Here is a 72089-nt window from a genome sequence, read left to right on the forward strand (position 1 = left end):
TGTGAAAGTGAAGAAATTCCAATGTGATTTGGAGATGCTCTTGGAGCAGGGACTTTAATGGCGCTTTTATTAGCCAGTCGTCCAAGTAAGGGACCACACATATCCCCTTCAGCCTCAGCGCTGCTGTTAGGACCACCACAATTTTCGTAAACACACGATGTGTTAATGAAATTCCGAAGGGCAGGCAGGTGAACTGGAAGTGCTGTATTCCGCCCTGCGTCTGGACCGTCAGTCGGAGGTACTTTTTGTGTGCGGTCAGAAAAGAGACATGCAAGTATGCGTCCGTCAGGTTGATTGTTGCCAGAACATCGTTCCTTTCTAGAGGGTTCATCACCGACCGGATAGTCTCCATCTTGAAGGTTTTCCTCACGTGATATTAATTGAGGAAGGTCAGGTCTATTACCAGTCTCCAACTTCCGTCTGATTTGGGCACCGGGAACACTATGGAGTAAACTCCTTGCCCTCTTTCTGAGACTGAGACATCTTCCAGGGCTGCTTTCTGGAGAAAGATCTGTAGAAGCCGATGGACTATCGGATTGTAATGCCTGTTGAGGACAAAGTGGTCTGGGGGGAGATTTCTGAACTCCAAAGAGTATCCTCTCCTGATGGTCGTTGTCACTCAGTCGTCGGATGATGTCACCGACCACCGAGAGGAGAATCTCTGAAGCCTTGCTCCTACTTGTAGGATTGGCTCGGCGTCATAAACTGTTTGGGTTTTGACCGGGGTTTTTCTTCCAAAAGGAGGAAGGGTTTTCTCGCTTCGTTTTAAACTTGCGCTGACGATCTGGAAACCTTCTACTGAACTTTGGGGACCTTCTTCTCTGATCCCGAAAGTGACGCCTGATATCTTAACTTTTAGGTTCAGGAAACCAAGCCCCTTTGCCTTCCCCTAAGTAATTCAAGATATCTGTTAGTTGGGGAACAAACAGAGATTCTGGCAGGAAAGGGAGGCCACAAAAATTATTTTTGGAGAGATTATCCCCTGACCATAATTTAAGCCAATGAGCCCTCCTGGCCGCAATATGACAGGGACAAGGCCCTAGATGCACATTTGATGTTATCCAGCTGGGAGTCGCAGAGGAACTCCGAAGCTGACTTCATTAGTGGGAGGGACTGGACAATTTCTGCCCTTGGGACTCCATCCTCTAGATCCCTTGATAGGTGGCTTAGCCATACCCAGAGTGCCCTAGCCACCGGTACTGAAGACAGGGAGGCTTTGCACGAGCCCACTGCCGAGGTATACACCTTCTTCAGAAGGGTATCCGCTTTGCGGTCCATAGGGTCTTTCAGCAGGTCTAATTCATCAGATGGAAAAAAGTATTTCTCTGCCAATTTAACCACTGGCAAATCTAGTTTTGGTACATTCTCCCAATCTTTGGAGCTTTATCCAGCCTGTAGAGGTTTTTAAACCGAGAGCCCAGTTCAATCTTCCTCTCAGGCTTATCCCAATCCCATTTCATCCATTCCGTGAGGACAGGATAGCTGGGAAATTGTTTCCCCTTGGTAATGGGATAGTAGAACAGTCTGTCCTTTTTAGGCTTATGCTCAACCTCTTTCCCCATCTCCAATGTATCCTTTACCACTCTGAGGAGATCATGGAGCTTATCCTTACTCAGGATATAACATTCTTCAGGGTCGTCAGAGTCTGGGGAGTCAGAGACCACCTCTGAATCTGAACCTCCTGCTGAGGAGGAATCCTCCTGGTATTAAGGAGGTGGAGAGGAAGAGCGTCTGGCCCTCTTAGCATGGTGTGATGATTTGACATCTTCAAAAACAACAGATAACTGTTGTTTGAACCATTGCATAAATCCACTAGAATCCTCCCTGGGAGGGGAGGCGACTGGGGTGGATCATGAGATACACAGATCTGATACAGTGTCATCAGGCAGAGGCTGGAGGCATTCCCTGAAAAGCCTGTGCCTGGATTTGTGGGTCTTCCTACCTTCTCTTCTGGCAGACATCTAGAGAAGAGGCAGAAAGAAACGTATGGTAGGAAATGAGCATAGCCATCAGCATCAAGACACATCAGGACCCATCAATGTAAACAGCCGTACTAACCTTAGCAAGCAGAGGGCTGTCCAGAGGCAGAGCGCGCAATCCTTCAAACGAGACGCCGGGATTATGAGCCCGCTGCGTCAGCGCGTCATATCCGGGGGGCAGGGCCAAGCTGACATCACTTCCCCCACCAACCATGCCTCTGTAACGCCGAGCAGCACTTCCGGGTACCGGGAGAACACGGGCGGTCAATCCGAAAATCCAACTCAGACCTATACGAACGGGGGATGCTCCAACAAGGGGTCCTCCTCCCCTGCTACCGATATCAGGATAAAGTAAGGTGCCCTGTCGCCGCGTACCAAGAAGATGTCCGCAATCTTGGTACACCGTTGCGACTGAGGGACAGAGGCGCAGCCCTGTATACAGCCCGGAAGAAATCTTTTCCTCAGTGGTAGGATAGGGAACTGTCTCCGAAATGATCCTAGAGAGAAAGAAAAAATACGTTGGGGCCCGGTTACCAGTACATACTTATAGGGGAAGTCCTTAATTGCTAATTAACCTGTCTCTGCTTAATTGTACCTAGGAGACTAAAACCCATATGCGTTGTGCTGACAATGACGATCAGGAAATAACTACTATCAAACTACCCCCTAGGTACAAGAATACAACTAGTATAATACTGCCCTCTATATACAAGAATACAACTACTATAATACTGCCTCCTATGTACAATAATATAACTACTATAATACTGCCCCCTATGTACAAGAATATAACTACTATTATACTGCCCCTAGATACAAGAATATAATTGCTATAATAAATCCCCCTATGTACAAGAATATAACTACTATAATACTGCTCCTATGTAGAAGAATATAGCTACTATAATACTGCTCCTATGTACATGAATATAACTACTATAATACTGCCTCCTTTGTACAAGAATATAACTACTATAATAATGCCCCTATATACAAGAATATAACAACTATAATACTGCCTCCTATGTACAAGAATATAATTACTATAATACTGCTCCTATATACAAGAATATAACTACTATAATACTGCCCTCTATATACAAGAATATAACTACTATAATACTGCCCCTATGTACAAGAATATAACTACTATATTACTGCCCCTATATACAAGAATATAACTACTATAATACTGCCCTCTATATACAAGAATATAACTACTATAATACTGCTCCTATGTACAAGAATATAACTACTATAATACTGTCGCCTATGTACAAGAATATAACTACTATAATACTACTCCTATATACAAGAATATAACTACTATAATACTGCTCCTATATAAAAGAATATAACTACTACAACACTGCCCCTATGTACAAGAATATAACTACTATAATACTGCTCCTGTATACAAGAATATAACTACTATAATACTGCTCCTATATACAAGAATATAACTACTATAATACTGCCCGCTATGTACACGAATATAACTACTATAATACTGCTCCAATATACAAGAATATAACTACTATAATATTGCTCCTATATACAAGAATATAACTACTATAATACTGCTCCCTATGTACAAGAATATAACTACTATAATACTGCCTCCTATGTACAAGAATATAACTACTATAATACTGCTCCCGATGTACAAGAATATAACTACTATAATACTGCTCCTATATACAAGAATATAACTACTGTAATACTGCACCCTATGTACAAGAATATAACTACTATAATACTGCTCCCGATGTACAAGAATATAACTACTATAATACTGCCCCTATATACAAGAATATAACTACTATAATACTGCCCCTATATACAAGAATATAACTACTATAAAACTGCTCCTATATACAAGAATATAACTACTGTAATACTGCACCCTATGTACAAGAATATAACTACTATAATACTGCCCCTATATACAAGAATATAACTACTATAATACTGCCCCTATATACAAGAATATAACTACTATAATACTGCCCCCTATATACAAGAATATAACTACTATAATACTGCTCCCTATATACAAGAATATAACTACTATAATACTGCCCCTATATACAAGAATATAACTACTATAATACTGCTCCTATATACAAGAATATAACTACTATAATACTGCCCTCTATATACAAGAATATAACTACTATAATACTGCCCCTATGTACAAGAATATAACTACTATATTACTGCCCCTATATACAAGAATATAACTACTATAATACTGCCCCCTATATACAAGAATATAACTACTATAATACTGCTCCTATGTACAAGAATATAACTACTATAATACTGTCGCCTATGTACAAGAATATAACTACTATAATACTACTCCTATATACAACAATATAACTACTATAATACTGCTCCTATATAAAAGAATATAACTACTACAACACTGCCCCTATGTACAAGAATATAACTACTATAATACTGCTCCTGTATACAAGAATATAACTACTATAATACTGCTCCTATATACAAGAATATAACTACTATAATACTGCCCGCTATGTACACGAATATAACTACTATAATACTGCTCCAATATACAAGAATATAACTACTATAATACTGCCCCAATATACAAGAATATAACTACTATAATACTGCTCCCTATGTACAAGAATATAACTACTATAATACTGCCCCCTATGTACAAGAATATAACTACTATATTACTGCCCCTATATACAAGAATATAACTACTATAATACTGCCCCCTATATACAAGAATATAACTACTATAATACTGCTCCTATGTACAAGAATATAACTACTATAATACTGTCGCCTATGTACAAGAATATAACTACTATAATACTACTCCTATATACAACAATATAACTGCTATAATACTGCTCCTATATAAAAGAATATAACTACTACAACACTGCCCCTATGTACAAGAATATAACTGCTATAATACTGCTCCTGTATACAAGAATATAACTACTATAATACTGCTCCTATATACAAGAATATAACTACTATAATACTGCCCGCTATGTACACGAATATAACTACTATAATACTGCTCCAATATACAAGAATATAACTACTATAATATTGCTCCTATATACAAGAATATAACTACTATAATACTGCTCCCTATGTACAAGAATATAACTACTATAATACTGCCTCCTATGTACAAGAATATAACTACTATAATACTGCTCCCGATGTACAAGAATATAACTACTATAATACTGCTCCTATATACAAGAATATAACTACTGTAATACTGCACCCTATGTACAAGAATATAACTACTATAATACTGCCCCTATATACAAGAATATAACTACTATAATACTGCCCCTATATACAAGAATATAACTACTATAAAACTGCTCCTATATACAAGAATATAACTACTGTAATACTGCACCCTATGTACAAGAATATAACTACTATAATACTGCCCCTATATACAAGAATATAACTACTATAATACTGCCCCTATATACAAGAATATAACTACTATAATACTGCCCCCTATATACAAGAATATAACTACTATAATACTGCTCCCTATATACAAGAATATAACTACTATAATACTGCCCCTATATACAAGAATATAACTACTATAATACTGCTCCTATATACAAGAATATAACTACTATAATACTGCCCTCTATATACAAGAATATAACTACTATAATACTGCCCCTATGTACAAGAATATAACTACTATATTACTGCCCCTATATACAAGAATATAACTACTATAATACTGCCCCCTATATACAAGAATATAACTACTATAATACTGCTCCTATGTACAAGAATATAACTACTATAATACTGTCGCCTATGTACAAGAATATAACTACTATAATACTACTCCTATATACAACAATATAACTACTATAATACTGCTCCTATATAAAAGAATATAACTACTACAACACTGCCCCTATGTACAAGAATATAACTACTATAATACTGCTCCTGTATACAAGAATATAACTACTATAATACTGCTCCTATATACAAGAATATAACTACTATAATACTGCCCGCTATGTACACGAATATAACTACTATAATACTGCTCCAATATACAAGAATATAACTACTATAATACTGCCCCAATATACAAGAATATAACTACTATAATACTGCTCCCTATGTACAAGAATATAACTACTATAATACTGCCCCCTATGTACAAGAATATAACTACTATATTACTGCCCCTATATACAAGAATATAACTACTATAATACTGCCCCCTATATACAAGAATATAACTACTATAATACTGCTCCTATGTACAAGAATATAACTACTATAATACTGTCGCCTATGTACAAGAATATAACTACTATAATACTACTCCTATATACAACAATATAACTGCTATAATACTGCTCCTATATAAAAGAATATAACTACTACAACACTGCCCCTATGTACAAGAATATAACTGCTATAATACTGCTCCTGTATACAAGAATATAACTACTATAATACTGCTCCTATATACAAGAATATAACTACTATAATACTGCCCGCTATGTACACGAATATAACTACTATAATACTGCTCCAATATACAAGAATATAACTACTATAATACTGCCCCTATATACAAGAATATAACTACTATAATACTGCTCCCTATGTACAAGAATATAACTACTATAATACTGCCCCCTATGTACAAGAATATAACTACTATATTACTGCCTCCTATATACAAGAATATATCTACTATAATACTGCTCCCTACAGGGCCGCCATCAGGAATTTCAGGGCCCCCTACAGCTAAATTTTCTGGGCCCCCCTACCGTGGCACCGCCTGTTAACGGTACTCCGTCCAGCACTATAGCATGGCACCCAGGGCCGCCATCAGGGGGGGGTATTAGGAGTACTGATGTGAGAGGCCCGGCCAAACCTAATTGAAAGGGGGGCCCGGCAAACTGCCGCGACTTGCCTTTGGTAGAAAAAAAACAGGTCCCTGCAATGGGGCCCGTTTTTTTCACAAAAAGAATGTCATGAGCTGCGGGCCCCCCTTTCAATTAGGTTTGGCCGGGCCTCTCACATCAGTACCCCTAATACCCCCCCTGATGGCGGCCCTGGGTAGCATGGGGGTCGTCATGGGGGCCGTCAAACACCGCCGCCCGTGCGACCGATCGCGCGCACCCGCAAACTCCCGCGCATGCGCACCGGCGACCGCCTGGAACCGCGCACCGAATTTTGAGGCAGATTTTGACCTGCCCACACTATCTTGCCGCGTTTTTTGCCCGCGGCGATTGATGACAGCAGACAAAAAACGCAGGGAAAAATGTATTTTCTGCCTCCCATTGATTTCGATGGGAGGTCAGAGGCAGAACCGCGGCAAGAAAGGACGTGCTGCTTTTTCTTTTTTCCGCGACTGGCTCCCATTCATTTCAGATTAAATCAATGGGAGGCGGTTTTGGAAGTTTTTTGGTGCTGATTCTGACGCAGCGTCCGAGTCAATATCAAGGCCCAAAAACTCTGTGAACTGGGCCTTATTGTTAGGGCTTATTCAGACGAACGTGTAATACATCCGTGCAACGTGCGTTATTTTCATGCACCTTGCACGGACCTATGTTACTCTATGGGGCCGTGCAGACTGTCAGTGATTTTCACGCAGCGTGTGTCCGTGTGTCCGCTGCGTAAAACTCATGACATGTCCGATATTTGTGCATTGTTCGCGCATCACGCACCCATTGAAGTCAATGGGTGCGTGAAAATCCCGCCCAGCACTTCCGCAGCAGTATAAACTATGACTGAAAACAGAAAAGCACCACGTGCTACAAACATACAAACAGAGTGTCATCATGATGGCGGCTGCGCGAAAATCACGCAGCCGCGCATCATACGCTGCTGACACACGGAGCTGTTATGGACCTTTTGCATGCGCAAAATGCCACGTTTTTGCGCGCGCAAAAAGCACACACTCCTGTAAATCCGGCCTTAGGGTAGGAACACACTAGGCATGAACGCTGCGGATTTTATGCAACACATTTTATTGTGGAAAATCTGCAGCGTATTACAGTCGCAGCCGAGTGGATGAGGTTTAAACAAATCTCATTCACACGCTGCAAAAAAAATGGACTTTTTAAGCCGCTGCATGTCAATGTATTCTGTGGAATCGCTGCTCCTCTGTTGCGGAAATGCTGCGGTTCTGCCGCAAAAATCATAAATGAGAAAAAAAAAAAAAGACACTTTTTTAAATTTATAAAAAAGTTTAGACTTGCCCCGGCCGTAGTTTAGGTGACGCGATCCTCTATTCTTAGCGCAGCCCCGCCTCCTGTCATGACGTTTCATCCCATGTGACTGCTGCAGCGGTCACATGGTCTACAGCATCATCCCAGGAGGCGGGGCTACGTTCAGAAGAGAGAGACGCGTCACCTAAACTACGGCCGGGGCAAGTCTAAACTTTTTTTTCCCTGCAGGATTCCCGCAGCGGACATGCCTCACGAAGCCTGCGCCACTATTTGGTGCGGTTTTGCTGGCAGAATTCCCTGCGGCTACCGGGGCGGATAAGCTGTGTAGATTTACTCAGCATATCCGCCTAGTGTGTCCCTTATGATGTCGCTCCTGGAGCTGCTGCCGGTCTCTAAATAGGCAGTTGGTCCAGTAGAATTTGGAATTATTTTTTTTGGTGAACCAGCTTAAAAAAATACAAAACTTTTGTGTTAGGGCCTGTTCACATCACCGTTCACTTCCGTTCCGGGGTTCCGTCTGAGGTTTCCGTCGGGTGAACCCCGCAACGGAAAGTGAAAGTGGCAGCACAGCTTCCGTTTCCGTCAGCATTAGCGCAGTCGACTACGCTATTGATTCCGTCCGAAGACCAGCCGGAATGGTGACGAACGGAAACCATTAGCGATGTTTCCGTCACCATTGAGATCAATGGTGACTGAAACGGAAGCTGTGCTGTCACTTTCACTTTCCGTTGTGGGGTTCACCCGACGGAAACCTCAGACGGAACCCCGGAACGGAAGCGAACGGTGATGTGAACAGGCCCTAACACAAAAGTTTTGTATTTTTTTAAGCTGGTTCACCAAAAAAAATAATTCCAAATTCTACTGCACCAACTGCCTATTTAGAGACCGGCAGCAGCTCCAGGAGCGACATCATAAGGGACACACTAGGCGGATATGCTGAGTAAAACTCCACAGCTTATCCGCCCCGGTAGCCGCAGGGAATTCTGCCAGCAAAACCGCACCAAATAGTGGCGCAGGTTTCGTGAGGCGTGTCCGCTGCGGGAATCCTGCAGGGAAAAAAAAGTTTAGACTTGCCCCGGCCGTAGTCCTGGTGACGCGTCTCTCTCTTCTGAACGTAGCCCCGCCTCCTGGGATGACGCTGTAGACCATGTGACCGCTGCAGCAGTCACATGGTATGAAACGTCATGACAGGAGGCGGGGCTGCGCTAAGAATAGAGGATCGCGTCACCAGGACTACGGCCGGGGCAAGTCTAAACTTTTTTATAAATGTAAAAAAGTACCTTTTTTTTTCCTCATGTGTGATTTTTGCGGCAGAACCGCAGCATTTCCGCAACAGAGGAGCAGCGATTCCACAGAATACATTGACATGCTGCGGCTTAAAAAGCCAAAAGTCACACTGCAGGTCCATTTTTTTTGCAGCGTGTGAATGAGATTTGTTCACATCTCATCCACTCTGCTGCGACTGTAATACGCTGCAGATTCTCCACAATAAAATATGTTGCATAAAATCCGCAGCGTTCATGCCTAGTGTGTTCCTACCCTAAGGCCGGATTTACACAAGCGTGTGCTTTTTGCGTGCGCAAAAACGTGGCGTTTTGCGCATGCAAAAGGTCCATAACAGCTCCGTGTGTCAGCAGCGTATGATGCGCGGCTGCGTGATTTTCGCGCAGCCGCCATCATTATGACACTCTGTTTGTATGTTTGTAGCACGTGGTGCTTTTCTGTTTTCAGTCATAGTTTATACGGCTGTGGAAGTGCTGGGCGTGATTTTCACGCACCCATTGACTTCAATGGGTGCGTGATGCGCGAACAATGCACAAATATCGGACATGTCATGAGTTTTACGCAGCGGACACACGCTGCGTGAAAATCACTGACAGTCTGCACGGCCCCATAGAGTAACATAGGTCCGTGCGAGGCGCGTGAAAATCACGCACGTTGCACGGACGTATTACACGTTTGTCTGAATAAGCCCTAACAATAAGGCCCAGTTCACAGAGTTTTTGGGCCTTGATATTGACTCGGACACTGCGTCAGAATCAGCACCAAACAACTTCCAAAACCGCCTCCCATTGATTTAATCTGAAATGAATGGGAGCCAGTCGCGGAAAAAAGGAAAAGCAGCACGTCCTTTCTTGCCGCGGTTCCGCCTCTGACCTCCCATCGAAATCAATGGGAGGCAGAAAATGCATTTTTCGCTGCGTTTTTTGTCTGCTGTCCTCAATCGCCGCGGGCAAAAAAACGCAGCAAAAAAACGCGGGCAAGATAGTGCGGGCAGGTCAAAATCTGCCTCAAAATTCTGTAAGGAATTTTGAGGCAGATTTTTTTCTGCCTGCAAAATACTGTGTGAACAGGGCCATACATAAACAGCACTTTCAGACACTTTACTCACCGTGTCAGAAGAGCTGCTCCCACTCCAGTCCTCTTCAGGCGATGTCTTCGGTCCAGACGTCCAGTCCTTCACCTCCAGGCTCCAGGCTCCAGAAAATGGCGGGGATCGTAGAACTCCTGCCGCCGAGCAACAACTAGACTCCTCCCCCTCTCCTTACGCAGCTACGCTCTGGAGAAGAAGGAGGAGGAGGCGGAGTCGGACGAGGAGGCGGAGTCGGAGGCGGAGGAGGACGAGTCGGAGGCGGGCCAGCAGGTAAGTAGTCTGTGCGCCGCTGTCCCTGTGTGGCTGTCCTTCCCCCTAGATCTTGTGTTGCGGGCGCACCGCCTCCCTCTCGGCGGCGCGCCTGGTCATTCGCGCGTGGGGGCGCGCGCTTGCGGTCGCGCGCTTGCGGTCTTTCGCGCGCGGTCGCGCGCTCGCTCGTACGCGTGCAAGCGGGCGGTGTTTCGCGGCGGTGATGAGAGGGGGGCCCGCAGCTCACGGCGGTGTTTCACGAGAGGGGGGCCCGCAGCTCACGACATTGTTTTGGTGAAAAGAACAGGCCCCTGCAATGGCCTGTTTTTTTCTACCAAAGGCAAGTTGCGGCAGTTGCCGGGCCCCCCTTTTAATTAAGTTTGGCCGGGCCCCCTACAGGAGTACCCCTAATACCCCCCTGATGGCGGCCCTGGCTCCCTATATACAAGAATATAACTACTATATTACTGCCTCCTATATACAAAATATATCTACTATAGTACTGGCAAGTACTCTGCTTTCTATCTAGGGATCTGTGTTTTTAGATTGCAGATCTAAATCTTAGTAATCGTGATCATGAATTGATATTTTGTTCATCAAGTTCTGTTATAAGCAATATGAGAAAGCTGAAAGAATTGTGTACCCCCTGGAGGTAATCCTGTGGCGGTCCCTTCTGTGAGTGTGGTCCCCTGGTGCCTGAGCCGTTAAATTCTTTGTTAAGTGAGCAATGAATTAATGCTGATAATTTGTCAGCGACCCTTCTCAAGGGTGAAAGGCTTCACAGAGGCAGGAAGCAGGTGTCATAGAGATGCAAATGGACAGGGAAAGGGCTGAGGAGGGGCAGGGAGGGCACACATGATGGGATCTTAATGTCCCAGGGAGAAAAAAGAGGACACAAGGAGCAGAACCAGCCCTACAGAAGAGCGTAAGAGTCACCAGAAAGTGGAAGCAAAGAGTGGAACGGGAGCAAAGACCAGGAGAATAGGAGTAGGCATCAGTAAAAATACGGAAGATTCCAAAACTGCACAATGCGGTCCCCAAGAGATTGTTAATAGATCTGAAGAGCTCATCACAATCCATTAAGGAACGAAGCCAGCGGAACTGTGGTGGTGAGTGTAGACGGAGAAAAGGACTATAAATAATTGTTTTCCTATTAGTTTAGTCAAGATAGATTTTTTTTTATACTTCAAAAGTTTAACTATCTGTCTATCTCTCTATCTATCTACTAACTATCTATCTATCTATCTATCTATCTATCTATCTATCTATCTATCTATCTATCTATCTATCTATCTATCTATCTATCTATCTATCTATCTATCTATCTATCTATCTATCTATCTATCTATCTCATATCTATCTATCTATCTATCTATCTATCTATCTATCTATCTATCTATCTATCTATCTATCTATCTATCTATCTATCTATCTATCTATCTATCTATCTATCTATCTATCTATCTATCTATCTATCTATATTTCTTAGGGTATGTTCACACGGCAGCCTCCGTAACGGCTGACATTACGGGGCTGTTTTCAGGAGAAAACAGCTCTGTAATTTCAGCCGTAATGGCATGTTGAGGCGCTTTTTGCTGCGTCAATTACGGACGTTAAATGGAGCTGTTTTTCCATGGAGTCCATGGAAAACGGCTCCATTTACGTCTGAAGTAGTGACAAGCACTTCTTTGACGCGGGCGTCTTTTTTACGCCCTTTTGACTGCGGGGCGTAAAAAAAATGAACGTCTGCACCGAACATCGTAAGACCCATTCTAATGAATGTGCAGATGTTTCCCGACGCTATTGAGCCGCTATTTCGGACGTAATTCGGGGCAAAAACTCCCAAATTACGTCCGTAAATAGTGTGTGTGAACATACCCTTACATTTCTCTATCTCTCATTTTTCCCTCTTTCTCCATTGCTATAATGTAAAAAATTTTGCTTCCACTTTTAAAAAAAAATAAAATATTTACGGTACTTAAAGCAATATTAAAATCAATAAGATACATCCCACTGTAAAATGGTATTTACTACGTATTTTATATATGTGTTTTTTTTTTGTAGTATTGTGTCACTATTCTATCTTCTCTCTTTAATAAGTTCTCCAATTCAGTGTGCCTAAGATTCAGAGGTCAGCTTATATAGCTTCTGGGTTTTTGATTACTTCCTAAATTTTCAGAATTTTGACATCAATCAAAAGTTTTTTCTAACTCTATTTAGGGTTCATTTTTATCATATTAATTGCTCTTAGTTAAAAATATCTAGAATTTTCTGTCTCAAATGTTGTATTTATTTTTATATGAATGTTTTATCTATCCCTTGCCTTTATTTCAATTAAACAATAACTACTAAATTTTTATTAAAATGATCAATTTCTACATTTTTATCTGCATGACCTGAACCTAAAATAGATCTACATTTCTCATTCTTTAAATATGAAAATAACTTTAAAATTAAAAGATTTACAGATTCTTACATTTGAAATGTATTTTGTTTCACTTTATCTTAATTTTGAACCTCTAGAAATGTTTTATGTTCTTTATAAATATCTATAAATTACCAAATCTACAAAAAAATTACAAATTAATACCTAAGCACTTCTAATAATTGCAACTTTCATATAAATTACTATCTGCATTTTTTAATTTTGGATTATATTTTTAATTTTGGATTATTATTTTTTCCTAAAATATATAGAATGTTTCCATTTTTAAATCAATTTTCTTATAAGAAAATGACGAATTTGCTTTTACATTTTTCTTAAATGGAAAAATATACATTTTAATGTTTTTAAATAATGTCTTCGTATTTTTTTCTTTCATTTTATTCGTTATTGATATTTTAGTTGAAAAAATTTAAAAAAGAATTTATAAATTTTTTAAATGTATAATTAATTACTTTATATAATTTTTTTTCTATAATTTTTTGTCATTTTTATATTTTATTATATATACCTCTATACTATGTAAAAATTGTAATTTTTTTTTAGGGAATTGCATAATCTTTAAATGTGACGATAGGTCAAATTTATTGGAAATTCTTAGCACATAGACAATGCAGCTTCATCTTGGGATTATCATAGAAGTAAGTTGTGACATCATAAGAACAAGTGTGCCGCTCTTCTCATAAAGGAAGTATAGAAATAGAACGGTTTCTGATGTTACTTGGAAAAACGAATTTTGTGCGATGATTGTTCCTTCTTTTATTGAGTCACAGATGCCGAGTCTCGCACTTCACTGTCGTAACCCATAATTGTAACCCAGATGTGTACAAGTTGATTAATGAACATATGTGGGAGGTATTGCTGTGACTTCTATTACAGGGTATCACACAATAGGCTTAGATACATCAGTAAAGCAGCACATTGTACCTGGAAACTATTATATAAGAAACTTCAGTCACGTTATCCGATGGGGGGAAAGTACCATCTGGTTTTCTGTGACGGTATCACATCTTAGATACACGGTAGAAAGTAGTACACATGATCGGCTTGTATACACCTGCTCATCAGACAGTATCATACATTATAGGTTCAGATAAAGTGACTTTATAAACAGTGTGAAATATGTGTGGTGTGGCTTAGATACACCAGATCACACAGGATGGCTTAGATACTGGGTTTCAATAGACACTACCACATATCATAGAATTTGATACAGCAACTTAACAGACAGTATTACATATGAGAGGCTTAGATACACCGGATCACCAACATCAGCTTGGCAGACAATATCACATATGATAGAATTAGATACACCAGTTTATCAGATAGTGTACACATGATAGGTTTAGATATAGCAGATCAGGAGACAGTATCACACATGAGAGGCTTAGATACACCATATCCCCAGCACAATATTAGACATAATTGGCTTGGATACAGCTACTCAGCAGACAGTATCACACATGAGAGGCTTAGATATAGCAGATCAGCAGACAGTATCACACATCAAAGGCTTAGATACACCATATCACCAGCACAATATTAGACATAATTGGCTTGGATACAGCTAATCAGCAGACAGTATCATGCATGATAGGCTAAGATGCATTGACTCAGCAGGCAGTATCACACATGATAGGTTTAGATACACAGGCTCAGAAGACAGTATCACACAGAAAAGACTTAGATGCAGTGGCTCATTATGCAGTATAACACATGATAGGTTTAGATACAGTGGCTCACCAAACAGTGTCACACTTTATAGGCTTAGACACCGTACCACCAGCACAGTATTACACATGTTAGGCTTAGATACAGCTGCTCAGCAGACGGTATCACACATGATAGGCTTAGATACACCATATCACCAGCACAGTATTACACATGATAGGCTTAGATACAGCTAGACAGTATTACACATAATAGGCTTGGATACACTATATCACCAGCACAGTATCACACATGATAGGCTCAGAAGGATCCCTGGATATTATAATGAGATTCGGGCAGGCTTATTCTCCCCTCCACATTGGTAACGGTGCGGGGACATCCTGTTGCTGAGTGAAGCAGCTTTCACTCTCATCTTCCACCGGAGACTGCTGACTCTTCATCACCAGGTTTCACTACAGATATTAGTGCGAGGTTTTCATCGCAATCAGATATTGGTGTGAAATACACGAAAATGTGAGGTGAAAGTATCTGCCTCCCTGTAAGTGTGCGTCCCATGATGCAGCAGCCGATCCGTGGATATAATAATGTTTGTGGTCAGTAATTCATTTGTGCCTTTTACGAAGCTTGTAACTCATTGGTGACCAATTCATACTTGTAAAAACATTAAATATAGTAGTTTTTTTTAAAATTATTATAGGATTTACTTAACAATCAACGTATCTCACCCCATTTGCAAAAGTTAGTGCCCCCTTATGCAACAAAAAAATTACCACATATCAATTTTGTTAAAATGTTGAAGCCATCAGCTTGTAAATTGTTCTGAAGCTCTTTTTAAGGCTCTGGGACTCCAATAAACCTTTGGGAAGATGGAGTCCGGAAATTAAGTAAACTTTTTGAAGAAGAAAATCTTTCCCGAAGGAACCAACTTGCCGAAAGACAACTCCTCCAGGCACAAAACAATCTGGAGGAACATCCTTAGAACTGACCTCAAATAGATTATGTCTGGACAACCCAGACATCCCAGACTCAAAGCAAAAAATACCATGTCCCAGTGAGAACATGAGCCCAACCCTCATACTAGGTGGTGGTATTGAGATGATGTTTAGACCTCAACATCTTGTCATTTTTGAAGGACCCAAAACATTCTTAAAGACAATGGGGCAGATTTACTAATCAAGATGCGCCAAAATTTTGCCAGAAATTATGCCAGAATTCTAGCACAAAAGCCGCGTGACACTTTTATAAAATGTTTTCGACACATTCAAGAAGGGGGTGTTGGTTACTGAAAAAGGGGCATGACTATAATTGGTGGTCTAAAGTTAGTCAACCAAAAGGTGGTGTAAGGTTGGAAAAAGTGTCTAAATATGTGCCAAATTTTGAACCAACATGAGCTACTGTAATTTTGGCGCATCTAGTTTAATTCTAACCTGTCTAAACTTAAGAAAGTGTTAGTAAGTTTTCTCCATTGTCTAGTCTTCTTTACGTAAGAGTAAGCAAAATTTCTCCATGATCAAAATCACAGAAGCAAGTCCATGTCTGAATGGTTGCTGGTTGAAATTTACTATATTTGAATGAGGTCTAGTCAACTTTCTGGCTTGAAACTCATGATGTGGTAGAACCTCTTGGCTTGAACTACATGAGATAAAACCTGAAATTAGCAGCCCATGCCTAAAACCCACCAAGGGCAGAGTAAAGAAGAGTGGTCTAGAATTCCTCAAAAATGAACCAAAAGTGCAACCATGTATTATGCTGAAGGGGGCAGTTACTTTTTCCAATGAGTGTTTTAGATGTTTGATCTACAGTCCAAGGCTACTGTCTGGATATTGTTTTATGCAATTGTATTGAAACATTTCTCCTCAAGCGTTTAGACTTCCATGTGTCCAAAAGTTGAGACTAGATAGGGACATCATGATTTTGAAAGGTAATTTAATTTAAGACTGGTGGTGTCCAATGTTGGGTTCCGTTATCTACGTTGAGAGAAGAGGGACATATGGGAATCATATTCTGCTTTAGACACGGCTATATCTTGTTAATGGGGCAAAAAGGGTGTCTATGGGTAATTTTACCTACCAAATTTTTAGCATTACCCAATTGGCTATTTGCCGAAGTCTGCCCATGTATTAAGTTATATCAAACTTAGGCAAGTACTAAAATTTAATGTGAATGAAATATGTAAGCCACCTTTAAAGAAGAATATGATGTTTCCTTGTGTAACATGACCATAAAAGTCGTCTAGTCCTTGAATTATAATTTTCGTACCCTCTGGGATTATCATCTTTGGAATTAATATGTGTTTTCTTTCTCTGCCAGGATTCTTAAGTGGTGCATTGTTTTACAATGGAGAGCACCCCTAGCTTGATTAACTCACTGACATCTCAAGCACTCCTGGTGATGGCCACCTCTGCAGAAGGTCCACTCGGGGTGGTACAGCAGCCTCCCCGCTATACAGTACCAATGTCAATGGACAAACCACCACAGATGACTTATCTGAGCCCGGCATATCCTCTACTATACCCACCACAAGAGCATTTAAATTCTGCCTGTGCCCCTCAACTTCTTTCTCTTTCTCATCAATATGGGCACCCACGTCTAGACCGTGGAGGAGTAGGAGTTTTGGGATACAGTGCTCTGCACCCCTTTGCTGCTTTTCGACTTCCAGAAAGTGTCGAAAGACTTCAAGCTGGGTTTCTGAACCCTAAAAGGCTGAAGGGAGACTCAGAGCCTCCACAGCTACATTACCTTTCAATGGAGACAGGACTGGAAGCTTCTCATGTATCAACTGGACCGGTGATGCCACCAACATCTCATAGGAGTTCCCCAAAACCAAGAACGAGTTTTCACAAGAAAGGTAAGAGATGGATGTTTTAAATATGATCAAATGTGAAACTTCTGAACCTCACTCCTCCAGTAATAACTCCCCATAAATCTATCTATCTATCTATCTATCTATCTATCTATCTATCTATCTATCTATCTATCTATCTATCTATCTATCTATCTATCTATCTATCTATCTATCTATCTATCTATCTATCTATCTATGTATCTATCTATCTATCTATCTCATATCTATCTATCTCATATCTATCTATCTATCTATCTATCTATCTATCTATCTATCTATCTATCTATCTATCTATCTATCTATCTATCTATCTATCTATCTATCTATCTATCTATCTATCTATCTATCATCTATCTATCTATCTATCTATCTATCTATCTATCTATCTATCTATCTATCTATCTATCTATCTATCTATCTATCTATCTATCTATCTATCTATCTATCTATCTATCTATCTCATATCTATCTATCTATCTATCTATCTATCTATCTATCTATCTATCTATCTATCTATCTATCTATCTATCTATCTATCTATCTATCTATCTATCTATCTATCTATCTCATATCTATCTATCTATCTATCTATCTATCTATCTATCTATCTATCTATCTATCTATCTATCTATCTATCTATCTATCTATCTATCTATCTATCTATCTATCATATGTAGCTACATTGTATCACAGCTTGTACGCATGGTTACGACAGAGAAAAGCGCAGCCTGTGGGACTGAGCACTTCTTAATGAATGCATTGTTAATGTGTTGAATGTATTCAGTGTCACTGGGGAGAGTGCAGAAAGCACAGGGGTCTCTATCGATATATTGGGAGGGGAAAGGGATAAGAAGTCACCAGTTGGCCAGATGCTGCACAAAGGCTCCCGGGAGAGAAGTGACAAAGGACAGAGAGAGATTAGGAGATGCCATGAATAGGAGAGGAAAAGACAGGGCTGAGGAGAAAGTGAGAAAAGGGAATAAAGAAGAAAAACAAACATTGAGAGGTTGGGGGAGGGTTGGTCAGGTCTGCCCAGGCCTCACATTCATCCAAAATCTGGACTGTTACCCTGATCCCCCCCCCCTGTATACAACTGCTAGATACCCCTCCCATTCTCATGGAGATTTAATGCACAGAGAATGACCGCCTGCAGGAAACAAGGGGTCAATAGCTGTGATAATTACACACACCTGCAGCCACTACCGGTACACACATACGCACATATGTATATACATATGTATAGGGAGATTATTCTGAGAGACCGTCATGTGGATAAACTAGATAGATAGATAGATAGATAGATAGATAGATAGATAGATAGATAGATAGATAGATAGATAGATAGATAGATAGATAGATAGATAGATAGATAGATAGATAGATAGATAGATAGATAGATAGATATGAGATAGATAGATAGATAGATAGATATGAGATAGATACATAGATAGATAGATAGATAGATAGATAGATAGATAGATAGATAGATAGATAGATAGATTCGGAGATAGATAGATAGATAGGAGATAGATAGATAGATAGATAGATAGATAGATGGATAGATAGATAGATAGATAGGAGATAGATAGATAGATAGATAGATAGATAGATAGATAGATAGATAGTACTGTATTTGCACAATAGGAGTGGAATGTATTCAGGGTTGGGGTCCGATGTCAGGGAAGGTCATACCCCCCATGCAGTGCTAATTGCTGCTGACACTAATAGCAGGGAGGAGGGGGCTGAGGGGGTATAAACAGGGTGTTAGGTGATTCTGTGAATACAACCTCCAGCTAGGCGGAAAATGAGCAATTCACGCTGAATCAGTGTGTGTGGCTGAGACATCATTACTCAGCCTGTCCTCCATGACAATAGTCCTGGCCTCACACAGAGACCCTTAACCCATTGTGGATGGACAATTTACCCTGAGTTTATCTCTCACACACTCTATTGTACTTCCTGGACACTATAGAAATAGAGGGGTCTTTCTCATGCTGTATAAGAGAGTGCCCCCTCTCCTATTCCCAGCGTGTCTGCATTGTCACGCGGGCCTTACACACAATGGCGACACATGACCTTACCCGGCCTGCCCCATACCTCTTTCACTTCTGCCCCTTCCCACAAAGTGTTTAGGAATGTTCCTGTTTTCAGAAACAATTAGTATTTTTTTGTTGGCGCATTTTCTGCCTTTCTCTATGGTACTTGTCACCTGCCCACCTCCATAGAGCGAGCCGCGGGAGGACAGGCACTTTTACAAGGACGTAGCGTATCACTGGGTAGGAATGAAAGACATCACAGACACGTGGGGTGATGCATATCCAAGCCCTTGGCATTGCTGGGTATAAAAAATATTTGGGGTACCCTCAGGATTGTCTAAAGGTAAGTGCCAGAGCTGAAATAGGGGCAAATGGGGGTTATTCTGGTTTACGCCAATCCATCCTTCTTAAGAGAGAGGGGTGGAGTGAACTTTTATGTTGTGGTACCAATGAAGAGGGGGAGCACCATGCAGGTCAACGCCAGTCCTCAGGACGGGCAATCTGACCAATAATGCCTAACACCCACAGGGGCTGCCTCTATAAATACCCCTTTCAAGAACATCTCTGAGTACAAATATGGCTCCACAGTGAAAAATATTGTGGGCTTCACACAAACTTTTTTTGCAAATCAGAAAGGTTGTATTACTTCATAGAAGACAAGACATTTCACACAGTAAGGAAACATAAAAAAAAAAAAAAACCAGAAAAAGAGAAACTATGAAGTATCATCTATCTATCTATCTATCTATCTATCTATCTATCTATCTATCTATCTATCTATCTATCTATCTATCTATCTATCTATCTATCTATCTATCTATCTATCTATCTATCTATCTATCTATCTATCTCATATCTATCTATCTCCTATCTATCTATCTATCTATCTATCTATCTATCTATCTATCTATCTATCTATCTATCTATCTATCTATCTATCTATCTATCTATCTATCTATCTATCTATCTATCTATCTATCTATCTATCTATCTATCTATCTATCTCATATCTATCTATCTATCTATCTATCTATCTATCTATCTATCTATCTATCTATCTATCTATCTATCTATCTATCTATCTATCTATCTATCTATCTATCTATCTATCTATCTATCTATCTATCCATCTATCAATCTATCCTGATTTATGTACATTTCTTACAGATACAAAGAGTTGTCTGTCATTACCTCTGTTATGTCCTCTGTGTCATAAACATCTCCAGAAAGAAGAGCTCTCACAACATCTACATCATGAAATGGAACAACTTTCTCATCTATCTGACAGGTAAGGCTCAGGCTTCCTCACCAGGTAACACAATGATCAACTAACTCCCATATGTCTAACAAAGAGACCTAAGGTGGCCAACAGTTCTTCGGGCCTTCTATTTTCATGTGTCCATTTTTTCCCCCAAAAAAATGGTCCAGAATGTCTTCTGCTAGCAAAGATCTTGTTGCTTCTATAGATGCACCTGTTGTCAGGTACAGTAAAGCAAAAAAAAACTAAGAAGTAGATATCTGCAGATTCGTCTTTCACCCGCGGGTTTCATGGTATTGAGTCAATGGTCTTAACCAGGGCCGGCCCCAGGTTTATGCGGGCCCTTGGGCGATACAGACTTAGTGGGCCCCTTTGCGGGGAAACTCACGGCGACAGTAAAATGCCAAAAATCGTCACTTTGTGCCCCCATATTGACGTTAGGCCCTGTTTATGCCCCCATATAGAAGTTAGGCCCCCAGTTTGTACCCCTATAAATTTAGTGCCCTCTGTAGATAGTTCCACACAGCCCTGATGTACATGTATGTGATGGTGGTTTTACGGGGCACAGAAGCTATACCCGCGTGATCACCAGCTATAGGACGACTGTGATTGACAGCCACCCTCCAGCACTAACTGAGGCAATTCCCATCCTGGCCATTCAACCCTTTCTACACTCCCTTTGGCCTCTCTCTGTCTGCCTTAGTTGTGATTGGAGTTGATGGTTTTATACTAGCAGCCTGGGGCCTAACAATGGGCCACTGAGCTGTCCAGTATAAGTCTCTTTTAGGGCATAATAATTTAATGTCATATAGACATATGGAAGTACATTATAGTTTAATAAACATTTTCTTTACGTAAAAGTCCCCCAATGTGACAAAAAAATGTAAAAAAATAATTCAATAAAAAAGTTAAATAATAGAACGCAAAAGAATACAATACAATAAACACAATTTTGTTTAAAATCAGTAAAAACTGTAAAAAACACAACATGTATCAGTAATGTATCATAATAAGCCCTACAATATAGTTACAGCAGTAAATGTTTTATGCATTGTCATTTAAAAAAAAATCTTACACATTAAACACTTCCTTATATCAACACGTCCAGCAAGAAGCAAGACCTCGAGAGACCTCATACAGCTTCATGGACATAAAAATAAAAAAGTTATGCTTGACAGAATGCGATGAGGCTAAAATTAATAAATAGTCCTGTGGTCCTTAAGGCCAAAATTGACTTGGTCTTTAAGGGGTTAAAATCGTGACAAGAAAAATTGGAAGACCCAAAAAACATTTCACCATAAAGTATTGGTTAGCCACCAATATGGCCTCTCATACAACTCCAAAAAGAGTGGTCCCTCAACTCTATAGACTGTAGGGCAAATCTCCATAGTTCTGCAATGACTAGGGTTGCATCAATGTATAACTAGGCTGGTTGTATATACAATGTATTATACAGTTTATTTGGTCATCCTAATGGGTAACAGGTTTGCTTGTTAACAATTCAACTTCTATATATTCATGTTTTGGCGGAAATTATAAATTTTTCTGTAATTCTTTGCAGTGAGCTTGACGGTGCACCCGAACCCTTCAACCGTTTTACCCAGGTGGGGCTAATAGTAATTCAAAATTGACCTTTCTAATCAAATAGTCTTTGACCCCTTGGTCATATTCTTCTAATGACCGTTTTTCTATCCATATTCTTTCTGTAGTCCCCACAGCAACGACGAGACACCCGCAGTGACTCACCATTGATTACCACCGAAGATGGACAGAAATTGGACAGGCAACAGGTAAATGAATCCAAACTACAACATAACAAAAAACAATATTTTTCTTAGACAAGCTAAAATTCAGTACGATATCAGTCTGCTAATTGTAGATTGAGATCTATGTGGGATCTTCAAATTGGTCCAGGTCCTAAAATATTAAAGAGGTTCACCGCTTTGGACAATCTCTACTTAGAAGGGATTCCTGACAATAAACTGATCATAAAGTGTCTCTGGACGCCCAGCAATCCATTGTAATTTGTGAGAAAACCTGACAGCACGTATTCAGGGTCCCCACAGCGCCCCCAAAGGGAAAACTAAAGATTTGCACAGTCCCCATTTACATAAATTGGTTGTCTGTGTAATACAGGACAGGACCTCCAGAGAGACGCTCTTTGTAAAGTGAATTACATGCCGCTGAGGTTTCCTATAACCCAATTAGTCCTTTTAATGATAATGGGTGGTGTGTGCAAAGTTAAGAAACGTTTAGCCCTCAGAAACTTTTTTCTTCTCGTGGGTCCCTAATCACCCATCCAACCGAACACTGTCTAAATTAGTCATTGACAATCATGTGACGACGTGATGTCCCAAACATTTGGCCGTGGACAAATGGTAGCTGTTGGCTGACTGATCGTTTGGCGAAAAACTTGTATAACTGTAATGATGGGGATAAGGAAACAGCCAAGTGAGCCCTAATCTACCCGCCACTCAGTCCCTGCCTACTTGCAACGACCCGCCCTAGGCGACGGGGTACAACTGGGCGACGGTCCCTACGCTCAATAAGTGCACGACAGACAAACAGACAAGGGTACACAGAAGCAAGGGAAAAGGGGCAGTTGCCCACGGCAACAACGTGAGCAACAAGAGAGGTGAACGAGCCGAGTCAAACCAGGAGTGTATGAGGTACCAAACGCAGAGCAGGAGAGCAGTGAACAAGCCGAGTCAAACCAGGAGTGTACGAGGTACCAAACGCAGAGCAGGAGAGTAGTCAGTAAGCCAGGGTCAATATGAAGCAGGGTCAAATGGTACAAGAAGCTGCAGCAGGGCCAGGAAACAAAAAGAGAAGAATCACAAGCAAGGAGGAACAGGAAAGGCAGGTATAAATAGACAGAGGGCGGGAGCTAGCTCCATCTGGCCAGGCTGTGATAGGCTCTCCCACTCCTAAGCCTGCCATCCTGAGTGGTGGAAGATGGAGTCAGTCTCACAGACATAGACGCAGGTGCGGACTGATTACCTATGGGCGTGGATACAGAAGCTGTGCCTGGCAGATCCTTAACAGTACCCCCCCTTTTATGAGGGGCCACCGGACCCTTTCTAGATGGACCTGGTTTATTGGGGAAACGAAGGTGGAACCTCCTGACCAATACCATAGCGTGAACATCCTGGGTGGGTACCCAAGTCCTCTCCTCATGCCCGTATCCTCTCCAATGGACCAGGTACTGGAGGGAGCCTTGGACCATCTTGCTGTCCACAATCTTGGCCACCTCGAATTCTACCCCCTCAGGGGTGAGAACGGGGACAGGAGGTTTCCTCGAGGGAGCCAAGGACGGGGAGCAGCGTTTAAGGAGGGAGGCATGAAACACGTCGTGTACTCGAAAAGATGGGGGCAACTCCAGTCGGAAGGAGACAGGATTGAGGACTTCAATGACCTTGTACGGCCCTATAAACCGGGGAGAAAACTTCTTGGACAGGACTTTAAGGCGCAAGTTCTTTGACGATAGCCACACCAGATCCCCGACCATAAACAAGGGGTTAGCAGAACGTCTTCTATCTGCCTGAGTTTTTTGTATGCTATGGGACGCCTCTAGGTTCTTCTGAACCTGGGCCCAAACTGTGCACAGTTCCCGATGAACGACCTCTACCTCGGGATTGTTGGAACCACCAAGTGAAACGGAGGAGAACCGTGGATTAAACCCAAAATTACAGAAAAAGGGGGAGACCCCTGACGAGTTACTGACCCGGTTATTAAGGGAAAATTCGGCGAGGGGAATGAATGAGACCCAATCATATTGACAGTGAGAGATAAAACACCTTAAATATTGTTCTAGAGACTGATTAGTCCTCTCAGTTTGTCCATTAGTTTCAGGATAGAAGGCAGAGGAGAAGGACAGATCAATCTCCAACTTTTTACAGAAGGCTCTCCAAAACAAAGAAACAAATTGTACCCCTCTGTCAGAAACAATATTGACAGGGACCCCATGGAGACGCAGGATGTGTTTGACAAACAAGGTAGCTAACGTCTTAGCATTGGGTAGTTTTTTGAGGGGCACAAAGTGGCACATCTTACTGAAGCGGTCTACTACAACCCACACCACCAACTTGCCTTGAGATGGAGGCAAATCGGTGATAATATCCATGGAGATATGGGTCCAAGGTCTCTGGGGAATGGGCAAAGAACGTAGTAAGCCCGCTGGTCGGGACCTGGGAGTCTAGGACCTAGCACAAACCTCACAAGCGGCGACGGAGGCCTTAACGTCTTTAGGCAACCCAAGCCACCAATAGTTTCTGGCAATGAGGTGCTTGGTACCCAGGATGCCTGGATGACCAGATAGTGCGGAGTCATGATTTTCCCTAAGTACCCGTATCCGGAATTGCAGGGGAACAAACAGCTTGTTCTCAGGAAGGTTCCTGGGGGCTGAACCTTGATTAGCCGCAATTTCGGAGACTAATTCAGAATCAATAGAGGAAATGATTATACCTGGAGGCAAAATACAAGCAGGATCTTCCTCCATGAAGCTATGCGACAGTGCATCAGCCTTAATATTTTTAGACCCAGCCCTATAGGTAACCAAAAAATTAAATCTGGTAAAAAATAACGCCCATCAAGCTTGTCTCGGGTTTAGCCTCCGGGCAGATTCTAGGAAAAACAGATTCTTGTGGTCGGTAAGGACCGTTACCTGGTGCCTAGCCCCCTCCAGGAAGTGGCGCCACTCTTCAAATGCCCATTTAATGGCTAAGAGTTTGCGGTTGCCACTATCATAGTTACTCTCAGTGGGCGAAAACTTCCTGGAGAAGTAGGCACAGGGACGTAGATGGGTGAGGGACCTGGTACCCTGGGACAAGACAGCCCCCACTCCCACCTCGGACGCGTCAACCTCCACGATAAATGACTCCATTTGTTTGGGCTGAACCAACACCGGGGCCGAGATAAAGCACTTCTTAAGGACCTCAAAAGCCTGGACAGCCTCAGGAGGCCAGCGGAGGAGATCAGCACCCTTGCGAATGAGGTCCGTAAGAGGCTTAGCGATGACCGAGAAGTTAGCAATAAATCTCCTGTAATAATTAGCGAACCCCAAGAAGAAGTGTAACGCCTTCAGGGAGGCAGGTTGGAGCCATTCCGCCACAGCCTGGACCTTGGCGGGGTTCATGCGGAATTCATGAGGAGTGAGGATTTTACCCAAAAATGGTATCTCCTGCACCCCAAACACACATTTTTCGGTCTTCGCAAACAGTTTGTTTTCCTGAAGGACCTGGAGCACCTTCCTGACATGCTCAATGTGGGAGGACCAGTCCTTGGAAAACACAAGTATATCATCAAGGTACACTACAAGAAATACCCCCAGGTAATCTCTTAAAATCGCATTTATGAAATTCTGGAAGACCGCGGGAGCATTACACAACCCAAAGGGTATGACGAGGTATTCGAAATGACCTTCGGGCGTGTTAAACGCAGTCTTCCACTCATCCCCCTCTTTGATGCGGATAAGGTTATACGCCCCCCGTAGATCAAACTTAGAGAACCATTGGGCCCCCTGAACTTGATTAAAGAGATCAGGAATCAAAGAAAGGGGATACTGGTTCCTTACAGTGACCTTATTCAAGTTACGGTAGTCAATGCATGGCCTAAGACCACCATCCTTCTTCCCTACGAAGAAGAAGCCAGCACCTACTGGAGAAGTAGAGGGGCGAATGTAACCCTTGGCCAGGGATTCCTGGATATACTCTCTCATGGCTTCACGTTCGGGACAAGAGAGATTAAATATCCTACCCTTAGGGAGCTTAGCTCCTGGTACCAAATCGATAGCACAATCGTATTCTCTATGAGGAGGTAACACTTCGGAGGCCTCCTTAGAGAAAACATCAGCGAAGTCCTGAACAAACTCAGGTAGCGTTTTCACCTCCTCAGGGGGAGAAATAGAATTAACAGAAAAACATGACGTCAAGCATTCATTACCCCATTTGGTAAGATCCCCAGTATTCCAGTCAAACGTGGGATTATGCAACTGCAACCAGGGAAGGCCTAAAACCAAATCGGACGATAATCCCTGCATCAACAGTACAGAGCACTGCTCCAAATGCATGGAGCCAACAAGGAGTTCAAAAACAGGGGTATGCTGTGTAAAATAACCATTAGCAAGAGGAGTGGAGTCGATACCCACTACCGGGACAGGTTTAAGCAAATCAATCAAAGGCATAGCTAGAGACATAGCAAATTCCACAGACATGATATTAGCAGACGACCCTGAATCCACGAAGGCACTGCCGGTAGCAGACCTACCACCAAAAGAGACCTGAAAGAGAAGCAAGATTTTATTACGTTTCATATTTACGGGAAATACCTGTGCGCCCAAGTGACCTCCCCGATGATCACTTAGGTGCGGAAGTTTTCCGGCTGCTTATTCTTACGCCTAGGACAGGTGTTCACTTAATGCTTGTCATCCCCACAATAGAAGCAGAGACCATTCTTCCTGCGGAACTCTCTACATTGTTGGGGGGACACGGAGGCCCCGAGTTGCATAGGTACCTCCGAGTCTTCCGTGGAAGAACGAAGCAACGGAACCTCGGGAGGCATCATGGGGGAGTCAGAGGAGAAAACACAAACACGTTCACGTTGTCGTTCCCTGAGACGTCGGTCAAGTCGTACCGCTAAAGCCATAACCTGGTCTAAGGAGTCAGAAGAGGGATAGCTAACTAGCAGGTCTTTCAGGGCGTTCGGCAGACCGAACCTAAACTGGCACCTTAAGGCAGGGTCATTCCACCGAGAAGCTACGCACCACTTCCTAAAGTCACAGCAATACTCCTCAACAGGTCTCTTACCCTGACGTAAGGTCACCAGCTGACTCTCGGCAAAGGCAGTCCTGTCAGTCTCGTCATAAATGAGTCCGAGAGTAGAAAAGAAAAGATCAACGGAGGAAAGTTCAGGGGCGTCAGGAGCCAAGGAGAAGGCCCATTCTTGGGGCCCTTCCTGGAGCCGGGACATAATTATACCCACCGGCTGGCTCTCAGAACCTGAGGAGTGGGGCTTTAAACGAAAATAGAGCCTACAACTCTCCCGAAAGGAGAGAAAAGTTTTCCGGTCCCCTGAGAACCGTTCAGGCAACTTGAGGTGGGGTTCAAGAGGTGAGGCGAGGGGCACTACCATGGTAGCATCAGGCTCGTTGACCCTCTGAGCCAGGGCCTGGACCCGTAGAGATAGACCCTGCATTTGCTGAACCAGGGTCTCAAGAGGGTCCATAGTAGTGTGAGGGACCAGGGTAGAGTAGGTATATGGGCTTGTGATTATGTAATGATGGGGGTAAGGAAACAGACAAGTGAGCCCTAATCTACCCGCCACTCAGTCCCTGCCTACTTGCAACGACCCGCCCTAGGCGACGGGGTACAACTGGGCGACGGTCCCTACGCTCAATAAGTGCACAACAGACAAACAGACAAGGGTACACAGAAGCAAGGGAAAAGGGGCAGTTGCCCACGGCAACACCGTGAGCAACAAGAGATTTGAACGAGCCGAGTCAAACCAGGAGTGTACGAGGTACCAAACGCAGAGCAGGAGAGTAGTGAACAAGCCGAGTCAAACCAGGAGTGTACAAGGTACCAAACGCAGAGCAGGAGAGTAGTCAGTAAGCCAGGGTCAATATGAAGCAGGGTCAAATGGTACAAGAAGCTACAGCAGGGCCAGGAAACAAAACGAGAAGAATCACAAGCAAGGAGGAACAGGAAAGGCAGGTATAAATAGACAGAGGGCGGGAGCTAGCTCCGTCTGGCCAGGCTGTGATAGGCTCTCCCACTCCTAAGCCTGCCATCCTGAGTGGTGGAAGATGGAGTCAGTCTCACAGACATAGACGCAGGTGCGGACTGATTACCTATGGGCGTGGATACAGAAGCTGTGCCTGGCAGATCCTTAACAATAACTCTATAAACATACATGTTTGGCTCAGCCGAGCGTCCATGTTATTATACGGAAATACTTAAGACATTTCCAACCCTTATTTCCTTGAATGGAGACATTGGCCAGTTGGATTGTCCCAATAAACATTAGATTGTTGGTGGATCTTGGTAGCCCTAAGGTATATGGGCAGTTATATACCTACATTCACTGTTTCCTCTCACGCATATGTTTCTGCATAATTCTCACTATTTCCCTCTCTTTAACCCTTAGCTTTTTCAGCAGATTAGGTGGAATAGAGAAGAACGTCTGGGAGGTAAGATCAATCATCATTCCACGGTCATGACACAAGCCCATTTCTATTATTTCTGACACGTCTACTTTCTCTTTGAAGTCCTTTTTAAAAAACAAAAAAATAGACATGTAAAGACCATGAGCCCTGCCAAATTGAATTGAGGCAAATTTTATAGGTTAGTATGGTTTTAAAAAAGGTGCAGGGGTGGGGGTTTGTGGAAAAGAAATAGTAATCCTAGCAAATCCTAAATGATCTAGAGGAAGATGGTTAAAAAACCTTATAAGCCTTAGTACATTGGGTCCTAAATGGGACACTGGATCTTTCTGACCCAGTGGCATAACCTGAAGCTCCTGGGTACTATATAAAATCTGTAACAAGGCCCCCGCCACTTTTTAAGAATTGAAAAGGGTTGTCTTATTAAGGCAAGAACTGACCATGTTCCCTATTATTAGGGGAAATATATAGCCAGGCACAACTTCCTTACAGCTGATTGCTGGTGGTGTCAGAAGTCAAACTTGCGCCAATCATCTGACCTCCAGGCTCAATTCATTTAAAAAATGTGCTGTCGAGATGAGACAAATAATTTAAGCAACCCCTTCATATTGTGTTATTTTAAGAACGCACCCAAACCTTCCTTAAAGTAATCTGGTGTTTCTGTTCAAATCAGTTCATGAAGTAGAATATTCCACTTGTCCGCAGCTCTTACAGTAAAGAACCCTTTTGCAGGTGGTGTAGTATGTATATAACATTGTAGGCAGACTGCTTAACAAAAGATCTTTCTACTAGTAGAATATACAATAGCAATAGCTTAAACAATACAGATTATGGCACTGACTTGTGGGGACGATACATAGACGATGTATAAATAATCGCGTCAAATGATTCTTACATAGAAATATCACTGATTCATTATTATGCATAATTATTGTAAAGTTGATTTATAATAATATTACTCTTACCTTGTCTTGTCTTATTTTTAATTTGGTGTACAGCACGGGCTGGGAAATGTAAGAGAGCTCGACTAAATATTGAGGAGGTGAGTGGAGAATTGAATTTCCATATGTATTAATATTTTAATGATAATTAATTATCACTTGATTAGAGGTCATTCACATTTTTCCAAAAATCTTCGCAATACACTGTGATTACATTTTTATGATGTGATGTTTTGAAGTGGAGTTTGGTGATCCATAGGCAGAGCATAGCCAGAACATGACTATATAAACCTGATAAACAAAAAACATTATACAGAAATAAGCAGCATCTTCATACCATATTGAATAGGGTTGAACTGCAGTACCAGGAAAAGCCCCATGTACGTATTTTCTGCTATGACTGAAATAGGTTACTGGTAGGGGTGCGGTAGGGGTCCGGGAGTCAGACCCCCACTGATTACACATTAATGTGTACCCTAAGGATAGGCTATCAATGAAGATGCCTGGAAATCCCCTAAGAACAACATTATCACCACATTATTGAGCCTGATAAGATTGCCTAAAACATGGTGGGGCAAGCAATACGTTTATCACTGAATATCCTAATACTGTTTACACATTAAAAAGGGAGACAGGTGCTCTCTAAGGCAGTATTAATAGTACCAGATGTGTATTTCTACATGGACAAACCATGAGTGCCTACTAACCTACAGTATTTGAGTTGTCCTTCTAGTCACATCCTACTGAGCACATAGAGAGGTCCACAAGACCAGAGATGGTTTCCACCCCCTGGAGTTAGTAAAATATCAACTTTAGTCCTAAACATGTAGGAAAGTACGGATACTAAGTGCCACCTGAGAAGTAAATATTCATATTAAGAAGATGTATTCTAAGAAGGGACTTCGTCTCAAGGATCTGAATGGAATCCTTGATATACCAAGGTGACCAACTATGGAACCTACTGTATGTAGGTATACCAAGAGTTATCTTATGGCGATAGCAGGGTATTCTTGTGATGTTAACACATGGGTAATCCCATTGATCTCAAGAAACTACAACCTACCAGTACTATTGGGTTTACTCAATTAGATGACTCCCCAGTGTGTTTACTGAAAATGTTCTATGTCAGTGTATTACTCAACCCCAATAAGCCACAATGGACAAACCTATGACAGCCTGACCTAAGGGTTTAATTTTGCCCAACAAAGTGTATTTCTATGCATGTCTATTACTCATGTATTGTTTAATGTCTTGTTGCAGCCTCTAAGAGGAGTTCCAGTAGACACTGATGCCACAGAAGAACACCGCTGGGATGATGAGGTGCGGAGCCCTGAGAAAGCATCTTCCCATGGAACAGGTGAGCAACGGTTACAAGACCTGCAACAAGTATGAGGACTTTAGTCTAGTCGGAAGAAATAAACAATTCTGAAAAATATATCACCCAAGGAGATTTTTGGACTTGTTGGAAAATTTTCATGGGATGGATACGATTTTTTTAATTGTCTTCTCTGCTGTGATAGGGTTTTATATGGGGGTCCATTTATATGGGGGTCCAAGGATCCACTGTTCAATAAGATTCTAATTTTAAAATCAGAAAGACAAAATAATTATCTAAATGGTTTGTTGGAGAAGATCCACCTCTCCTACTCCTATGAGGTGGATTCCAATTGCCTCATTATGGGAAAAATTCCTCCCCCCGACTCCAAATATCAGAATAAATCCCTGGATCAATGCCCCAGCTCCAGAATCTAGTACTCATAACCTGTAATATTATTATTTTTTTAAGAAAGGCATCAATGCCCTTCTTGAACTCAAATAATCAACCATCACAACATCCTGTGGCACAGAGTCCCATAGTCTCAGTGCTCTCCCAGTAAAGAATCTCCATCTGTGATGGTGGTGAAACTTTTTCTCCCCTAGACGTAGAGGATCCCCCCTTGTTACAGTCCCAGGTGTAAAAAGATAATTAGAAAGATCTCTGTAATGTCCAGTTAGATCGCCCCAAAGCCGTTTTTTTTTCTAAACTGAATAGCCCCAAGTTTAACAACCTTTCTTGGTGTTGAAATCCACCCATTACCTTAATTACCTTGGTCGCCCTTCTTTGCACCCATTCTAGTTCAGTCATGTCCTCCTTATACACAGGTGCCCAAAATTGTACACAATATTCCAAGTGTGGTCTGACCAGTGATTTGTATAGAGGCAAAACCATGTGCTTGTCATGAGCCTCTTTTGATGCATCCCATGATTTTATTTGCCTTGGCAGCAGCTGCCTGGCACTGGTTGCTAAAGGTAAATGTACTGTCCACCAATATCCCCAAATCTTTTTCAATAGAAGTTTTACTCAGTGTTTTACCATCTAATGCATAATTGTAAATGTGTTTCCTCGGCCCAAGTGCATAACCTTACATTTATCCACATTAAACTTAATTTATCGTTTCTCTGCCAAAACCTCCAGCCTCCCCACATTCCTCTGTAGTATTACATTATCCCTCTCTGTGTTGATTACTTTACAGAGCTTTACCTTCAATTCTAACTAGGACACCATAAGACATTTTCATATTCTCTTTGCATGATTTTTCTCTGGTTTCTATACAAACCTGTCAATTTGTCTCGACATGCAAATTGGTTTCCTATGAAACTGATAATAGTCTCTGCAAGTGTCTCATGTAGGAAACAGATTTTAAGCTTTCCCGGGGCAAGGACTGATGTATGTTATAGATACAGATCTGTAAAATGTATGAATGCTAAAAAAAATAACAGATAATACATCAGTATTCAAGGGAAGGACATTGGGTCTACTATTAGCTCCTGTGCCTAGTGGATATTAAAGCCCCTTAACCTGTTGCGTACCTGCGCAGCAATAGTACGTCACACGTCACTTATTGAAGCGGACCTGCGCTGTACAATTGTGGAGCAGTAATAACCGGTCACTATGTGAAATCACATAGTGATAACACAGCGACGGCAACTGTCATTGACAGCCAGCCGTCTTTGTTACCGGCCTGGGGGCCAATCAGTGGCCCCCCATGCTGGCGATTGCTGTGATTGGTCAGTCTTCAGAGACTGACCAATCACAGCCATCTGTGACGTCGTCTACAGGAGAAAGCTCCTGTCACTTTCTCTGATCTCCTCATTTCTGTGAAATCCGTGAGGAGATCAGAGAAAGACATGTAAAAAAAACAAAAAAAAACAACTTTTTATTAACCCCTTCCCACAAATGGGCGTATAGAAACGCCCTGAGGATGAAGCGGGCACAGGAGCTGTGCGCGCTTCATCTTCAGCAGCTGTCGGCTGTAATATAGAGCCAACATCCCACTGCAACGGCGGCGATCACTGTTCTCTCCGATCGCTGTCGTTTAACCGCTTAAATGTTGCATTTAAGTGATTCATACAGAGGGAGGGGGCTACCCCTGAACCCTGTTGGCCCCCTGCAAAAAAAATTGCGTTGTGCCGATGGTTGCTATGGCAACCAGGAAGCCTAGCAATGACTTCCTGGTCGGCCAGGGACGAAAGACTATTAGGTCCTGCCTTAATAGACTGACTATCAGTTGTAAAATGACAGTTACAATACACTGCACTATAAGTACATACATAAGTGGTGCATTGTATTGTACAGGGGATCAGAAGATCAGATCTTCAAGTCCCCTAATAAGTGTAAAAAAAAGTTTTAGAAAAATAAATAAATAAAAGTTTTATCTAATAAAAACCCGCCCTGTTTCCTTGATCAAGACCTTTATAAATAGAAAAAATGAAAAAAAAACCAAAACTATACATAATAGTTATCGCCGCGTTCATATCGGCCTGAACTATAAAAATATAATATTATTTATCCCGCACATTGAACACCGTAAAAAACGTAAATAAAAAACAATGGCAGAAATTCCTTTTTTGGTCACATTGTTTCCAAAAAAATGGAATAAAAAGTGATCAAAAAGTCGCAAGTACCCAAACATGGTAACAATAAAAACTACAGTTTGTCACGCAAAAAACAAGCCCTCACACAGCTTAGTCGACAAAAAAAGAAAACACTTATGGCTCTCAGGATATGGCGACACTAAAAACGCTTTTTACTAAATAAAATAATGTTTTAGCGTGCAAAAGTAGTAAAACATACAAAAACTTTATAAATTTGGCATTGCCATAATCGTATCCAACCGCAGAATAAAGTAAACATGTTGTTTATGCTGCACAGAGAACGCCGTTAAAAATTTATGTTAAAAAAAAACTGTGAGAGAATTTCTGTTTTTTGGTCTCCTCACCTCCCAAAAAATGGAATAAAAACTGATCAAAAAAATCGCATGTACCCCAAAATGATACTAATACAAACTACAGCTAGTCCCATGAAAATCAAGCGCTCACAGAGCTCGTCAACGGGAAAATAAAAAGTTATGACTCTCAGAACGCAATGATGCAAAACGACGGCCCAGACTGATTTATATGTGCAGCAGTTCTTCACCTAAAACCCCACGTGCTTAATTGCAGCCCCCACTGGTAGACCCTGTAAATGCAGCGGAAACTATGACATTTTGGGGTCTGTGCTACATTTGGGGCTAGTGAAGAAGTCAAAGATTAGGCAATACTGGAGTGCGGATGTTTTGTACAATACCACGGACACCCTTTAGAAGTGCGACTCCTGCACCCAAAAATCCGGCCTGTGCATAAAGGATTGGTTCAAATCATACGTCACTATCAAGGGATCATTTTATTATTAATTTACCCCATTATTACATCATCCTATTATGACCTGATGTCCTCCGCACAGCTTACATATACCCTGATGTTCTCCGCACAGCTTACATATACCCTGATGTACTCCTCACATATTACATATACCCTGATGTACTCCGCAGATTACATATACCCTGATGTACTCCTCACAGCTTACATATACCCTGATGTACTCCACACAGCTTACATATACCCTGATGTTCTCCGCACAGCTTACATATACCCTGATGTACTCCGCACAGATTACATATACCCTGATGTACTCCGCACATATTACATATACCCTGATGTACTCCTCACAGCTTACATATACCCTGATGTACTCCGGATAGATTACATATACCCTGATGTACTCCGCACAGCTTACCTATACCCTGATGTACTACGCACAGCTTACATATACCCTGATGTACTCTGCCAGCTTACATATACCCTGATGTACTCCTCACAGCTTACATATACCCTGATGTACTACGCACAGCTTACATATACCCTGATGTACTCCTCACAGCTTACATATACCCTGATGTACTACGCACAGCTTACATATACCATGATGTACTCCGCACAGCTTACATATACCCTGATGTACTCCTCACAGCTTACATATATCCTGATGTTCTCCGCACAGCTTACATATACCCTGATGTACTCCGCACAACTTACATATACCCTGATGTACTCCGCACAGCTTACATATACCCTGATGTACTCCGCACAGCTTACATATACCCTGATGTACTCCGCACAGTTTACATATACCCTGATGTTCTCCGCACAGATTACATATACCCTGATGTACTCTGCACAGCTTACATATACCCTGACGTACTCCGCATAGCTTACATATATCCTGATGTACTCCTCCCAGCTTACATATACCCTGATGTACTCCGCACAGCTTACATATACCCTGATGTTCTCCGCACAGATTACATATACCCTGATGTACTCTGCACAGCTTACATATACCCTGACGTACTCCGCACATATTACATATACCCTGATGTACTCCGCATAGCTTACATATACCCTGATGTACTCCGCACAGCTTACATATACCCTGATGTACTCCGCCCAGCTTACATATACCCTGATGTACTCCGCCCAGCTTACATATACCCTGATGTACTCCGCACAGCTTACATATACCCTGATGTACTCCGCACAGCTTACATATACCCTGATGTACTCCGCATAGCTTACATATACCCTGATGTACTCCGCACAGCTTACATATACCCTGATGTACTCCACATAGCTTACATATACCCTGATGTACTCCTCACAGTTTACCTATACCCTGATGTACTACTCACAGCTTACATATACCCTGGTATACTCCGCACAGCTTACATATACCCTGACGTACTCCGCACATATTACATATACCCTGATGTACTCCGCATAGCTTACATATACCCTGATGTACTCCGCACAGCTTACATATACCCTGATGTACTCCGCCCAGCTTACATATACCCTGATGTACTCCGCCCAGCTTACATATACCCTGACGTACTCCGCACAGCTTACATATACCCTGACGTACTCCGCACATATTACATATACCCTGATGTACTCCTCACAGCTTACATATACCCTGATGTACTCCGCACAGATTACATATACCCTGATGTACTCCGCACAGCTTACATATAACCTGATGTACTCCGCACAGCTTACATATACCCTGATGTACTCCACACAGCTTACATATACCCTGATGTACTGTGCCCAGCTTACATATACCCTGATGTACTCCGCCCAGCTTACATATACCCTGATGTACTCCTCACGGCTTACATATACCCTGATGTACTCTGCCAGCTTACATATACCCTGATGTACTCCGCATAGCTTACATATACCCTGATGTACTCCGCACAGCTTACATATACCCTGATGTACTCCGCCCAGCTTACATATACCCTGATGTACTTCGCCCAGCTTACATATACCCTGATGTACTCCGCACAGCTTACATATACCCTGACGTACTCCGCACATATTACATATACCCTGATGTACTCCTCACAGCTTACATATACCCTGATGTACTCCGCACAGATTACATATACCCTGATGTACTCCGAACAGCTTACATATAACCTGATGTACTCCGCACAGCTTACATATGCCCTGATGTACTCCACACAGCTTACATATACCCTGATGTACTGTGCCCAGCTTACATATACCCTGATGTACTCCGCCCAGCTTACATATACCCTGATGTACTCCTCACGGCTTACATATACCCTGATGTACTCTGCCAGCTTACATATACCCTGATGTACTCCGCTCAGCTTACATAGACCCTGATGTACTCCGCCCAGCTTACATATACCCTGATGTGCTCTGCCAGCTTACATATACCCTGATGTACTCCGCACAGATTACATATACCCTGATGTACTCCGCCCAGCTTACATATACCCTGATGTACTCCGCACAGCTTACATATACCCTGATGTACTACTCACAGCTTACATATATCCTGATGTACTCCGCACAGCTTACATATACCCTGATGTACTCCTCACAGATTACATATACCCTGATGTACTCCGCACAGCTTACATATACCCTGATGTACTCCTCACAGATTACATATACCCTGATGTACTCCTCACAGATTACATATACCCTGATGTACTCCTCACAGCTTACATATACCCTGATGTACTCCGCACAGTTTACATATACCCTGATGTACTCCGCACAGCTTACATATACCCTGATGTACTCCTCACAGCTTACATATACCCTGATGTACTCCTCACAGCTTACATATACCCTGATGTACTCCTCACAGCTTACATATACCCTGATGTACTCCTCACAGCTTACATATACCCTGATGTACTCCGCACAGTTTACATATACCCTGATGTACTCCGCACAGATTACATATACCCTGATGTACTCCGCACAGCTTACATATACCCTGATGTACTCCTCACAGCTTACATATATCCTGATGTACTCCGCACAGCTTACATATACCCTGATTTACTTTGCCAGCTTACATATACCCTGATGTACTCCGCTCAGCTTACATATACCCTGATGTACTCCGCCCAGCTTACATATACCCTGATGTAATCCTCACAGCTTACATATACCCTGATGTACTCCTCACATATTACATATACCCTGATGTACTCCGCACAGCTTACATATAACCTGATGTACACCGCACAGCTTACATATACCCTGATGTACTCCGCCCAGCTTACATATACCCTGATGTACTCCTCACAGCTTACATATACCCTGATGTACTCTGCACAGATAATATATACCCTGATGTACTCCGCACAGCTTACATATACCCTGGTGTACTCCGCCCAGTTTACATATACCCTGATGTACTCCTCACAGCTTACATATACCCTGATGTACTGTGCCCAGCTTACATATACCCTGATGTACTCCGCCCAGCTTACATATACCCTGATGTACTCCGCCAAGCTTACATATACCCTGATGTACTCCGCCCAGCTTACATATACCCTGGTATACTCCGCACAGCTTACATATACCCTGATGTACTCCGCACAGCTTACATATACCCTGATGTACTCCTCACAGCTTACATATATCCTGATGTACTCCGCACAGTTTACATATACCCTGATGTACTCCGCACAGATTACATATACCCTGATGTACTCCGCACAGATTACATATACCCTGATGTACTCCGCCCAGCTTACATATACCCTGATGTACTGCTCACAGCTTACATATACCCTGATGTACTCCTCACAACTTACATATACCCTGATGTACTCCTCACAGCTTACATATATCCTGATGTACTCCTCACATCTTACATATACTCTGATGTACTCCGCCCAGCTTACATATACCCTGATGTACTCCTCACAGCTTACATAAAGCCTGATGTACTCCGCACAGCTTACATATACCCTGATGTACTCCGCAGAGCTTACATATACCCTGATGTACTCCGCAAAGCTTACATATACCCTGATGTACTCTGCACAGTTTACATATACCCTGATGTACTCCTCACAGCTTACATATATCCTGATGTACTCCTCACAGCTTATATATACCCTGATGTACTCCTCACAGTTTACATATACCCTGATGTACTCCGCACAGCTTACATATACCCTGATGTACTCCTCACATATTACATATACCCTGATATACTCCGCACAGATTACATATACCCTGATGTACTCCGCCCAGCTTACATATACCCTGATGTACTCCTCACAGCTTACATATACCCTGATGTACTCTGCACAGCTTATATATACCCTGATGTACTCCGCACAGCTTACATATACCCTGATGTACTCCGCCCAGCTTGCATATAACCTGATGTACTCCTCACAGCTTACATATACCCTGATGTACTCCGCCCAGCTTACATATACCCTGATGTACTCCGCCCAGCTTACATATACCCTGATGTACTCAGCCCAGCTTACATATACCCTGGTATACTCCGCACAGCTTACATATACCCTGATGTACTCCGCACAGCTTACATATGCCCTGATTTACTCCACACAGCTTACATATACCCTGATGTACTGTGCCCAGCTTACATATACCCTGATGTACTCCACTCAGCTTACATATACCCTGATGTACTCCGCACAGATTACATATACCCTGATGTACTCCGCCCAGTTTACATATACCCTGATGTACTCTGCACAGCTTACATATACCCTGATGTACTCCGCCCAGCTTACATATACCCTGATGTACTCCTCACAGCTTACATATATCCTGATGTACTCCGCACAGTTTACATATACCCTGATGTACTCCTCACAGATTACATATACCCTGATGTACTCCGCACAGCTTACATATACCCTGATGTACTCCTCACAGATTACATATACCCTGATGTACTCCTCACAGCTTACATATACCCTGATGTACTCCTCACAGTTTACATATACCCTGATGTACTCCTCACAGCTTACATATACCCTGATGTACTCCTCACAGCTTACATATACCCTGATGTACTCCGCACAGTTTACATATACCCTGATGTACTCCGCACAGATTACATATACCCTGATGTACTCCGCACAGCTTACATATACCCTGATGTACTCCTCACAGCTTACATATATCCTGATGTACTCCGCACAGCTTACATATACCCTGATGTACTTTGCCAGCTTACATATACCCTGATGTACTCCGCTCAGCTTACATATACCCTGATGTACTCTGCCCAGCTTACATATACCCTGATGTACTCCTCACAGCTTACATATACCCTGATGTACTCCTCACATATTACATATACCCTGATGTACTCCGCACAGCTTACATATACCCTGATGTACACCGCACAGCTTACATATACCCTGATGTACTCCGCCCAGCTTACATATACCCTGATGTACTCCTCACAGCTTACATATACCCTGATGTACTCTGCACAGCTTATATATACCCTGATGTACTCCGCACAGCTTACATATACCCTGGTGTACTCCGCCCAGTTTACATATACCCTGATGTACTCCTCACAGCTTACATATACCCTGATGTACTGTGCCCAGCTTACATAAACCCTGATGTACTCCGCCCAGCTTACATATACCCTGATGTACTCCGCCAAGCTTACATATACCCTGATGTACTCCGCCCAGCTTACATATACCCTGGTATACTCCGCACAGCTTACATATACCCTGATGTACTCCGCACAGCTTACATATACCCTGATGTACTCCGCCCAGCTTACATATACCCTGATGTACTCCTCACAGCTTACATATATCCTGATGTACTCCGCACAGTTTACATATACCCTGATGTACTCCGCACAGATTACATATACCCTGATGTACTCCGCACAGCTTACATATACCCTGATGTACTCCTCACAGCTTACATATATCCTGATGTACTCCGCACAGCTTACATATACCCTGATGTACTCCGCACAGCTTACATATACCCTGATGTACTCCGCACAGATTACATATACCCTGATGTACTCCGCCCAGCTTACATATACCCTGATGTACTGCTCACAGCTTACATATACCCTGGTGTACTCCTCACAACTTACATATACTCTGATGTACTCCTCACAGCTTACATATACCCTGATGTACTACGCACAGCTTACATATACCCTGATGTACTCCTCACAGCTTACATATACCCTGATGTACTACGCACAGCTTACATATACCATGATGTACTCCGCACAGCTTACATATACCCTGATGTACTCCTCACAGCTTACATATATCCTGATGTTCTCCGCACAGCTTACATATACCCTGATGTACTCCGCACAACTTACATATACCCTGATGTACTCCGCACAGCTTACATATACCCTGATGTACTCCGCACAGCTTACATATACCCTGATGTACTCCGCACAGTTTACATATACCCTGATGTTCTCCGCACAGATTACATATACCCTGATGTACTCTGCACAGCTTACATATACCCTGACGTACTCCGCATAGCTTACATATATCCTGATGTACTCCTCCCAGCTTACATATACCCTGATGTACTCCGCACAGCTTACATATACCCTGATGTTCTCCGCACAGATTACATATACCCTGATGTACTCTGCACAGCTTACATATACCCTGACGTACTCCGCACATATTACATATACCCTGATGTACTCCGCACAGCTTACATATACCCTGATGTTCTCCGCACAGATTACATATACCCTGATGTACTCTGCACAGCTTACATATACCCTGACGTACTCCGCACATATTACATATACCCTGATGTACTCCGCATAGCTTACATATACCCTGATGTACTCCGCACAGCTTACATATACCCTGATGTACTCCGCCCAGCTTACATATACCCTGATGTACTCCGCCCAGCTTACATATACCCTGATGTACTCCGCACAGCTTACATATACCCTGATGTACTCCGCACAGCTTACATATACCCTGATGTACTCCGCATAGCTTACATATACCCTGATGTACTCCGCACAGCTTACATATACCCTGATGTACTCCACATAGCTTACATATACCCTGATGTACTCCTCACAGTTTACCTATACCCTGATGTACTACTCACAGCTTACATATACCCTGGTATACTCCGCACAGCTTACATATACCCTGACGTACTCCGCACATATTACATATACCCTGATGTACTCCGCATAGCTTACATATACCCTGATGTACTCCGCACAGCTTACATATACCCTGATGTACTCCGCCCAGCTTACATATACCCTGATGTACTCCGCCCAGCTTACATATACCCTGACGTACTCCGCACAGCTTACATATACCCTGACGTACTCCGCACATATTACATATACCCTGATGTACTCCTCACAGCTTACATATACCCTGATGTACTCCGCACAGATTACATATACCCTGATGTACTCCGCACAGCTTACATATAACCTGATGTACTCCGCACAGCTTACATATACCCTGATGTACTCCACACAGCTTACATATACCCTGATGTACTGTGCCCAGCTTACATATACCCTGATGTACTCCGCCCAGCTTACATATACCCTGATGTACTCCTCACGGCTTACATATACCCTGATGTACTCTGCCAGCTTACATATACCCTGATGTACTCCGCATAGCTTACATATACCCTGATGTACTCCGCACAGCTTACATATACCCTGATGTACTCCGCCCAGCTTACATATACCCTGATGTACTTCGCCCAGCTTACATATACCCTGATGTACTCCGCACAGCTTACATATACCCTGACGTACTCCGCACATATTACATATACCCTGATGTACTCCTCACAGCTTACATATACCCTGATGTACTCCGCACAGATTACATATACCCTGATGTACTCCGAACAGCTTACATATAACCTGATGTACTCCGCACAGCTTACATATGCCCTGATGTACTCCACACAGCTTACATATACCCTGATGTACTGTGCCCAGCTTACATATACCCTGATGTACTCCGCCCAGCTTACATATACCCTGATGTACTCCTCACGGCTTACATATACCCTGATGTACTCTGCCAGCTTACATATACCCTGATGTACTCCGCTCAGCTTACATAGACCCTGATGTACTCCGCCCAGCTTACATATACCCTGATGTGCTCTGCCAGCTTACATATACCCTGATGTACTCCGCACAGATTACATATACCCTGATGTACTCCGCCCAGCTTACATATACCCTGATGTACTCCGCACAGCTTACATATACCCTGATGTACTACTCACAGCTTACATATATCCTGATGTACTCCGCACAGCTTACATATACCCTGATGTACTCCTCACAGATTACATATACCCTGATGTACTCCGCACAGCTTACATATACCCTGATGTACTCCTCACAGATTACATATACCCTGATGTACTCCTCACAGATTACATATACCCTGATGTACTCCTCACAGCTTACATATACCCTGATGTACTCCGCACAGTTTACATATACCCTGATGTACTCCGCACAGCTTACATATACCCTGATGTACTCCTCACAGCTTACATATACCCTGATGTACTCCTCACAGCTTACATATACCCTGATGTACTCCTCACAGCTTACATATACCCTGATGTACTCCTCACAGCTTACATATACCCTGATGTACTCCGCACAGTTTACATATACCCTGATGTACTCCGCACAGATTACATATACCCTGATGTACTCCGCACAGCTTACATATACCCTGATGTACTCCTCACAGCTTACATATATCCTGATGTACTCCGCACAGCTTACATATACCCTGATTTACTTTGCCAGCTTACATATACCCTGATGTACTCCGCTCAGCTTACATATACCCTGATGTACTCCGCCCAGCTTACATATACCCTGATGTAATCCTCACAGCTTACATATACCCTGATGTACTCCTCACATATTACATATACCCTGATGTACTCCGCACAGCTTACATATAACCTGATGTACACCGCACAGCTTACATATACCCTGATGTACTCCGCCCAGCTTACATATACCCTGATGTACTCCTCACAGCTTACATATACCCTGATGTACTCTGCACAGATAATATATACCCTGATGTACTCCGCACAGCTTACATATACCCTGGTGTACTCCGCCCAGTTTACATATACCCTGATGTACTCCTCACAGCTTACATATACCCTGATGTACTGTGCCCAGCTTACATATACCCTGATGTACTCCGCCCAGCTTACATATACCCTGATGTACTCCGCCAAGCTTACATATACCCTGATGTACTCCGCCCAGCTTACATATACCCTGGTATACTCCGCACAGCTTACATATACCCTGATGTACTCCGCACAGCTTACATATACCCTGATGTACTCCTCACAGCTTACATATATCCTGATGTACTCCGCACAGTTTACATATACCCTGATGTACTCCGCACAGATTACATATACCCTGATGTACTCCGCACAGCTTACATATACCCTGATGTACTCCGCACAGATTACATATACCCTGATGTACTCCGCCCAGCTTACATATACCCTGATGTACTGCTCACAGCTTACATATACCCTGATGTACTCCTCACAACTTACATATACCCTGATGTACTCCTCACAGCTTACATATATCCTGATGTACTCCTCACATCTTACATATACTCTGATGTACTCCGCCCAGCTTACATATACCCTGATGTACTCCTCACAGCTTACATAAAGCCTGATGTACTCCGCACAGCTTACATATACCCTGATGTACTCCGCAGAGCTTACATATACCCTGATGTACTCCGCAAAGCTTACATATACCCTGATGTACTCTGCACAGTTTACATATACCCTGATGTACTCCTCACAGCTTACATATATCCTGATGTACTCCTCACAGCTTATATATACCCTGATGTACTCCTCACAGTTTACATATACCCTGATGTACTCCGCACAGCTTACATATACCCTGATGTACTCCTCACATATTACATATACCCTGATATACTCCGCACAGATTACATATACCCTGATGTACTCCGCCCAGCTTACATATACCCTGATGTACTCCTCACAGCTTACATATACCCTGATGTACTCTGCACAGCTTATATATACCCTGATGTACTCCGCACAGCTTACATATACCCTGATGTACTCCGCCCAGCTTGCATATAACCTGATGTACTCCTCACAGCTTACATATACCCTGATGTACTCCGCCCAGCTTACATATACCCTGATGTACTCCGCCCAGCTTACATATACCCTGATGTACTCAGCCCAGCTTACATATACCCTGGTATACTCCGCACAGCTTACATATACCCTGATGTACTCCGCACAGCTTACATATGCCCTGATTTACTCCACACAGCTTACATATACCCTGATGTACTGTGCCCAGCTTACATATACCCTGATGTACTCCACTCAGCTTACATATACCCTGATGTACTCCGCACAGATTACATATACCCTGATGTACTCCGCCCAGTTTACATATACCCTGATGTACTCTGCACAGCTTACATATACCCTGATGTACTCCGCCCAGCTTACATATACCCTGATGTACTCCTCACAGCTTACATATATCCTGATGTACTCCGCACAGTTTACATATACCCTGATGTACTCCTCACAGATTACATATACCCTGATGTACTCCGCACAGCTTACATATACCCTGATGTACTCCTCACAGATTACATATACCCTGATGTACTCCTCACAGCTTACATATACCCTGATGTACTCCTCACAGTTTACATATACCCTGATGTACTCCTCACAGCTTACATATACCCTGATGTACTCCTCACAGCTTACATATACCCTGATGTACTCCGCACAGTTTACATATACCCTGATGTACTCCGCACAGATTACATATACCCTGATGTACTCCGCACAGCTTACATATACCCTGATGTACTCCTCACAGCTTACATATATCCTGATGTACTCCGCACAGCTTACATATACCCTGATGTACTTTGCCAGCTTACATATACCCTGATGTACTCCGCTCAGCTTACATATACCCTGATGTACTCTGCCCAGCTTACATATACCCTGATGTACTCCTCACATATTACATATACCCTGATGTACTCCGCACAGCTTACATATACCCTGATGTACACCGCACAGCTTACATATACCCTGATGTACTCCGCCCAGCTTACATATACCCTGATGTACTCCTCACAGCTTACATATACCCTGATGTACTCTGCACAGCTTATATATACCCTGATGTACTCCGCACAGCTTACATATACCCTGGTGTACTCCGCCCAGTTTACATATACCCTGATGTACTCCTCACAGCTTACATATACCCTGATGTACTGTGCCCAGCTTACATAAACCCTGATGTACTCCGCCCAGCTTACATATACCCTGATGTACTCCGCCAAGCTTACATATACCCTGATGTACTCCGCCCAGCTTACATATACCCTGGTATACTCCGCACAGCTTACATATACCCTGATGTACTCCACACAGCTTACATATACCCTGATGTACTCCGCCCAGCTTACATATACCCTGATGTACTCCTCACAGCTTACATATATCCTGATGTACTCCGCACAGTTTACATATACCCTGATGTACTCCGCACAGATTACATATACCCTGATGTACTCCGCACAGCTTACATATACCCTGATGTACTCCTCACAGCTTACATATATCCTGATGTACTCCGCACAGCTTACATATACCCTGATGTACTCCGCACAGCTTACATATACCCTGATGTACTCCGCACAGATTACATATACCCTGATGTACTCCGCCCAGCTTACATATACCCTGATGTACTGCTCACAGCTTACATATACCCTGGTGTACTCCTCACAACTTACATATACTCTGATGTACTCCTCACAGCTTACATATATCCTGATGTACTCCTCACATCTTACATATACTCTGATGTACTCCGCCCAGCTTACATATACCCTGATGTACTCCTCACAGCTTACATATAGCCTGATGTACTCCGCACAGCTTACATATACCCTGATGTACTGCGCAGAGCTTACATATACCCTGATGTACTCCGCAAAGCTTACATATACCCTGATGTACTCTGCACAGTTTACATATACCCTGATGTACTCCTCACAGCTTACATATATCCTGATGTACTCCTCACAGATAATATATATACCCTGATGTACTCCTCACAGCTTACATATATCCTGATGTACTCCTCACAGCTTATATATACCCTGATGTACTCCTCACAGTTTACATATACCCTGATGTACTCCGCACAGCTTACATATACCCTGATGTACTCCTCACATATTACATATACCCTGATGTACTCTGCACAGCTTACATATACCCTGATATACTCCGCACAGCTTACATATACCCTGATGTACTCCGCACAGCTTACATATACCCTGATGTACTCCGCACAGATTACATATACCCTGATGTACTCCGCCCAGCTTACATATACCCTGATGTACTCCTCACAGCTTACATATACCCTGATGTACTCTGCACAGCTTATATATACCCTGATGTACTCCGCACAGCTTACATATACCCTGATGTACTCCGCCCAGCTTGCATATACCCTGATGTACTCCTCACAGCTTACATATACCCTGATGTACTCCGCCCAGCTTACATATACCCTTATGTACTCCGCCCAGCTTACATATACCCTGATGTACTCCGCCCAGCTTACATATACCCTGGTATACTCCGCACAGCTTACATATACCCTGATGTACTCCACTCAGCTTACATAGACCCTGATGTACTCCGCCCAGCTTACATATACCCTGATGTACTCTGCCAGCTTACATATACCCTGATGTACTCCGCACAGATTACATATACCCTGATGTACTCCGCCCAGTTTACATATACCCTGATGTACTCTGCACAGCTTACATATACCCTGATGTACTCCGCCCAGCTTACATATACCCTGATGTACTCCTCACAGCTTACATATATCCTGATGTACTCCGCACAGTTTACATATACCCTGATGTACTCCGCACAGATTACATATACCCTGATGTACTCCTCACAGCTTACATATATCCTGATGTACTCCGCACAGCTTACATATACCCTGATATACTCCTCACAGCTTACATATACCCTGATGTACTCTGCACAGCTTACATATACCCTGATATACTCCGCACAGCTTACATATACCCTGATGTACTCCGCACAGCTTACATATACCCTGATGTACTCCGCACAGATTACATATACCCTGATGTACTCCGCACAGCTTACATATACCCTGATGTACTCCGCACAGCTTACATATACCCTGATGTACTCCGCACAGCTTACATATACCCTGATGTACTCCGCCCAGCTTACATATACCCTGATGTACTCCGCCCAGCTTACATATACCCTGATGTACTCTGCACAGCTTATATATACCCTGATGTACTCCGCACAGCTTACATATACCCTAATGTACTCCGCACAGCTTACATATACCCTGATGTACTCCGCACAGCTTACATTTACCCTGATCAGTGGCGTAACTACCGCGGCTGCTACGGGGCCTGCTGCATGAGGGTGCCCGTGTCGCCCGCCGGCACGGGCCCCCACCATGTCCGGAGGCTCCGCTAGCAGCCGCTATGGCTACTACAGCGCAACGCCACTGAACACTATGGCAGAGCAGGGAGGTATCTCCCCGCTCTGCCACTAAACAAAAGACATGTATCCCCTATCCACAGGCACTGATAGGGAGAATGGGGGACCGAAAGTCCCCTGAAGTACTCCATCACAAACCTCGGACTTCCGGGGTCTGTGTCGGCAGCTCCGTAGAAATTAATGGAGCGCCGGTCGCGCTTGTGCGCATGCGTGACCAGCGCTCCTTTCATTTTTATTGAGCTGCCGACACAGACCCCGGAAGTCAGAGATTAGTCATGGAGAACTTGAGGGGACTTTCGGTCCCCGTTCTCCCTATCAGTGCCAGCGATCACACATGTATCGCCTATCCTGTGGATAGGGGATACATGTCTTTTGTAGGACACACTATAGGTCGGCTTTTTTTTGGGGGTTGCATGGCGTTACCTACAGGGTGGGTTTAGGGCTGTATGGCGTTACCTACTGGGGGCTGTATAGCGTTACCTACAGGGGGGCTGTATGACTTTACCTACAGGGGGGCTGTATGGCGTTATCTACAGGGGGGCTGTATAGCGTTACCTACAGGGGGGGCTGTATGGCGCTATCTACAGGGGGGGGGGCTGTATGGCGTTATATAAAGGGGGGGCTGTATAGCGTTACCTACAGGGGGGGCTGTGGGGCGCTATCTACAGGGGGGCTGTATGGAGTTACCTACGGGGGGGGGCTGTATGGCGTTACCTACAGGGGGGCTGTATAGCGTTACCTACAGGGGGATGTATGGCGCTATTTACAGGGGGGCTGTATGGCGTTACGTAAAGGGGGGCTGTATAGCGTTACCTACAGGGGGGCTGTATGGCGTTACCTACAGGGGGGGCTGTATGGCGTTACCTACAGGGGGGGCTGTATGGCGTTATCTACAGGGGGATGTATGGCGTTATCTACAGGGGGGGCTGTATGGCGTTATCTGCAGGGGGGCTGTATGGCGTTATCTACAGGGGGGCTGTAAAATGGCTCTATCTGCAAGGGGGGGTTGTGTGACACCCATGGGAGGGGGGCCCCAGTCAAAAGTTTGCTATGGGGCCCAGTCTTTCCTAGTTACGCCCCTGACCCTGATGTACTCCGCCCAGCTTACATGTACCCTGGTGTACTCTGCACAGTTTACAGATAGATAGATAGATAGATAGATAGATAGATAGATAGATAGATAGATAGATAGATAGATAGATAGATAGATAGATAGATAGATAGATAGATAGATAGATAGATAATAGATAGATCGATCGATAGATAGATAGATAGGAGATAATAGAGATAGATAGATAGATAGATAGATAGATAGATACATAGATAGATAGATAGATAGATAGATAGATAGATAGATAGATAGGAGATAATAGAGATAGATAGATAGATAGATAGATAGATAGATAGATAGATAGATAGATAGATAGATAGATAGATAGATAGATAGATAGATAGATAGATAGATAGATAGATAGATAGATATGAGATAGATGATAGATAGATAGATAGATAGATAGATAGATAGATAGATAGATAGATAGATAGATAGATAGATAGATAGATAGATAGATAGATATGAGATAGATAGATAGATAGATAGGAGATAATAGAGATAGATAGATAGATAGATAGATAGATAGATAGATAGATAGATAGATAGATAGATAGATATGAGATAGATGATAGATAGATAGATAGATAGATAGATAGATAGATAGATAGATAGATAGATAGATAGATAGATAGATAGATAGATAGATAGATAGATAGATAGATATGAGATAGATAGATAGATAGATAGATAGATAGATAGATAGATAGATAGATAGATAGATAGATAGATAGATAGATAGATAGATATGAGATAGATAGATAGATAGATAGATAGATAGATAGATAGATAGATAGATAGATAGATAGATAGATAGATAGATAGATAGATACAATACAACATACAACGACAACATATAATAAGATATATATTAAAAAGCATCATGACACACTATAAAGACATATTATAAAGTGTAATAGCTTTTGGCAAAATAGATCTTTTATATCGTTCTTTCCTACAACGAAATTGTAGCAATCGATCACTAAAACATCTTTGTTTATCGATTACAATGCTATGTAACGGATGCAACTCCTCTACTTTAATTGCACTAATCTTCCTTAATAACCTTTTATTTAATACCTCCTCAAATAACGGCACCTCACTGACCATGATCGCTTTTCCCTTTTTGATCACGTTATTCAATTTATTCTTTTCAGCTTCTCTGATATTCCCTCCCCAACAGACAGCACCGTAGAATATAACGCTAGCGACCACAGAATTATAAAACATTAACATCATTTTATCACACACATTAAATGAGCGCAAATTACGTAAAAAATACAACCGGCTCATCGTCTTTTTGTACACCTTTTCTGTATTCTCGATCCAATCCAATTTCTGGTCCAAATATATACCCAAATATTTATACCATCTGACTCTCTCCACTTCCTGATTCAGAATAAACACCGGCGCCGCTATCTCTTTTTTTCTGCGTAAATCAAGAATCATTTCTTGTGTTTTTCTTGTGTTTTCCCAATTCCAACCCATTATCCACATCCCTATATTCTTTATCACAGCCCCCCTTTACTGCCCCCATAATTACGAAATCATCAGAGAATTTCTGCAGATGACGACTTCCAGTATTGTACCTAAAATCTGCCGTATATAGCGCAAATAAAAACGGCAATAACACAGTCCCCTGTGGTGCTCCAATATCACTTATTTCTATCCTCGATGTACATTCCCCCCTCCGCACACACTGAGGGCGTCCCCTTAAATAATCAAATATCCAGTTAGACACTCTAGAGTTAATTTGCATTCCTTCAAATCTATTTTTCATTAGGTCCGGCCTTATCAAGTTAAAAGCACTGGAAAAATCAAAAAACATGACTCTCGCTATCACCCACTGCGCCTCCAAAAAAGAGTACGCCCTATGTAAAAATATAAAACTGCGTCCTCCGCCCCAATTCTACGTTTATAAGCAAACTGTAGCGGATCCTCGTATTTTAACACAGCTGATTTAAGGTACCCCAACATCAGCCTTTCAAACACCACCGGTCGATAATCACCCACCCTCAAGGGTTTTGCTATTTTAGGAATTGGGACTATACAAGATGTTTTCCATGCCAAAATTTGTTAAAATAAGCATTCAGTTCATTCAATTTTTCCTCATCCATATCGACTATCCCCTGTTTGTTCTTCACCCCTGTTATGGCCTTCATTCCTGATGTACTCCGCACAGATTACATATACCTCCACATTATAAACTGAAACACCAGTAAAACACTAAACAAAACTACTACCAAGCAAAATGTGCTCTCCAAAATCCAAATTGGCGCTCTTTCTAGGCCTGGCAGTGTGCCCAAACGACCACATATGGGTTATTACTGTACTCTGGAGAACCCACTTAACAATTTATGGGGTGTGTGTCTCCAGTGGTACAAGCTGGGCACAACACATTAGGCACTGAAATAGCATATCTGTGGGAAATGGCAATTTTCAATCTGCAACATCTATTGTGTACTAATTTCTGCAAAACCTGTGGGGTCAAAATGCTCACTACAGCTCATGATAAAATTCCTTAAAGGAGTGTCGTTTCCCAAATGGTGTCACTTCTCGGGGGTTTTCACTGTACTCGTACCTCAGCGCAATGCAACATAGCGTCAAAAACCAATTTTGTAAAATCCCCACTCCAAAAACGAAATTGCGCTTTTTCTCATTAGACCCTTGCCGTGTGTCCAAATAGCAGTTTACAACCACATATGAGGAGTTTCCTTACTCAGGAGAAATTGTGTAACACATTTTGTGGTGTCTTTTCTCCTGTATTCCTTGTGGAAATGAGAAATGATGAGCTAAAACTACATATTATTGGTGAAAAAATATTTTTTAATTTTCACATCCCGATTCTAATAAAATCGATAAAACACCTGAGGGATCAAAATGCTCACTACACCTCTAATTTAAAGGGAATGTGTCGCTAGAAAGTCAGGAAATATAAATTAGATTCTAATTTATAACATTTCCCTGTGCTGGTCACTAGAGGGAGCAATTCCCAAAATTGCAGCATTGGCATGTGGTAAAGCAACCACATTGCTTTATGCTGCAAAATTTGAGAAGACACACTCGCTCTAGCGTCCTCAAACAATCCCCCCTCCTTTATCCTGGCTAGTGCCAGGGGAAAGGAGGGGATTGAATGTTCAAACCTCCTACACTGTGTGCCGCCATTTTTTGAGCGAATACACAGTGTAGTAGGCTTACATACAGTGGTTATAACACGAAACATACACAAACATGACTTACCTGCTCCTGCCGCCGCCTCTCCCTCCAGTCCGTCCGCTCCCTCCGCTTGCTTCTGAACACATGCCAGGAAGCCGCGACCGGAATTAGTCATCTTACTGTCCGGCTGCGGCTTCCGGTCCACAAGACAATGGCGCCAGATGTCGCTCGGCAGAAGACCGCTCCCACACAGAAGGCTCACGTTCGCATTCTCTATGGGGATGTGTGTGCTGTATTCCATCACTGTATGTGTCGAAAATCGACACACACAGAGATTGAAAAAAAAAAATGGAAGCCCTCATAGAGAAGTAAAAGAATGAAAAACATAAAAAGTAAAACACAACAACACAAATAAATAAAATGTATTTAAATATCAAACTAAAACCAATATTATATAAAAAAAAAAAAATTCGTGACACATTACCTATTAATTTGCTTTGATTCCTGTGAAACGCCTAAAGGGTTAAAACACATTCTGAATGCAGTTTTGAATACTTTGAGGGGTGCAGTTTTCAAAATTGGGTGATTAATGGGGGTTTCTAATATATAAGACCCTCAAAGCCACTTCAGAACTGAACTGGTCCCTGTAAAAATAGTCTTTTGAAATTTTATTGAAAATTTGAGAAATTGCTGCTAAAGTTCTAAGCCTCGTAACGTCCTAGAAAAATAAAAGTACGTGAAAAAAAATGATGCAAACATAAAGTAGACATATGGGGGATGTGAATTAGTAACTTTTTTGTGTGGTATTACTATCTGTTTTACAAGCAGATACATTTAAAATTTGAAAAATCATAATTTTTGCAAATTTTCTCAAAATTTTGGTGTTTTTCACAAATAAGCAATGCATCAAAGCTTTCCCAAGTTATTACCACATAAAGTGACACATGTCAGATTTGAAAAAAAAATGGGTCTGGTCCTCAAGGGGTTAATAATCAGGCAAAACAGGAACAACATAAACATGTCTACAAACTTGTATCTAAAAAATGAGCATCTTAATAGGATTTTTGGCTGTTAGATATATCCTAGGCTATACAATTATTAGCGTTTACATGGCATTTAACATACTCGTACCGTTCCTGTTCTACTTACAGGTTGCAGGGGATCGCCAGGGATCAGCTCACCCAGTCACAGTGAAGAATCTGACAGTGAAGAGACCCCCGCTTCTTCCCATGCAAAGTGAGTTATTCCGAGTTATTTGCCCACGTAGTCTTCGGACCTGAACATTTTGACCAACTGATGACAGTTAGATTCCGATGGAGAATGGTGGAATAATTTAGGACCATAAATATGTAAAGAGCTGAAGCATTACAATGTTTTTCATTATTGAGATTCTACTTAAGAAACATAAAACACAACCCAATTATTGGATATTTTATGGGTGTTATCCTCGCTGGTGTTTAATGCAACCCTCTCCTCATTGTGGTATGATCAAATCTTAGAATGAAAATTAATTGTCTGATTAGTCATGTAGCTAATTGAAACGTTGCCTGTGATGATAAAAAGATGACGTCAGAAGTGATCTCTACAGAACAGGAAGGGTCAGTCTATTGTGAGGCTCAGTAGCCAGAGTGAAAACTGCAAGATTTTAGGAGCATTTTTTAATATTGCTAATGACATAGAAAATAAAAAACAAATCTCCAAAAATTCTTAAAAAATATGTTTAACATAAAAACATAACATTTTAACAATAGATCATTTTCTGATGGCACTTTACCTTTAAAATAGTAGATTATATTATTTCTTCTGAAGATACCATCACTCTCTCCTAGGTATTTTTTGGATTGTGTCCAATTTTCATAAGAACTTAGACCATGACATTTATTCCTTGGCCTATGGCTATCATTATACGGCCTCATGCACACGGTCGTGCCCTTAATCACGACCCACGATTGCGAGCACGGCTAGCCGCTGAAGGCCGAATTTTCGTGCTGTGCTCCCATACAAAGTATGGGAGCACAGCCTGTAAAAATCTAAAAGTAGGACATGCTCCATAATTCCCGTGACACTGTTCTACGGCACGGACACCTATCTGAAGCGGTACGGAAAGGAGTCCGCGTCCAATAAAAATGGGCGGGTCCGTAATTGTGGACCGTATTGGGATCTGCCATTTCAGAGTTGTTTTTACGGTCGTGCGCATGGGGCCTAACTCTGTGCACTTAATACTGAAAGTATATTATATTTCCAAAAACATTTCCAAAAACAAGTCAAACTTTCATGTTTCTTTCAGTGAAGAGAGTTTGGGAGCTCTTCGAGAGAAGATTCAGGTATTGACTGAGAAGCTGAAAAATACCCACACGTGTCACATATGCCTGGTAAGTTTACAATGGACCTGCTGTGCCACCAATATTGTAGTTCTCCGTATCTTCTATAGACCTTCATACATGGCTAATGAAAGATATCTCAACTTCTTAGGGAAACAATTGTCCCTCCTTGACATGTGAGAACGTAACCCAACAGGCATACAATGATTTGCCCTCTCCAGCCCATCTAATTTTTGCCAAGACTACCTGGTATTTTTTTAATAAAAGTACTGTATATATTTTCATTATGTAAAATTGTATTTTGTCTCATTTTCTAATGCAGGATGCTTACACTGTCCCCGTCACTTCTATCCAATGCTGGCACATTCACTGTGAAGGTTGCTGGCTGAGGGCACTGGTAAGAACCATAGCTAGTAACACATGACATGTTTGTAGTCTGTAACCATGGAGTCACATAGCTCTACATTGGAGCTGTAGACCTAAAACTGTAGGAGATTTTTATTGGGACCCAATATCGTTAATTTCTATTTTCTACTATATCCCAGGTTAAATCTACATAAAAACAATGGTGACTTACCATGTCTTCCAAAAACAGTACCCTACTTGTTCACAGGTTGGGTGTAGTATTGCAGCTCAACCTAATTCACTTCAATAAAGCTCAACTGCAATACCAGACTCAACCCATTGACAGGGGTGGCGCTGCTTCTGAAAGAAAGCAGCCATTTCTTTCTAATCCTGGACAAACCCTTTAATCTTTTAGGTCACATGACTGTCTGCGAAGTGTAGCAAAACTGCAGATTCTAAGTAGCATTGAAGCCTGCAAATTTTTAGAACAGCACCCGTTCTTTGTGCAAGCCAGGACTAAAAATACTATAACTATAAACGTACAATGTCCAGACTCTCAAGAATACATAAATGACGAAAAAAACGAATTAAAAAAATTAACATTCTTTATAAATTCATTCTTAAAAATAGCAGAATAAGACACTACCCAATAGCAATGCAACAAAAGCCCAGAAAGGGTGTAACAACTTTTGCCCATTCAAAACAATGCGAATAATCACAATTAATAGAACATAAGATGTTTCGATTAATATTATTAATGAATTACTACCATAATTAGAAAGTTCATAAGTGCAGGAACAACAAAAATGACTCATAAATTATGAAAGTTATACTATGAGATCCCTATCTAGACAAAACCTCACTTGTGAGCAACAATTTAAATGCTATGTAAGCAAAAAAAAATTTGGGGGTTAAAGCAGGTATTTTGTGTTTTGACCAACTTTCATCATTTTTTATTAAAAAAAAGTTTGTACTTTTTAAGATACAGCTTCTATGTATCTTGTATATATAGAGTCTGTATCGTTCTGCCGATTCAACTGAACTGACGGCTCGACTGAGAGCAGGTCCTTGGTGTCTGTGACCAGAATCCAGCTAAGATCTATGACATCTAACTTAGATGTGATTGCTATTAGGTGGATCATGTGTGCCAGAGGCAAGCAGGACACGCTCTCCGCCGAGCCTTCAGTTGAACTGAGGGAATCGGCTGTGAGAGACCGATACAGCTTCTATGCATATAGGATGCATAGAAGCTGTATCTTAAAAAGTAATAGTGATTTTTTTTTTTAGGTATTTTATTTTACATTTTTTTGTGAATCGGAAATGTAATTAATTAAAAAAGGTGTACATAGCCTTTAATACAAATAAAGGTAGTAACCATCCTGATGTGGACATTTTTGAGGAATGTGATGTATCACCTCTCCAACAACTCAACGCACTTTTCAACACCTTCGTCAGGAGTAAGCGGATGTGTGATCCGTGGTCTTTATATATGTATCAATTAGGATCAGCCGTCCAATGGCGCATGGCCTACATAGGTCCCGATCCACTCAAAACATCAGCATCATTACATGACAACTTCCGGTTTTCTGTAAGACCAATCACTATGTGCTCAGGCGCAACTGGTTCGGATTCACACAACTTTATTATAATCGATACAAAACAATGCAAATTCATGATAAACTTTGTATATAATAAAATTACTTACCCCAACTATGTGCTAGCAGCAATTAGACCCAGATCATAGTGTTACCCCTAATATAAATAAACAAAAGCAAACACCTAATTATGTTATTATAATATATATATATATATAGTGGATGCTATAAACATGTATAAAAATACAACAATTAAGAATATATAAAAAACGAATATTAATATTTGAAATAAATGTTTTTTGGGTATTTATGTATTCTTGAGAGTCCGGACTTTGCAGGTTTGTCGATTAGTAGCGGTCTGTAGAATGTGAACTGTTATTTTGGATGTTATCGGAGACTTGATGTAACTCAAGATCAGTACATGTAAAGGTGACCGTATACTAGAGATTTTGTTTAGCAGAAAATAACTTTTTAAACAGTTTTCAACCACCCGTCGGCGCCTTTTCTGCAACAAAATCTGCCTCATGTGCAGAAGATGGTCGACTTAAATCCCTAATGTATGGCCAGCTAAGACCAATATGGAAGCTGTAATGGCGGCCAAAGGAACTAACGTTTTTTTCTTCTCCACCTTTTAGGGATCCAAAAAGCTTTGTCCTCAGTGTAATACAATTACATCCCCCAGTGACCTCCGTCGCGTTTACCTGTGACCTATAAAAATCCATGATGGCGGCTCTCCAGAGTATGGGATCCAAGTCAAGACTATGGCAACCGTCAATGGATTTAGACTGTCTTGGACCAATGGGAGCTCCACAATGATGTGCCCCATCTACTGTCTCCATGTTGGTTGGCCTCCCTTCTATATCTCCAACATGGCCTTTATGGAAGTCTGATCTGTTGCATCATCTAGAGGGTCAAGGACATGTCTTCTCCTGTAACCCAGACTAAGACTTCTGAGACTGCGTGGACCTCTCTATTTGTACCACCAGTATTTATGATGTTTCTCAGGTTCACACTGGTTATTAGTAACCGCATTGTCATTTAACACCATAGAAACGCATTGTTTGTGCATCTTGATCAATTTCTGCTGACTTGATTGCCATTCTATATAATATAATATGGCACTAAATAGTGCCTAATGGCACTGCCTCCCCTGCCATCCCCCACTCCCATTAAAAAATCTCCTACCGTTTTGTGTCTTTAGCTCCTATGCAGATCTATGTGTCTCCATGATGACAGACTTCAATCATGTCATGTCTTACTCTACTCCCTCTGCCCCCTCTTCTTGCTAGACAGTAGAAGAGGGGACAGAGGGAGAGAGTAACACATGTCTGCTTGTAGTCTTTAACCATGGAGACTCATAGGTCTGCAAAGGAGCTGAAGACAATTCGTTTTGGGTCCGTTGTGATCTAATTGGCCGTCCAATTTGATTCTCCATGAATCGCAAATGTCCTGATTGCCTTGAAAACTTGATGTCTCTGATGTCTTCGAGGACTGTACCCAACCTATTTTGAGCTCCATAACACCAAGCCAGCATTATTAATGTCATCCACCTATACCCCTCATGATTGGCTGTGCTAGAGGGAGCAATAATTGCAGTGTATTTTGGGAAGGCTACCAGCAAAGAATTATGGGAAAACCCGTCTGAGGTCATGTGATCCGTTTTTAATCTGTATAATTTTGGTCGATTTAGCCACGATTCCGGCGTTGCGAACCCGAAAAGTTTGGGATTTAGCCGAATCCAAAATCTTTGGGAAAATTTGGACCAAATTTGATTTGCGTAGAATCGGTGCTCTCATCTCTAATGATGATCCTGTGAGTCCACTTAGATGATTTGGCTGGATTTTGTGACTTGATGATAAAAGTCGTTAATGTCGGTATTGTTCTTGTGTTTTTTTTATGATGATTAATAAAGTTTGCACATTGAAGATTGCATCTTCTTCTATTTTTAGTTGTTTTTCTTTTTTTTGTCTGTTAAATCCACAGAAACACATGCATTAGTTTCATAATAATCCAACACGTGGTAGATTTTGGAAAACTGAAAAATGCTTACCTTGCAAATTATTTCCCCATTTTTTTTCTTCAATCTTGGTTTTGCAGAGACAGGTTTCTTTCACAACAACAAGACTGACATGACTATGTGTCCTGGTACCCCTGTGATCAGTTGCTATCGCTGTGTGTGTGGGGGGGGGGGGGGATTTGTGCGGCCAAACAATTTCAGAATCTTTCCCCGGCTGCCTAATTCATTGATATACTGTCAGGAAGCATAGTACGGAGCATTTAAAAATAAATTGAGTGCGTTAAAGGGTTTCTCTGCTTCGAACAATCCTTTCTTGTTGATCACAAAGCTTTCCTCCTGCTGGGACCCCCAGTGATCAGCTGTTATCTGTCAGTATATGATACATTTCCCTGCAGCGACACAAAAGGTGAATTTAATCATTACACAGTGTCTGCCATGGCTCTGGGGTATGTGTTGGACCCACTAGGCCGCTCTGCCGTAGGGAGTAGTAGCCAACCAAAAAAAGTCAATACTAGTCTTTAGGACAAGAGTACCTGGATAGTAGATTAGGCAGACACTTGGCATAGCAGACACTTGGCATAACAGACACCTGGCATAGCAAACACTTGACGTGGCAGACACTTGGTGTGACAGACACTTGGCAAAGATAACACTTGGCACAGATCACACTCTCGACTCCAACACTAGACTTCGCACTGGAACAGACACAATTACTGGATACGGGATATGGAATACAGGATACGGGAACACAGGATACAGTATACAACTAAGGAACCATTTGCAATAACGAATATGGGCAGACACAACAACGCTCAGGCAAGGCAGAAGGTGGTAGAGTCCTTTTTATATTCCAGGATGCGTTGGGATTGAATAGGGAGCGGTGCCGGAAGCAGATGGCTCCAACCACTGTACAGCTGCCGAGCTGCAGCTGAGCTCCTATTCGAGTGAATAGTAATGCTAATGGTAGCTATTTGCATAAAGAATTGGAATAATAACCTAATTAAGTAGATAAGGATTTAGATTAAAATATTACCAGAGGATATTACGTTTTCAGTGGGTGACAAATGTTTACTAAAAACTAGACTAAAACTGAGATCATGAAGAGATCTTTCCAGAAGTGTCTCGATATGACGTAATGTAATGTAATGCTGCAGTTTGGAAATGAATGACGTTTTCCACACTTCCTGCACATTAAAACTTTATTATTATCCTTCTATGGTACAAGCAGTAATAATAGAGTAAAATGGAGACTATTCCAATCTTAAATGGGTTTTCCCCATCATAGACTATTATGGCATATCCACAGGAGTACATTGGAAGAATAGGGAACTACCATTCTGTCAAGAGAAGTAGGCACTGGAGGCATTCAGATGGTGATTGAATGGAGAAGTGGTGGTGAGGCTTTTTTTGTAATTTTTTCCATAAACTTGAATGGAGAGAGTTGTAGAGATGTGGGCCCATCAGAGAAAATAATTCTTGGGACCCACCATTCAGCTTTTTAATGCGACCACTCTTAATTGTGTATTGCAACGTGTGTAGTAAACCAAAGACCTATATTACCACCATACAGTGACCACATAGTGGTAGACAGCAGTCCTACACAGGCGCTCTACAGACCATATAAGAGATTACATTACAGCTACATGCAGTGACTCATAGGTGACGTCTTTTCAGATTGGAGTAATTTACTAACGACTTCTTCCAGCCACGATTCACCTCTGCAGTATTTGCAACACAAACATCTTAGGCTCCTATCTTTTCCAGCACCTTCCGGAACCCACTTCCCACCCTCTACAAAAAAAATCACTATCCATAGTGTTCCAGACCAAAATAATCCTCACTTGGTGCCCCACACACTACCCTCTTTTTGTGCTCTAAACAATAATAATGCGTCCCCGTGTAAGGGTGCGTCCCTTTCTTACCTCCCTCCGGAGGACAGTAGGGCCAAGTTGTCGGGCGGCTGAAGCGGCCGCAGCTCCGGACGAAGGAGCGTCTCGGGCGTCATGGCAACGGCCGCCCTGCCGCCAGCCATGACGCCTGCGCCGAAGAAGGAGGAGGGCGGACTCTCGCGCGGCGGGAGAGGAGAGAGGAGGGGGAGCGCGGGAAGGAAGAGGGGCGGAGCGGTGTGTGTGGCGCGAAATAGAAAGAAGGAGGAGAGAGGGAGTGTGGGTGAACAAGAGACAAGAGCGAGGAAGAGAAGAGGAGAAAGGGGAGAGAAGAGGAGAGGCTACAGAGGCAGCTGGAATTGCAGCTGCAGGAAAGAGGATCCTTTGTCAGCAGGAGGGGATTGGGAGGAGGAACGTGCCTCCCTACAGAGGACCGGACTGGCAGGAGTGCATCTAAGGAGGAACTGCCTAAAGAGGAGAGTGGAGTGGAGCCTCAGCATCCACTTCAGGTACCAGCCACACACACACACGTAACCATTAGGACCCTCAGACCTCCCCAGGCAAAGTCCCATAGCCGCAGTACTACCTGACGCTCCACGCGTAGTACGGTCCGCGCCTACCCCGGTTACCAAGTACTTGAAAGACTATCCTTACACTAACTTCGGCTGTTGGAGCCTGAAGTAGGCCTAGAACACTGCATGGAACTGTTATGTATGAGCACCGCATGTAACACTGCATGGAGCTGTTATTTATGAGCACCGCATGTAACACTGCATGGAACTGTTATTTATGAGCACCGCATGTAACACTGCATGGAACTGTTATTTATGAGCACCGTGTGTAACCTTGCATCGAACTGTTATTTATGAAGCTTGTTGGAGCGGGAGCAGATAGAAGGAACAGTCGGGTTGACGGGACTTTGTTGGACTATTAGCTGGACTTCGTGTAACTCATAGCGTCAGCCCGCCAGTTCAGTTGCGTCCTAGGGGGTCCACCGTTCGGACCACCGACTGAGGAGAGAGAGGGTTGTCATGAAAGGTAGCGGATAGCTCCGCAAGGACCCGTGACGGTGCTAGTAGGTACGTTAGTCGCTGGTTCCCACGACGCGACCCGTGGGCTGAGAGTGTGACTCTTACCCTAGGGTAGGCTGTCAGTAGCGGGTAGCTCCCGCCGTGACTGACAGCGGCGTTTCCTTAGCCAAGCCGGCAACGTGGGGTCAGGCACAACCTCTCTCCGGGGGACTTCCAGCGGGATCGAAGTCCTCAACCTCAGGCTTCCTGTCTGCTCCATCGAGAAGAAGTTATTGTTAATTGCTCTCCGCAGTAAAGAAGTTGCTCAACCAGAAAGTGTGTCTTGTTCATTGTGTACCAACCGCGGTAGTTCCTCCTACACCCGCACAGAAATGTTTCCCTAGTAGTTAGGTCCCATTTATGCCCCCCCCTATAGTAGTTAGGTCCTACTTTGTGTTCCCATATTGTAGTTAGGTTCTCATTCAGGCTTCTATATAGTAGTTAGCACCCCTTTGTGTTCCCATGTTAGCTAAGTCTACTTTGGTGCCCCTATATAGTAATTAGGTCCCCTTTGTTCCCCTATATAATAGTTAAGGCCCCCTTGTGTCCCCTTATAATAGTTAAGTACCCTTTGTGCCCCTATATAGTAGCTAGTTCCCTTTTGTGTCCCCATATAGTAGTTAGGCCCCTTTTGTGCCCCTATATAGTAGTTAGGTCCCCTTTGTGTCCCCACATAGTAGTTAGAACCCCTTTCTGCCCTCCATATATTATTTAGGTCCCGCTTGTGCCCCCATATAGTAGTTCAGCCCCTTCATGCCCATGTATAGTAGTTAGTCCCCCTTGTGCCCATATATAATAGTTAGGCCCCCTTTGTGCCACCCATATAGTAGTTAGTACCCTTGGGCCCTTCATCTATTCGTTAGATCCCATTGTGCCCTCCATATAGTAGTGAGGTCCCCTTCTGCCTTCCATAAGGTTATAAGTGGTGTACCCCAGGGTTCAGTGCTGGGACCACTATTATTCAACTTATTTATTAATGATATAGAGGAAGGGATTAATAGCACTATTTCTATTTTTGCAGATGACACCAAGCTATGTAATATAGTTCAGACTATGGAAGATGTTCATGAATTACAGGCAGATTTAAACAAACTAAGTGTTTGGGCGTCCACTTGGCAAATGAAGTTTAATGTAGATAAATGTAAAGTTATGCATCTTGGTACCAACAACCTGCATGCATCATATGTCCTAGGGGGCGCTACACTGGCGGATTCACTTGTTGAGAAGGATCTGGGTGTACTTGTAAATCATAAACTCAATAACAGCATGCAGTGTCAATCAGCTGCTTCAAAGGCCAGCAGGATATTGTCGTGTATTAAAAGAGGCATGGACTCGCGGGACAGGGATGTAATAATGCCACTTTACAAAGCATTAGTGAGGCCTCATCTAGAATATGCAGTTCAGTTCTGGGCTCCAGTTCATAGAAAGGATGCCCTGGAGTTGGAAAAAATACAAAGAAGAGCAACGAAGCTAATAAGGGGCATGGAGAATTTAAGTTATGAGGAAAGATTGAAAGAATTAAACCTATTTAGCCTTGAAAAAAGACGACTAAGGGGGGACATGATTAACTTATATAAATATATTAATGGCACATACAAAAAATATGGTGAAATCCTGTTCCTTGTAAAACCCCCTCAAAAAACAAGGGGGCACTCCCTCCGTCTGGAGAAAAAAAGGTTCAAGCTGCAGAGGCGACAAGGCTTCTTTACAGTGAGAACTGTGAATTTATGGAATAGCCTACCGCAGGAGCTGGTCACAGCAGGGACAGTAGATGGCTTTAAAAAAGGGTTAGATAATTTCCTAGAACAAAAAAATATTAGCTCCTATGTGTAGAAATTTTTCCTTCCCTTTTCCCTTCCCTTGGTTGAACTTGATGGACATGTGTCTTTTTTCAGCCGTACTAACTATGTAACTATGTAACTATATATGGTAGTTAGGCCCCCTTGTATCCTCCATATTGTAGTTCGGCCACATTGTGCCCTTCTTACAGTAGTTAGGCTGCCTTGTGCCCTCCATATAGTAGTTAGGCCCACTTGAGCCTTTCATATAGTAGTTAGGCCCCTTTGTGCACTACATATAGTAGTTAGGCCCCCTTGTGCCATACATATATTAGTCCCCCTTGTGTCCTCTATATATTAGTTAGGTTCCCTTTGCGCAATGAGAAAAAAAACCTCACCTAACCCCGCTCCCATGATGAGTGCATAGGTCCTGTGCGCGCTTCCGTGGCTCAGTGCAGTGACGTCATTGCGTCACTGGTGCAGTGACATCATCCTGTCACCGGGCGCAGCGTCTCCGCCGCCGGGATGCCAATGTCCTCGTAGCCATAAAAAGAAAGAAAGAAAGAAAGAAAGAAAGAAAGAAAGAAAGAAAGAAAGAAAGAAAGAAAGAAAGAAAGAAAGAAAGAAAGAAAGAGGGAATGAATTGAGAAAAAAGGTAGGGAAGAAGTGGGCGATATTGAGGTAGTACAAGGAAAGAAGAGTGGAAATCAGGGCCTCTCTTTCCAACCCTTCTCTCTTTTAATATCATTCTCACTTTCTTTACCCTGTTTGTAACTCTCATTTTTGTTTTCTTCTCCTATTTTTACCTGTATTTTTTTATCTTTATCTTATCCTATCATCCAGAGACGTAAATATAGGGAATTCAGAAGCTGGGGACACATGCAGGCCCTGGAGAGATCTTTTCCACCTTCTCTCAACCTCTCTCTCTGTCTTTTTCTATCACCTTCTCTTTTAGTGCCCTCAGTTCATCTCACCCTTCATCTTTTTTTTAATGTCTTTCTCTATTGTTTTCTCTCCCTGTCTCTCTTTCACTGTCTCTCTCTCTTCCTCACTAAGCCACATAGTGGAAATCTCCACTGTGCTATTATGGTTTTTCTATGTCTTGGAAACCCCAGCTCTCAGGCAAACTTCCTCTCTCGGCAGACTAGTATATAAGTGGCTAAAAACAGAGCTCCCTGACAAACACAGTTTCACATCTCACTTACAAACTCTTCAATCTATTCCTCTACTGTGGACATTATGTCTCCACCAGTCAGCTCAGAAGACCCAGAGAATCCAAAGTCTTCCCATCCGAGGTGCCGCTTTCTGGACTACTGCCTTGTCATCTCATTGGTACTGCTCACTATGGTGGTGGGGTCGCTTTGTACATTATACATGGCTTGGGAGAGACAACTACTTGGATCCATTGTTAGTGCACAGATCCAGATGGACCAGAAGGTAAGATCTTCTCATGTAATAGAAATCTATCAGTACCTCTTTTCACGTATAATAGAAAGTTTAATCAAGGTCTATATATGACAGAAAGAAGAACCTACATGTACTTTGTGAGGGTCTCAACTGCGCTTGGGTTGACCACCCTATTCTATCTGCAGTTATCAATTTTTTTGCCAATGATGACCATTTTATGGAGCGTCTGATTTGAATAATTTCCTGTCATTTATCATTTTACTTTTTTGATGCCCCAATACTGATGGACAGTGGGACACGTGAGATGGGACTTTAGTTACGTTTTAAGACTGATTGTATAAGAGTCACTACCCCACTGGATTTCTGCCCCCCGAAAACATTATCTTTCATGAGATATTTTCTTTGCTTTTAAAGATGTTGTAATAATATTAAAACATTTTTGTATTATATTAATATTATTTTTATTGTTTTTTTGCAGGGAAGAAGCGCTCAGCTCGTGGTAGATAATAGTAAGTTTATTTTATATTATATTATTCATAACAATGTTTAACAGTACAGTAAATGAGCAGCTTCAGATTTGTTGACATTTATTACTATTGATCTCTATATTCCCAACTCTACAACTTTGGCTTAAATTGTATCTGTATAAAGAGAGTTAGAGTGGATGTTCTTATATTTAAAGGGGTTGTCTATTTTGGACAGTTCTGTTTTGTCAGAAAACTTCCCTTATGATAAGTGGATCACATGTTATCCCACTGCTGGGATCCCCAGCGATCATCTGTGATCTAGAGAGGAACCTGGTAAAAAGTGCTCAATTCAAGTCTTACCATAGAGACATGCTCATTGAAGCTACTCCCTACTCTGGTTTAAAGATAGTGGTGATGGACCTGCCTTTATTAACTCACAAGGTGTTGTGTCAATAAACAAACACATCTCTGCTATATCTTTAAGCAGTGGTGATGTGAAGGCAATGCAAATGCAGAGGCAGCCCTATAGAAGTCCCATAGCCATGCATGGATAGAGGTCTTAAAATGGTAAATAGTAGGTCGGAGGACAACCAGAGAGATTGGTTAAGAGATTAATTGTGGATGAGGTCCACTATGTTGGAGCACATTGAAAAGATTTAGAGGCAGATTTTAATAGCTTGAAATGTATTCTTTGGTTGATGAGAGTCCAGGAAAGGAGCAGATAATCCCTGCCTGACATACGTCCCATACAATTATGTACATTGTGCTATTAAATGACAAAGTAGAAAGCTGAAACACTTAAAGGGATTGTCCACTTTTGACATTCCATTTATTTTTTTTAGAAGGGTCCTCTGATGATAAGTTGATCACAGGGTCTCCTACTGCAGGTTTCTCCAACGATCAATTGTAGTCTATAGGGGAACTCAGTAGCAACCCTGATTGCCACCACAGGGGAAATTAGGCACTACACAGTTCCTATCAATAGACTCAGGATTTCCGAATAGGGCATTTGAAAATGGGTATTCCAAACTAGAAATCAGTATTCTCAGTTTGATTCAATACCCATAAACTACATTGTTAATCTATTTCTGTTTTTCTTTGTAGCTCAGCTGATAAATGGTACTCTGGATTGGAGTAGGAGCGGTGTGACCAGCACTTTTGTGGGCCGATATATTAAACATGACAAACAGGAAATTGTGATACAAAAAACTGGTTTCTACTTAATTTCCTCTCAGATGACTTTGAATTGTGTTGATGATTGCCAAGAAGAAGGAGAAGTGTTCCTCTCAGTACTGAAAAATATTGTAGAAGAGCCAATCTTAAAGGTAAACATTTACATCAACAAATCTACCATGAAGACCCAACCATCCTCCTTCTCTGCAATCATTCGAAAACTTTCTTCGGGTGACCGAATAAGGGCACAACTCCGGACTAGTCATGAAATTAATGACTGGCAGTTTGATAGAGAACACAGTGTTCTAGGACTTTACTGGATCAGCGACTCTTCCGATGTGGACTTTAGTGGTCAATAAGTAAGCAGCCAGGACCAAAAAGACTTATTAGAAAATAATGGGAAAAATGCACTACTGGACGTTATGTATACATGTGAAGGTCACATGTATGATAATCAAGGCTCAGGTTACAGATTTGGGATGTTTCGCCAGTGTTCAAAAAGTTGTGGCAAAGGCCCTGTATCTTTTTGGACACTTATTTTTTTTTCAAAAAAGTTTTCTTTATATCACTGTGATATGTCATGCAATTAATGGGTCCTTCTTGTATCTACTAAATGAACCTTAGTACACATCACAGGTTTTCGTATATATAAACATTTTTTTATTAGAATGTGTTGTTAAATTTGTTCTACAAAATTGCTGCTCTATATTCCCGAAAGAGGTGGTAGACTCTCAAAATGCAAGCCAACAATCAGTCAAAAAGTCTGTAAGATGCTTAACAATAGATTTTTCTCATCATTATCGTTATTTACCAGACCAACCTATGAACCTATGATGCACCTTGCCCTCACCCACCTCAGATATGTGATACATTATGAGAAAATCAAACATTGAGTGGTTCTTGACTTTTCAACTCTATTTTTAGAGTTTCTCCAACACGAAGCGATTTCATCCTCTTTATTTCCATGACAAAAGGCAATTAGACTATGTTGACTCCTTAACAGTGTTCCTACCCTATAACTAATTCTACTTCTCTTTCTTTCTCTCTCTCCTTTCCTGGCCCTCTTATCTCTTTATCCACCTTTCCACCTCTATCTCCTCCAATTTTCCATCAGCACTTGTCCTATAAAACTTTGATGTTTTGAGATGCCCAAAGCCTTCAAAGGAATGATGTCTATTATCATATACTACTGGATTGTGGTTTAATATCTAATTTTTCTTAATTTAATATATATATATATGTATTTATTATTGTGATCTTAATTTACTTTAATTTATTGGAAATTATTTATTAAATATTTATTGTTTGATATTAAATGTGTGATTTGACTTTCTTTGAGCATTGAGGTCATAAAATACTGTATGGTTGGTGGTTCCAGCCACCAGGACACACACCAATTCTAAAAACATGCCAATTTTGGTCCTGGCCTTCTGTGTAGAGGAAACCACTTATTTGTGGTCACTCTTATGAATGGTAATTACAAAAACTGCCAAGTGATTTTATTGGAGGACCACCAACAATCAATGTTTTTGAGACAGGTCCTAATGACATTAAGCAATAATTTTAGGGGGAAAAAACAATTTCACCCTAATTGTGAAAAGTTTAAGGGGAATGTTATAATCGCTTTGACCTTCAAGAAGCTTTCTTCTGGGTTTATTGTAAGCCCCTTTTAAGTAATGGACTTTGGTATGACCTGCCAAGAGAAGCCGGTGGAGGAGAGAAATTACAGTTTTGAACTCATTCCTGGCTGACAATTTAAACTTAAAAGGATTTTCCAAGCTATAACATTGAAATCTTTTCCTTAGATTGGGTCATTAATGTGTGATCCGTGGGGTCTGACTTTTGAGACCCCTATGCCCAGCAAATCAAAGGGGCCGGGACTGTGGTGTAGAACCAGGGTGCATAAATGAGAACATTATTCATTGTGAAGGGTCCATGGTCCCATTTGTCTGCCGGTTTATGGTGGTACTGGAAAAAAAATACCATAAACTAAAAATAGCTGTCACCGAAACGCTCTTTTGGCCGACAGCTATGCCCCCCAAATTCCCCATACACATGCATGATAGACTCGACAGAGCGTGCCTATGTTTTCAGTGGGAAGAGGGTAATATGTCGCTGCTAGGCTACTTTAGACGTGCTAGACATTAGGGGGGGGGGTCGGAGGGGGTGCCAGGACAGCCCTATTTTCATGATATAATTGCCAGTCCAATGTGTATAGACACCCTTAGACCTGGATCACACAGTGAGGACCTATCCAAATGAAAATCCATTTAGTATGTTTATTAATCCTAAATACTACACTACTGGACCATATGGATAAGAATATAGACCACTAAGGGTGGAAGATATTTTTTTTATACCTCAGTGGAAATATTTTTGTGGCTTAAGAAGGCGTGAGTATAGGTGAGTATAAGTTTTTAGGACTATGTGCTTCTTCATATAGTGGCTACACTGTCTATATTTCTATATTAAGAATTTACCATTTACATCAGAGCTTACATCAGTGGAGAATATATTTCTCATTTCCTCACCACACACATGCATCTAAACATATACAAATATAAAGGAAGCCAACAAGCCTACAAGTTTGTTTTTAGACAGTGGGAGGAAATTCATTTGTTCAAATGGAAATCATGATGTGTAAAGCCGGCCATAGATGGGACAATCTACCCGTGGTCCAGCTAGTATTCCAATAATATTCAATATCAGGATGATAATTAAAGGGATTCATCAGGATTAAAAAAAACATGGTCAGTTCTCAAATACCACACACAACCTGTAAATAGGTCTGGCACTGTTTTTAGAAGAAAGCAGCCATATTTTTTTGGCCAACCTCTTTAACCCCTTCACGCACCCAGACGTGTTATTACGTCCGGGTGCGGAGCATGATGTTTGGAGCGCGCTCCATATGCTGCGGGTGTCGGCTGCATTTTACAGCGGACACCCGGGACTAACAGCCAGGAGTACCGATCACGCTGTTCCTGGCTGTTTAACCCCTCAATCATAGTGGCAGCATACAGTTTTTTTATTAATAAAAGTAGTAAAATATAAAAAAACTATATAAATTTGGTAACACCATAATCGTATTGAGCCACAGAATAAAGTTAAGTTGTTGTTTTTACCGCACGGTGAAAGCCGTAATAACGAAACCCCAAAAAATAATTGAGGAATCTTAGTTTTTTCCAACTTCAGCCCGCAAATATTTATTTTTTCCGTTTCCCAGTACATTATATGGAACTATAAATGGTACCAAAAGAAACTACAACTCCTCCCGCAAAAAAATAAGCCCTCACACCACTCTATTGATGGAAAAATCAAAAAGTTATGGCTCTTGGAATGCGGGGAGGGAAAAACGAAAATCAAAAAATGTCTCAGTCCCCGAGGGGTTAAAGCAACCAATACTACAAGATCTCTATCAGACCTTCCATCTCTACATAACTTAGCTAAATCATGTTCATTTTCATTGCTGTTCACGTATTTTCTTGTTAGAAAGTTCTCTAATCAGTAGGATGATCATTAGTGATCAGATGTTAACTGTGACCTGGCAACAAGTATTCAACTTTCCTGTAGCACCACCACAGGAGGAATTAGGTATGGCACAATGTGCTTTGAAATCCTGGGGCTGCCCATGTAATGCCGGGTCCTCCAGCATTAGAGACGCTTTTTGTAGCCTCTCTAGCTAAAAGATGAGGGTCCTTAATGGGAGAACCTAACATGGTATTTAAAAATGGGTTTTCTAAACCAGACAACCCCATTAATAATTTTTATTGATCGTTAACGATTTTCAGACAAAACTGATGACACAAGGATTTTCTTTATGGCGTTCTTTAAACACTGATGCAATACAAATACTAACACATATGAATAAGTAGAAATATTTGATGACATATTAAAACTATGCTCAACTGTCCATAAAAGAGACTCAATAATTCCATTCTCCATGGGTAACAGAAAGTTACTTGCAAGCGCTAGAGGAAACTAAGGTATGAAACAGCAAAATTCGTAACCACATCCTCCCACTCGGGACCAAAGAATGCATCTTCTATACAAGTTTTTGTTGTTTTTACATCATGGTGTGCTCAGTATATGTGGTGCGTAATAGTGGCTTTGGGCTGTTGTATTACAATGTTGTGAGTTTTTATTGCAGAGCAGGCAAAAATAGCAAAAGGTGATTACTATGGTGATGATGATGAAGAATACTCATCTCCAAAGTATGAAGGCAACAGACAACTTTTTTTTTTAGAAATACAAATAATCTAGTCTACCCGATCGAAGATACATTGATACGCGGTTCACCTATAAAAAGCTGTTTTATTTCTTGTTTCGCCTCTAAAGAACCATCTAAAATTTTGATCCGAAGTTCATGAGATCCACCATGATTACATACATACACTACAGCAGTGGCTATTTCCCTCAGCTATACAGTACATATGACTAAATGATTATATGACATAACTCTTGAAAATCATCACAGTCCAACTTCCATGGCATGATATATATTCTTGCTCACCAATGACCACATCATCTCCTACTTCTCCATCACTAATTGGTTAGAAGAACTCTTCCATATTCTCCATGTCTCAACAATGTCCCTTCTCCATAACACATGTCCTTATTATCCTACTCAACTGTATTCCAATCCATCTTCAGGTAATTTTTGTTTGTTATGCCGACAATAATTTTCGTAGACATTTTTATCACTTTCGAGATTTATCCACCCAGAACCCAAAAAGAGGACAAAGTTTACTTCTCCACTTAGATTCTCATTTTTTCCGGTGGATCATTTCAGGAACTGATCCTTCATGTCCATTCCAACATCATATATCCCCTTACCACCAATTTCATCAATCTGTCTCCTCGGTATGAATAACGGGTTATTCTTATTTCATTCAAGTTGACCAAGTGGACTTCCTTACATACAAACCACAAACTATCTCCAATACTTACAACTAATACCACTCTACTACAAGGTAGACCACTCTACGGACCTCCATAAAAGTTCCACTACTAACATTGAATCCTTATGACATTCATCATCCATCTTAAGATCGGACATCATCAGGGGACACCTGTGGCCAACAAATGATCAAGGGCTCCGAGTGGCGGTCACACGTTGTACGGTAATTCAGGCAGGTAATAGTTAGTATTGTTACTCATTTCTGACTGATCCAGCGCCG

At 41.9% G+C, this 72089-nt stretch overlaps 1 protein-coding gene across 1 annotated transcript; it reads left to right on the forward strand.

Moving 5' to 3' along the window:
• The first annotated feature begins 17252 nt into the window (after positions 1–17252).
• LOC142748398 (E3 ubiquitin-protein ligase Rnf220-like) lies at positions 17253–58980 on the forward strand. Its single transcript, XM_075855501.1, has 11 exons — positions 17253–17806; positions 21007–21127; positions 22659–22701; positions 22807–22887; positions 29240–29282; positions 30254–30297; positions 31457–31553; positions 54005–54089; positions 55141–55225; positions 55497–55571; positions 57750–58980. Exons 1-11 carry the CDS (start codon positions 17296–17298, stop codon positions 57819–57821), a joined length of 1257 nt encoding a protein of 418 aa, XP_075711616.1. The 5' UTR covers positions 17253–17295; the 3' UTR covers positions 57822–58980.
• Positions 58981–72089: the final 13109 nt, after the last annotated feature.

The sequence above is a fragment of the Rhinoderma darwinii genome, chromosome 3 (genome assembly GCF_050947455.1).
Source record: "Rhinoderma darwinii isolate aRhiDar2 chromosome 3, aRhiDar2.hap1, whole genome shotgun sequence".
NCBI lineage: Eukaryota > Metazoa > Chordata > Amphibia > Anura > Rhinodermatidae > Rhinoderma > Rhinoderma darwinii.

Coding starts and splice junctions, on each gene's coding strand:
- LOC142748398 (XM_075855501.1), top strand. CDS start 17,296: ATGGAGAGCACCCCTAGCTTGATTAACTCACTGACATCTCAAGCACTC. Junction 17,807..21,006: donor AACGAGTTTTCACAAGAAAG/GTAAGAGATGGA, acceptor CATTTCTTACAG/ATACAAAGAGTTGTCTGTCA. Junction 30,298..31,456: donor CTCGACTAAATATTGAGGAG/GTGAGTGGAGAA, acceptor GTCTTGTTGCAG/CCTCTAAGAGGAGTTCCAGT.